At 40.9% G+C, this 69,601-nt stretch overlaps 2 protein-coding genes across 4 annotated transcripts; both read left to right on the top strand.

Moving 5' to 3' along the window:
* Positions 1-27,442: 27,442 nt before the first annotated feature.
* FGF19 (fibroblast growth factor 19) lies at positions 27,443-32,200 on the top strand. Its single transcript, XM_054028629.1, has 3 exons — positions 27,443-27,733; positions 28,039-28,142; positions 31,858-32,200. The coding sequence occupies exons 1-3, from the start codon at positions 27,499-27,501 to the stop codon at positions 32,188-32,190; spliced, it is 672 nt and encodes a 223-aa protein (XP_053884604.1). The 5' UTR covers positions 27,443-27,498; the 3' UTR covers positions 32,191-32,200.
* Positions 32,201-45,449: 13,249 nt separating this feature from the next.
* LTO1 (LTO1 maturation factor of ABCE1) lies at positions 45,450-56,065 on the top strand. 3 transcript variants are annotated; one of them, XM_054027722.1, is made up of 6 exons: positions 45,450-45,641; positions 47,302-47,407; positions 47,764-47,841; positions 49,402-49,472; positions 54,291-54,408; positions 54,794-56,065. In XM_054027722.1, exons 1-6 carry the CDS (start codon positions 45,583-45,585, stop codon positions 54,860-54,862), a joined length of 501 nt encoding a protein of 166 aa, XP_053883697.1. In that variant the 5' UTR covers positions 45,450-45,582; the 3' UTR covers positions 54,863-56,065. The 3 variants fall into 3 exon arrangements, with proteins under 3 accessions (XP_053883697.1, XP_053883696.1, XP_053883698.1); XM_054027723.1 differs by lacking the exon at positions 45,450-45,641 and adding an exon at positions 45,951-46,103; XM_054027721.1 differs by lacking the exon at positions 47,764-47,841 and having other exon boundaries at positions 45,532-45,641.
* The last annotated feature ends 13,536 nt before the right edge of the window (positions 56,066-69,601 follow it).

The raw sequence follows: 69,601 nt of genomic DNA, 5'->3' as shown, positions 1-69,601 counted from the left end.
TATGCCTTTTCATGATAAAATCTTCCCATCTCTTTGGAGGTTGGCCAAAGCTGTAGTCCATCGATGGTCAGTGAGCCTAGCTATATGCCCGGCCCTTTGCATTTTACTGTACCTGCTTTCAACAACGATGCCTGCACTTCATTCTGCTGTCTGATCACTTCATTGGGGACTCAGTCACAGATTGAAGTCCCCAGAATTCTTCTTTCCATTGCCCTCTCCGTGACAGACAGTTGTTGCTCCTCTATCTTTGTCAGCGCCCATGTTTTGCTGCTGTACAAGATTGCCGGTAGTACTATTGATTTGAAGAGGTTGGCATGTGTTGCCATGTTGATTTTTCCTTGGAGGACATCCTTGATAGAACTGAATGTGTGCCAACCAGCTTTTTTTGGTCACAAGAGTTCGCCTTCCTGATCATGGCGCATGTTAATTTCTTGGCTCAAATAGATGTATTGTTCAACTTCTTCTATTTGTTCTCCCTTGACTATTATTTGGGCTTTTGGCAAGGCATCAGACCGCATAAATTTCATTTTAGAGTGGTTCATTTTCATTCCGACTTGGCTGCTTTTTGTGTCGAGTTCTCACAGCATTTTCTGTAGTTTGATAGTGTTTTCGGCAATCAACATGATATCATCCGCAAATCTGAGGTGGTTGAACTGCTCTCTGTTGATGCTGACTCCACCCTTCCAGTTCATCCGCCTCACTACTATTGTGAAAGGTATCAGTGAAACCGTGTCTCCTTAATTCATCCTTTTTTTTACTGGGATATGAAGAGGAGTGTCGAACAGAGTTATAGCTGTAGTGCAGTCAGAGTTTGCTTCCTTTAGTAGTTTGATGTAGTTTGAGTCATTGCCCTGCTCTGCAAGAGCTTTCAGCACTGCACTGATCTCTACGCTGTTGAATGCTTTTTCATAGTCGACGAAGGCAATGCATAAAGGGAATTTGTATTCCCTTGAGTGCTCCAATAGCTGCTTTATAGTGAAGATATGGGTCCATTGTGCTGAAATTCCTTCGAAAACCTGCCTGCTTTCTCGGCTGCTGCTCATCCAGACTCTGTGAGAGTCAGTTTGTTATTATTTTGGTGAATAGCTTGTAGACATGCAAGAGCAGGCATATTGGATGACAGTTCTTTAGATCTTCATGATCGCTCTTCTTGTACAGCAAAATGGACTCTTTCCAGCTGGCCAGTATCTTCTGCATTTTCAAGTAACGGCTAAACTTCTGAGCAAGAGTTTTCCAGAGGTCGTGGCCTCCAGCTCTTATCATTTTCGGTCGCTGCAAAATCCTACCCCAATGCCTCAAAGCAGCGCAGTAGTGACCCTGGATTGTCTGACAGTGATGATAATAGAGTGTATTCTCCAGTAGGTCCTACCATGCTATTAAACTTCAGACTGCCGACCCAGAGAGGGGACAGTTGTCCTCCTTCTTGAGGTTGGCTGCTAGCTAAGTTGAGGAGATAAATATGCTACTGACATCATAGCCAGTGGGTGGCAGAAGAAAAAGCTAAAACTAATAAATGGGCCCCAGTTCCTTGCAAATCCCTTGATCCACTCTACGCGGTGATGCGGAGTTTAATTGACAAGAGGCTTCTGAGAATCTAGGGGGCCAGAAAAAGGACTGCCATTTCAGTGTGTACCTACCTACAACTGCAGGACACTGACAACTCGATCAACCATCTAATGGAGGAAAAGGCAAGGACAGCCTGCGATGTCCTTGGTCTCTGTGAAACATGACAAAGAAAGGAGATGGAAGCAAAGTGGAGAGGCAGAAGCACCATCATGTTGGGCAAAGGAGAAGGAGTGAGAACTGTTGGAGGAATTGGTTTTATCATCAACAAGGAATGGTCTTCAAAAATCATCTCCTGCAAGTTCAAGTCATCACTCCTAGGAGTGCTATACCTCCAACTGAACAAGAATAGCACCCTGAAGATTATCTGCATTCCCACAAGCACAAGTGAAGATGATGATACTGCAGAATTCTATCAGGAGCTTGAGGAAACCCTCATTCAAAAATCCACATATACAATTGCGATGGGAGACTTCAACACCAAGGTCGGAAGAGGGAAAGAAGGCAAAAGTTCATTGGAAGGTATGGCATCGGTGAATGGAATTTACAAGGAGAGTGACTGGCAAATCTGGTAGAGACAAAAAAAAATGTTCATTGGTAACACCTGGTTTAAGAAGAAGGCCAAGAGAAGGTGGATCATACCTAAAGTGAAGAACAGAAATGAGACTGACTATATTCCAATTGATAAGCAGCACATTGTACAAGACATCTCAATAGTGCCATCATTCAGCACCGATAATGACCATCGCTTGCTCAGAGAGAGGCTCAACTTCAGTGTAAAGGTGGAGAAGAAAGCACTATAGATGGCAAATCAGAGACAGCGGCTGAAAATATTCATTGAAGCAATCCAGAAAGTGAACATTTCCAAGGAAGACTGGAGTCTCATAGTTTACTGCAATGAGGACTATAAAAACTTCGCTGATAAGTTGAGGCAATGCGTGAAATTAGCCGAGAAAGAAAGACCCAAAAGAGCGAAGGAAAGAATCTGGGAGGAAACAAGGAATTTGCTAGAGAAGCAGAGGAATATGAAGCAAAATGATGGTGATAGAGTACTCCCACCTCTGCAAGCTGATAAGAAGACTAAAGAAGGACTTTGAGAAGTACTGAAATGAAAGGCTCTTAAAGACAGTGAAGATCTCAGAAGCCTCAAAAAATGCAAATGGGAATTGATGCTGGACAGGTCGACAAAAACAGTGCTGAAGAACAAAGATGGAAAAGCAGCAATTGACAGAAAAGGGATGGAAGTGGTCTGCAAAGATTTCTACACCACATAATTCGTGTCTCAAATAAATGTCCCAGTACCAACACTACATCAGACCAACAAGTGCGTACTCCTGGTCCTCGTCAGCGAAGTTCGACATGCAGTTTATCAAATGAAGGAAGAAAAAGCTCCAGGAAAAGACAGTCTGACAACCAAAATGGTAATGATACTTTCATTTTTAAGTGAACACCTGTATACTGTTAATTGGGCTAAGGCCATCAACAGATTTCACATAGACCACGGAACAACCATTAAATGGTAATGCAGTTTGTCCCTAAATACATCGACCAGATTACCAGTGACCTATAAGTGAAAGGCAATGTGATGGCAGATTAAGTTAACTGCTAACAAATGTAAGGTAGATGAAGTCAGTGTGACTAACCACATGCCTAAAATAAAAAGCTGAAGTGCTTTGCGAGGTCGGGGCATAATTGACCAATTAACCTTTGGAATGTGCTTTGAGATATTGGACAAACAGTGCAATACAACATAAGTTCAAAGCACTGTATTATTGCACAGACATATGTTGGGTGAATTAAGATATATGAAATAGGCATATACATTCACATTAATATTAACGATAATTAAAAACATTCAGATCATGATAGTAACACAATTTAATGCTGTCTTAACTTGGCCTCAAAAGTGGAATTGATTTTCATTTAAACTTCCTGTGTGATATTCTGTATTACACTTGTAAGGGTATGTATTCAGTGCAGAGTTAGCCTAGGTGACTGGCATCCAACTCTGAGAACCCAGGTTAGCCTAGCATGAGCAGCCACACTACAAAGCCATACCCAAGTTATCGTGTCCTCACTGGTGCTACACTACCCCATGTGTCACTTAGACTTTTGAGGCATATCCCATGGATCTTTTGTGCTGCATTAAGTAGAGTTATTCTACGATTCTTTCCCAGTGAATTGTGGGAGAATTTGTCCTTCCACCGGAGGAATTGTAGAAAGGCATTGGAAGCTTATCAGCACTCAAGTGATTTAGCCTGAGTCCTCACTGCAAGGTAGGGAAGTTACCCAAGCGAGGGCAGAACCCAGGCTCTGACCCACCCATGCCTCTCTTCCTCCAGCCATGCTAGCCAGTCCAGGTTGAAAGCACAACTTAACTCAGGTGAGAAGTTTTTGTGTGTTTGTACTGTAGGTGGTTTAGGGTAAGAACCTAAGTAAGAGCCCAGGCTAATTCTGCAATGAAGACATACCCCCATGCAGCACAGAACTCACAGGCAAAAGACAGTGTGTGTGTTGATGAGGGGGACAGAGGGAAGTGACTCAGGAAGTTTTAAGCCACCTTCGTGCCATCCTGATTCTGGGGTGTGTGGGGGACTGCAGAGGCATAATTTAGACAGCCCTGCAAGGCCTAACTTACAGCAGTCTCCCCAAGGTTGACTTTGAGCTTCGGTGCTGCCTGGAATATCTGTAATACTGTGCACCGTAGTCCCACTCCCATCCCTGCCTCTGGAATGACTCCTATACCAGGACAGGGCTTTTGACACAGTCCTTGGAAGAGAACCTTATGGCCATCTGCTCTGGCATAGGCACTGAGGGAATTATACCCAGACTCAAACCAGAGCTTGTAGGGCCCCTTTATGCTGCTCTGCCCTTTTAGCTATCATAAAGGGGCAGAAGTCAGTAATAAGGATCTCACTCCCTCTGATTTTCATTTCTAAGATTCATTCATTTTTGGAACTGAATCCCACCATGAGCTACTGAGCACCTCCTGTGAGGTGCTCAACACCCTCAACTTCTGCTCAATCTTTCAGGGGAAATTGAGGACACAGCATAACATAGGAAAGAACTGGCATCTAGCAGGATGGAGGATTTTATGATCCTGATTTAAAATCCATTGGGTCAATGAGTGTCTTCAGTGGGCTTTGGATCAGATGCTGTAAGAATAAACATCATGACCAAGCTCTGGTTTTAATCCTGAGATAATGAGTCAAGTTGTCTGGTGATAAATTACTTGTTCTCTGAAGCTGGGCTAAGTAAATGAATAAAATAATCACCAAAGCACATAACAAGTTAACATACAATTTCAAGCAAGCTAAAGGAAAAGAAAAGAGTGGCATTTGTAAGTGATATGTCCTGCTGATTCTTTGTAAAGCCAGCTGTGAATTGTAGCTGTGACATCAGTTTATAGCAAGGTGTGTGCAGTCTTCGAGATGTATAAGTGTAAAACCTACAGACATCAAAAGGTTTGAAATTCAAATCAACTACTGGAATCCTGCCTTTATGTATTTCAAAGAGGAAATCCGTTGAACTTTCCCTATAATGATTATCTTGCAGCATGCCTTTAATAGACAATAGGGAAACACTCGGAATGAGACAGCCACTATTGGCATGTTGAATAGATGAAATAACTAATAAGGAGAGTGTTGGATCATTTTATCTGTTTTTTTCCTCATTGAGATGTTCTCCATGTCTCTGTAGAGTTGAATTTTCAAGTCTCACATTTAGTGCTGCTGCTACTGTTCTTGGTGAGAGTTGGATGGGACTATATAGCAGTACCAGGCGAAAAATGATAATGTAGCGAAGCCATGGAGAGAGCTATGGAGAATGATAAATGAAAATTGTAGTCATAAACTGGAACTATTAGGATAAGTCCCTTTTTTCCAGCAGTATATTTTCTAATAAACCTCTTGCAGCTGCATTTCCATCTTTTGAATATTTGAAACTGTGTTCCTTTCTTTGATTTCCACCGATTAAGGAATTTAACTAGAAATGGCTGAATTATTTGCTGTGAACATGGTGAATTTATCCCTTTTTTCTGTTTGTGAATTATTCATAAGAAGATCATGATTTTTATCAGTCTGTTTGTGAGTCATAATTGTTCAATGGATTGCTTACACAAACAAATCAGTCTCTGCATCATTCACAAAGTGTTTGTAAGGTTCATTTGATTATTCAATGGTTGGAATTTTCTATGCAAATTGTGTGATTGGTTCCTTAACTCACATGATGTTGTTTCTGTACTGTGGTTGAATTACCTCACCTTTTAAACTACTTCCATTTATGTATCCCAAAAAATTCTTGATTAAACAAATCTCAATGAGAGAGGCCTGAAATTTGCTTTCCACTGAAGGTAGGACAAAAAGTAAGGGGCTTACTCTGAGGCACGCGAGATTTAGCTCAGATATTATAAAAATCTTTCTGATTATAAGAGTAGTTAAATTCTGGAACAAGCTTCCAAGAGAGGCTGTGGAATCCCCATCACTGGAGGCCTTTAAGAACAGGTTGGACAAACTCCTGCCAGGGATGGTAGGTTTACTTCATCCTGCTTAAGGCCAGGGGGCTGGATTTCATGACTTCTCAAGTTCACTGCCAGTCTAACATTTCTATGGTTCTATGTGTGTATATAAAGAAAATTGAGCTCAACTTAAAGGGGCTGGATTCACAGCCCTGTAGAATGAAGTTCTCTATTTGTCCATTGACCAAATACAGGGCAAACTTCCCCAACCTGAAGGGATTACCTCTAAGCAATAAGTCCTTGGTTGAAACAGTCAATAGTAGCAGAGATGATTTATACTGGTGCTTATTAATGGAAACCACAAATGAATCCAAACATTTTCACCAAACTTGTGACCTAATGATTAATTAATGTTATGAAACAAAATTGCACCCATGCACAACGATTTGCTTGACACCTTGACATTTGTATTGAGTCGCTGGTGCAGAGATATGGCCCAGATCTAGATCTCAGTTACACTGGTGTAAGTACTGCGTAACTCAGCTGATTTTCAGAGTTACTCTGGATTTTTATCATGAAATTTACACCAAAATCTGACAATTGGAGCCACAATTGAAAATATATATAAACTGCAAAACTGAGATTATATCTGAATACAGATTTTGAACACTTCAAAGACTAATGATATTCAGATCCAGAGTTTTGGGTGGCCCCATTATAAAGACAGAGATAATTTTGCAAAATGTGGATCTGGAGCCAAGTTTGCACATCCTTAAGGCTCAGGCAATGTTTGGTTCAGGGGTTTTGGTCACAGTCCATCCCTAATTGAAACGTATGAAAAGCTAATGCAATAGTTATTTCAGATGCATTCAATGAAAACTTTGGAATCAGAAAACAATTTGTTCTACACAAGCGTCTCTGGCTAATAAGCAAGCCCACAGTAGCCTGTTTAAAGAATGCAAGTGATACTGTGGACAATGTGCATTTTTTTTAGGAAAAGGAAGTATTGAGGAACCAACTGTAATAAACACAGTAGGGAAAACAAACACATTAACTGGCTTTAGCACAGACAAAAATGGATGGCTAAGGGAGAAATTCTATTTCAGAAAGGTCATTCATTTGCTTCTACATTCCTTCACCACATTTACATGCCTGCCAATTGTATTCATCAAAGGTCTTTATTATTCTTTTTTGGCACACATAAAACAATCATTTTAATAAATAATGACATAACCACTCAAATAAGACGAAGGAAAGAATGGAAATTTACTTCAGATGTTAGCATTTAGCAGCATCCAAGAAAAGAGGCTAAAAGTATTTGTACAATGCATTTAAAAGTTGTATCTGGCAGCACCTATCATGGTATTTCCTGATGAATAAAGACAGTGGGCCTGATTCTCTTTTAAGATGACTCTCTGTGTGCTGCTCTAACTTATGTTCTGTTTTCCACAAGCTCCCATGGGTTGTAGGAAGCAGAGAATAGCCAGAGCACAGCCAAAAATCTGATAAAACTCTTGCTCTGGTCTGCCCCCAGCATATCCTGGATGGGCTGAGAGACAGTAGCTCATATAATCACTCTAGGAGCTCTACCCAGGTTAGGGAACCTCATCACACTAGAGGTATTCCATAGTGAGCTGTTTCTGCCCTCTTTACGATCTCTTTACATTGCCAGAGCAGCACAAAAGGACTGAAATGCAACAAGAAGCAGGCTGAAAATCTGTAAATTAAATACATAGTTGGGATGATTCATTTCTAAACTAACCAGTGTCTGAGGAGCAAGGCCTGCTCCAACAAACAGATCTTTATGCAGTTATTTTCCGTGTTTATTTGGAAAAGCTCATGATGTAATCTGAGTCAGCAAATGTCACATTTAGCAAATGACTCATTTAGGCTGGCCTCACATGGTTTAAAAAAAAAAAAAGCTTCAAATGTTGCCCGTATTTTGGACCTTAATAATACTGAGTCACATTTACAACTATATTAATTATCTGGGGAACAGAATGTTGCCTAGTGGGACATGTACTTCCCTGATCCTCTGTGCCCTGGAGGGATTAATGGTGCTCCTGGCTCTAATATCTCTGAAAGTGTGGATGATGTGTCCTGTATTACTTCAGACCAGCCAGACTACAGGCCCATAATACTGCTGCTTTGGCACTATTCGTAAACATCCATAGCCATAGAAAATATTATGTAAGGCGTAGATTCCTTCTATTATATTCATGTTAATATACTTCGCAGCAGTATCACTGGAGACCCATAGAAAAATCCATCTCATTTCCTAATTACTAATCATTTTACATTGGATGAAAAACAAAAGGCTTAAGCCCCAGTGGGATCATATAAGTCTGACCCACGAATAATTGTTTAACTTCAGAAGGTTTATTATCTCCTAACAGGAATGAGAAGCATATTTCTTAATGGGTTCCCTACCCTGGGCAGTACAAGCCTTCCTTCCTTTGAAGAAGATCTCTATGGTAATTGATGTTAATGAGCAGCAAGCCATGGAGAAGCTCTGGGTCACCAGGTAGGAAGCCCCCCAAGAGATAATCTAATTACTCTCCAAAACAAATTACTTTCAACCAAAACAAATTACTTTCAATCACTCTGCAGCAGATAAGATCAGTGGAGAGAGCTCAAAGCTGATGACAGCTGGAGACTGAGGCTTCATGAGTTTATGGATTGATCGCTTTTCTCTTTGGTCCATTTTGTTGAATGACAATAGAGTGACAGAAAACTGGAGCCAAGAACTGTGCTTCCCTTTCATTTCATTCAGATAAGTACATAGGTTCTCCTCAAACCAATACTATTTACAATGAAGTCCACTGATTTGAGTGAGAAAAAGGACATTACTTAAGTCACAGACACATATGCTCATGTGTGTAATATACGAGAAAAGACTTCTAGTTTTAAATTTACATGGACTGGTATGGCATAAATTATAATCTTAATATTTGTGTGATTTCACTGAGAAAGCATAACGTGTAAAATATTACACTGTTGTTTACTAGGTGCTTGTACAATGCCTAGCAGAATGGAGCCTTACCTGGCATAATGCTTCTATTTGCTACAGAAATATAAATGTTAAATAGTAATAATAATAATTAATAATCAGTGCCTTACCTTGCTCCCTTTAAAGTAAATGGCATTACTTCCATGGAGGGCATGACTGGGACTTAGCTCTTTTTATTAATTGATTATTAGTATTATTAATTAATGGTATTTTTGAATGTATTATATCTGTGTGGAACTTTTCACCCTGAAGAATCACAAAAATATTTTGCAAAGTTAAATTGAAATACAAACTATACACAGGAAATCAATTCATCAACCAATGAAATGCAGTCACCATCAGCTGTTTCCCAATGTACCACAACTCTACAAAACAGGTCACAGACAGCTGAAAAAGTTTTATCATTGCCAAATGAAGAAACCAACAGGATTTAAGTTGGCAGCACATAGATCACCAATAAAACAGACTTCAATCTTCGTATCTCTCCATTAAAATAACTTTTATGGAATATGAGGTTTGTAATGCACCTCTAAAAATAATTTGACTGAAAGTAAACATGCAAGGCCATTAGTTAATTAATAACATTATAACTGTTTCTGTTATTTGCCAAACTAGTGCTAGGTGCTTATGTTTGTTGTCTTTTATTTGAATATATATTTTAGAAAAATTAGTTATGAATATATCTATCTTATAGGAAAGGCTCATGTACCTTGCATTTTTACAGCGGTTTTGCTGGTTTTATTTTATAGCATGCCTTTAATTCCTGAATAATATAATGAAATCAGTGACACATGCTGCTTAACTATGAAAAGCAGTTATGGAAGTGCAGAGTAATGAGTTTTCATCAAACAAACAAAACACAAAACACACCTCCAGCATTTGTAGTGCAAAGATATAGTTAGCAGGGATATTATCCAAGTTAGCATGATAGACTAAACTAAACAGTCTTTAAATTGATCCTGACATGGCAACTTCCTGGATCCATATACCATGCCATTCTCTGCATGCAACTCTCATAGACAACGACTGGACTTCCAAAGCACATTGATGGCAGAATGTGGCCCATCTGTCAGGAGATCCTCCATGGATCAAGGACAGTCTATTGTCTGTCAACAGGTGTTCTATTGTTGATAAAGATTCAATAGTTCTGCCATAGGTCAAGGAGAGCTCCATTTTCTATCATGGGAGACCTCCAATGAAGATAAAGAGTAATATACAGCTTTCAGGGAGACCCTGATCCTGGCAAAGAGAACCCTTGCACCTGTGTGGATACCCATTGAATTTAATGAGGTGTGCTGCCTGAGCACATGGCTCCTTTCCTTCAGTTCTCTTTGGAAGATCAATGCCCGAGCCAGTTTTCTCCATGTTACAGAGTATATGAACTATCGGAGTCAGAGAACACAATCCTGCCACCAGCTCCCCAGTGTGTAGGAGGAATGTGCAGGCTCCACTATCCATTCCATCGCCAGCCAGGGTCATGAACCATTCTATGTGTGGTGCAGTCCATAGTTCTCATCCTCATCCATGTTGGGTTGATTTGTTCACCCAAGGGTCCATGGAGTGTCCCTGTCCCTCGTACTGGGTATACAAGAGGTTGGAGGGATGGGCTGTTTGTGCTGTCCCCCACATCCCTGTTCATTCACAAAGGGCCAGGGACAGTCTGGCCCTAAAACTCTTGGTTCAGTTTCATGGAGTTTTATTTCTTTTCATAGGGCCATTTAAAAAGAAAAATAGAATATCTCTGTGTTCACATAATACACAAAATAGGAGAACTCAGATTTCTCTGCCTCTTAGGTCAGACCAAGGCATATCACGTGAGCAATAGCCAGACAGTGGGTGATCTTACATTCCATTCCACATGTGCTGAAATACTTAGGCTGACAAATGGAGGGGAGGGCTCAGCCCTAATTCTGAATTTCCTTGTTTTGTCTTTTTAACTAAGACCTTTTATCTTACTTTCAAACATTAGTTGGGTTTTTATCTATATATTTACACAGGCCAGTTGATGAATTTGAATGATTTTCAAACAGAATAAGACATCTACTCCTCTTCGGTTTTCTCACTACTCAAAAGTGTAACTTCAATAAACTTGAATTACATTTTTAAAGCCATCCATTCTTTTTCCATGTCGATTTGTTATCTGTTCTGCTCTTCTTACTTTCAAATGGTCTTTTAATTGACCATTTAAATTAGGAAATTATGGCTGATTAGGATCAATCCAGATGCAATGCTCAGATGGACTGGCTATTTCAGTACCATTGTTTTAGTTACTTCTGCTTTGTCAAATAAAGGTCAACTCTAGCTGCCATTGGCAGGATACTTCAGTAACCTTTGCCCTTCAATTCTTGACCCCGACCATCCCTGAGCCATGACTCATGGTGGCAACCCCCCAATGTGGCAAGTTAAGAAACTGCACTGGGGAACATAAGAGTGAATTTCTTATCATAAATTCAGTTTCCTGATTACTCAAGAATCATGAAATTACACTACAACTGAAGTGTAGCCTTTCCATCAGGAGGAAAATTATCTCAAAAGACCTTTAACTAAAAGGACAGTTTCTAGGAACATTTGTCCCTCTCTTCAACCTAAACTCTCTCCAAACTCTCTATGTAGTTTAATGCCAATTACAATTAGGACTGAGAGTAACTGTCTTGTCAAGCAGAGGGAAGGACATCACCATACTGTAAAATCCAGATGAAGGAGAATCTCACTTTGTTTACTGAATACATTTTGAAGGATTTGTATTCAAATATTTTACTTCTTCTTTCCAACATCTTTCTCCTTGGCTTTCAGGCCAGATCCTCAGCTGGTATAAATTGGAATAGATCCATTAACTTCAATCAAGTTACTTAGAATTCTATCCATTGAGGATCTGGCTATGTGTAATATATGCTAATCAGTGTAAATCCTAAATGACACTGAAATCCTAAATGACGTTGTTGGCAAATCTGACATCAGAATACCTCTTGAAACTTGTATTTGTTCAGGACCTTTTCATAGAGGACTTGCTCATTTCAGACATAGAGTCCTTCTTGTAATATCAAAACTAAAAGTGATGTCAGTAAGTGAATAATCATTATACAAATCTCCCACATGTGCATTACATTGACATTTTTGACACAATGACATTTACTAGAATTCAGTAATCATTTACAGCTCTCTAACCTCTTTGTGAACGCTATCTTGTCCCTGAAATGGATTATGACATAATATAAATGATAAGGGGCAATGTGTAATAGTAATAATATGCAACAAGTATGGGTCTCAGTTAACTTTATGGCTTCCTTTATACCACTTTATCCTCTGAGGTAAGGCAGCCTGATCTCGTGCATTGAGCATAGGACTGAGACCCAGGAACTCCTGAATTCTAGTCCCAGCTTTCTTGGGCAAGCCACTTTATTTCACTGTGTCTCAGTTTCTGGGGAAAAAGGCTAATATCATTCTGGGGCGCATTAACAGGAGTGTCATATCTAAAACCTGGGAGGTAATTGTCCCATTCTGCTCGGCACTGATGAGGCCTCAGCAAGAGTATTGTGTCCAGTTCTGGGTGCCACACTTTAGGAGAGATGTGGACAATTGGAGAGAGTCCAGAGGAGAACAACAGAATGATAAAAGGTTTATAAAACCTGGCCTATGAAAAAAGGTTAAAAACACTAGGCATGTTTAGTCTTGAGAAAAGAAGACTGAGGAAAGACCTGATAACAATCTTTAAATAAGTTAGGGGCTGTTATGAACAGGGCAGTTTTACAAAGATCAATTGCTCTTCATGTCCTCTGAAGATAGGAGAAAAAGCAATAGGCTTAATCTGCAGCAATGGAGATTTAGGTTAGATATTAGGAAAAACTTTCTAACTATAAAGCTAGTTAAATACTGGAATAGGCTTCTAAGGGAGGCTGTGGAATTCCCACCATTGGAGGTTTTTAAGAACAGGTTGAACCTGTCAGGGATGGTCTAGGTATAATTAGTCCTGCATCAGCACAGGGGACTAGACTAAATGACCTCTAAGATCCCTTTCACCGCAACATTTCTATGATTCTCCATTTGAAAAAGGGCGATAATAATACTCCCCTATCTCAGAGGGTGTTGTGAGGATTAATTAGTTAATGTTTGTGTATTGCTTTGAAAATACAAAGAATTATATTGGTTTTAGTTATTATAATTAAGATCCAAAGTTGTCACAACATGGAATTTGCAGGTGCAGAAGGGCTATTGTCTATATTTTTCCTTCTGAAGTCCTAAATTTATGGAATTCCCAAGGGGTGCTAGAATAATTTGTATAGTGAGGATGGTGAGAGCCATTGAACCAAACAGTAAACCCTGGATATAATGGAAACCACTTCAAGCCAAGGGGTGCTGCAGCTAAGGTTGCCAACTTTCTGATTGCAGAAAACAGAACACCCTTGCCTTGCCCCCTATCCTGAGGCTCTGGCCCCTGCCTCCCCCTTCTCTGAGGCCCCACCCCTGCTCACTTCATCCCCCCTCCCTCAGTCACCAGCTCTCCCAGACACTCGCTCACTTGCTCATTTTCACCAGGCTGGGGCAGGGGGTGGGCACGGGAGGGTGTGAGGGCTCCAGCTGGGGGTGCAGGCTCTGGGGTAGGGCAAGAAATGAGAGGTTCAGAGAGTAGGAGGGGGCTCCAGGTTGGGGTAGTGGGTTGAGGTGGAGGAGGGGGAGAGGGGTCTGGCTGGGGGTATGGGCTCGGGGGGGGTCAGAAATGAGGGGTTCAGAGTCTGGGAGGAGGCTCCAGGTTGAGGCAAGGGGTTGGAGTGCCGGGGGTGAGGGCTCCAGCTAGGGGTGTGGGCTTTGGTGTGGAGCTGGGGGTGAGGGGGTAGGACTGCAGGAGGGGGCTCCGGGATGGGGCCGAGGGGTTTGGAGTGTGGGAAGGGGTGTGGGATGCGGACTCTGGGAGGGAGTTTGGGTGCAAGAGTAGGCTCAGGACTTGGGAAGAGAGTTGGGGTGTGGGAGAGGGTTCGGGGTGCGGCTTCTTGGTGGCGCTTACCTCAGGCAGCTCCTAGAAACATCCGGCATGTCCTAGGCACAGGTGCAGCCAGGGGGCTCTGAGCACTGCCTTCGCCTGCAGGCGCCGTCCATGTAGCTCCCATTGGCCATGGTTCCTGGCCAATGAGAGCTTCAGAGCTGTCGCTCAGGGTGGGGGCAGTATGTGGAGCCCCCTGGCTGGCCCTACGCCTAGGAGCCGGACAGGCCAGCTGCTTCCAGGAGCCATGTGGAGCCAGAGCAGGCAGGGAGCCTGTCTTAGCCCCGCTGTACCACCGACTGGACTTTTATTGGAGCCTCCAGGATCCATTTTTGACCAAGTGTTTCTCATACATGTCTTCACAGTGTGGAGTGGACATTTGTCTTTTAGCTGGGTGATAACTGAATCACATTTCCCAAGATATAGCTCTATTCTAGGAAAGGCCTGATTTCAAGCGGAGGTTTCAGTTGACATCTCCTTCCCCACACAGAAGGGGTTTTTAAGTGCCTCACCACCAAGCGAGTAACAGCTAAATCCCCTCGGCTTTCCCACTTCCCTTTCCTGATATCTTCAAATCACCACTTGCCAGTCTCTGCCTTAGTCTCCCAGTTAATGAGCAAAGTCATTTTTAAACCTCAAGCATCAAGAAGTTAGAGATAGTGGGCCAAACTCAGCTCAGGTATAAATTCACTGGTGTCAGTGGAGTTACACCAGGGACAAGTTTGGCCTAATGCTCCAACATGGGGCCTGATACTGGAGTCCTTCCACACCTAAAACTACTACTGAAGTCTTCAGGAATGACCTCATAGCAGTTACCATGGAATCAAACTTAATAAAGCTGAGTACATTGGCACTGTACCCCCAGAACTTTGGATACATTTGGATCAGAATGCAGAAACAGCTCTCACTTTGTGACTCTGGTCCCTCTGTAATAGCACACTTGTTCCTCTATCTTTTAATGTTAGAGTTTCTGAGTGAGTCATCAAAATGCATGAGATTTAAATAGTATAGCAGCTTCTTTTAGCGTCCTATCCCATCTCCTGTTCAAGTAAATGAGAGTTTTCCCATTGGGAGTAGGGGCAGGCCTTAAAAGCAACATTGTTTAGCCACTAACAATACAAAGCACATAGAATATTCTGCAGAAAAATGCCTTCGACTTAGCAGACAACAACGTGGAGTCCCTCACTTCTGGACAGTTAGAAAATTGCTGCATGTTTTTCACAAAGATGTTGGGTAAACAGCGCCTGGGGTCATTAATCCCTAGTTCAAGCTAGAAGAGTACATGTAACGCAAAGCTCACTGACAAGGAAGTTTACCAACAAAATCCAGTTGTTAAATACCTAGGGCAAACATCACGGGAACAGAACACAAAAGGGAGGAGACTATTTCTTTGCAAAGCAGAGGTCACGTTTCATCTATTCTACAATCCTGAGGGGTTATTTTTTTAATTTACCAGAATTTCTGTAGGAAAATACTAAGATAGGCACAAGCTACAATGTGTGGATCACAAATATTACAAAATCTGGAGAGGGGCCCAGCCCAGGCCAGTGACAGCTTTTCTATATTTAAGAATATTACACTATCTAAATCTATTATCCAAATGCCATCACAGGACAACAAACAGGAGCTTCATACTATTGGAAGGAGAAACTCTCAGTCATTGGTGCTATGCCATGAGGGGCTCAAGATAACTAACTTTAGAGCATGACTTTTATGGCATAAGAATGCTATTTTAGACCACTTTTAGAGATGTTTTATTTTTTCACTTCCCTCTCACCCCAAATCACCCAAGCAGTAGAAGGATAAAAATGAGTGCTGGGAATCTCCCCTACCATTGTTATAAAGCTTGTGTTTATAAAAATGTAGGGTTATAATGTTATGCTTATAAGAAGCACACGGGATCTTTTTCAGGCAAAAAGGCAATACGCCACGTTTATTGAAGATACAACAATTAGCATATACATTCAATCACACACCACACACACACACACACACTGTCCCACCAGTTGACGTTATAGTTACCAGTCCAGAGTCTGGATCAATCTAGTGGCCAGCTAGGTTGATCACGGGTAGGTAGGAGCTGGATTCTGTAGGTCACGACACAATGCTCTGGGGAAGTCTTGGCAGGAGGACCCAAAACTTCAGGGCAAGGCACCCTGTTTATATAGTGATTTTCCTTCATTGGGACCAATGAGTTTTGCATCATCATGCTATAATCAATTGTTGTTTGACGAGTGCTTGTTTTTTTAAATTGTCCTTTTTATTTTTTTTATTAAATGTTTTAGGGAGCTATCCTATGCTGGTTTTGATTGCAGCAATCTTGTTCCCATTGATAGGTGCCTGTTTCATTTTTAGAGTCATCAATTTACCCTATTCTGACATTTCAATAGGGGTGTGTGGCAGCCTCCTGGTGCCCTTGCGTCTGTCTTCGGTTCCTCCCTAGAACATCTGGTCTGGTGATGGCCTTCACACTTATTTCTTAACACACACATTCCTCATTTACACACAAAACAGAACTGATTTACACAGAACATTTTGAACAGCAACATCAAGTTGCAATGCAAAAAAAAAAAACCATCGTTGCATTCTTTTACTTATTTTAAAATGCTAAACCTACAACAAAGTGGTGACCCTAAAAAGTCTGTTACTGCCTTGAAATCAGCCCAGAAATAGATTCTGACTGATTCATTTCTACCAATGGCACATTAGGCCATTCCTTTCTGCTATTCAAAAAGGGTGGCTGGCAGGATATGGTTAAATCATACATTAATACATTTAATACATGTTACATTATTATCTTATTATTCTTTTTTTTTATTTTATAATTTATTATTATTATAATAATTTATATTAAATTATACAAAATACAAACATAAAATCCTACTACTACAACAAGATGCCAGACTTCAATATCATAATATTTTAATGCCTATTGGCCTGTGGGCATGTCTACATTGCAAGCACTACAGCAGCTGTAGCTGTAGCACTGTATTATAGACAATTGCTACAGCGATGGCAGCAGCTAGGTAGACAGACTGTACCTACAGTGTGGGTTAGGTTGACCTAACTACATCTCACAGGGCATGAAATATTTCACAACCCTGAGCAATTTAGCTAAGTTCACCTATGTCTTAGGTGTAGACCAGGCCTATATGTCTACAAAAGGGTATCTTTTGGGAGGAAGAATGCTGCATTTAGGAGGAAACATTTTGTGGTGGATTGACTTTTAAAAATGGAAGTTGTTTGAATCTGCTCAGGATTTTGAATACAAATCCTTGGGAGATAGATGAGTGGACAGACAGAAAGTGAAGGCAATGACGTTACTCCAGATTTACACTGGTATGCAGTCAGAATCTGGCTGTACGTGCTTACTGAAAATAGTGATCATTCACCAGGTCAGATCCTCAACTGGTATAAAATCCACCCAATTTAGTGGAGCTATAATGATTTAACCAACTGAGGATCTGGCCCACTGAGTTATCTTTATCCTTTTTTATTTGTTTTTTGGTTGGTTTAAAACAAACAATAATGCAAAGAATTTCAATTCACATAATTCAGGAAAATCAAAATTATTGTGGCCAAAGCTCCATACTGCCCATACGTGTATTAAAGTATAAATTCGGCAGTATAAACACAAGAATAATATACAATAATGTATATATAAAATGTGGCTGAATTACAATACCTTCGGATGCCATAGCTTTAAACTACTAGACTCTTTTATGCCTCTAACTATTCAAATATAATGTTGAATTAATGTAGTATAAATAACTATTAAATCAGGTGTGTCAATATACTTGGTTAAGTTAAAACTCCAACATTTATGTAAATAGAAATTGACCCTCTAGAGAAAAAGAAAAGAAAAGAAAAGAATTGGATGGGATGAGATGGGTTTAGATTTTCTGATAAATATTTCAATGCTGAAAATTACCCCTTTCATTTTACCAGTTTTATATGTATATAAAAAAAGAAAATTTCCCCCTTGAACTTTTGAGAAAATAAATGGCAAAAACCATAAGCATTATTAATGATCCTGCAAGGAAGTAGTTGGGACTTAGTAGGAGCATTAGTAGGAGCATTGCAGCAGATCGAGGGAAGCGATTGTTTCGCTCTATTCGGCACTTGTGAAGCCACACCTGGAGTATTGCGTCCAGTTTTGGGCCCCCCACTACAGAAAGAATGTGGACAAATTGGAGAGAGTCCAGCGGAGGGCAATGAAAATGATTAGGGGGCTGGGGCACATGACTTATGAGGAGAGGCTGAGGGAACTGGGCTTATTTAGTATACAGAAGAGAAGAGAGGGAATTTGATAGCTGCCTTCAACCACCTGAAGGGGGGTTCCAAAGAGGATGGAGCTAGGCTGTTCTCAGTGGTGGCAGATGACAGAATAAGGAGTTGCAGTTGGGGAGGTCTAGGTTGAATATTAGAAAAAACTATTTCACTAGGAGGGTGGTGAAGCACTGGAATGGGTTACCTAGGGAGATGGAGGAATCTCCATTCTTAGAGGTTTTTAAGGCTTGGCTTGACAAAGCCCTGGCTGGGATGATTTAGTTGGTGTTGGTCCTTGCTTTGAGCATAGAATCATAGAATATCAGGATTGGAAGGGACCTCAGGAGGTCATCTAGTCCCCCCCTGCTCAAAGCAGGACCAATTCCCAACTAAATCATCCCAGCCAGGGCTTTGTCAATCCGGGCCTTAAAAACCTCTAAGGAAGGAGATTCCACCACCTCCCTAGGTAAAGCATTCCAGTGCTTCACCACCCTCCTAGTGAAAAAGTTTTTTTCTAATATCCAACCTAAACCTCCCCAACTGCAACTTGAGACCATTACTCCTTGTTCTGTCATCAGGTACCACTGAGAACAGTCTAGATCCATCCTCTTTGGAACCCCCTTTCAGGTAGTTGAAAGCAGCTATCAAATCCCCCCTCATTCTTCTCTTCTGCAGACTAAACAATCCCAGTTCCCTCAGCCTCTCCTCATAAGTCATGTGCTCCAGACCCCTAATCATTTTTGTTGCCCTCCACTGGACTCTTTCCAATTTTTCCACATCCTTCTTGTAGTGTGGGGCCCAAAACTGGACACAGTATTCCAGATGAGGCCTCACCAATGTCGAATAGAGGGGAATGATCACGTCCCTCGATCTGCTGGCAATGCCCCTACTTATACAGCCCAAAATGCCGTTAGCCTTCTTGGCAACAAGGGCACACTGTTGACTCATATCCAGCTTCTCGTCCACTGTAACCCCTAAGTCCTTTTCTGCAGAACTGCTTCCTAGCCATTCGGTCCCTAGTCTGTAACAGTGTATGGGATTCTTCCATCCTAAGTGCAGGACTCTGCACTTGTCCTTGTTGAACAGCATCAGGTTTCTTTTGGCCCAATCCTCTAATTTGTCTAGGTCCCTCTGTATCCTATCCCTACCCTCCAGCGTATCTACCACTCCTCCCAGTTTAGTGTCATCTGAAAACTTGCTGAGAGTGCAGTCCACGCCATCCTCCAGATCATTAATGAAGATATTGAACAAAACCTGCCCCAGGACCGATCCTTGGGGCACTCCGCTTGAAACCGGCTGCCAACTAGACATGGAGCCGTTGATCACCACCCGTTGAGCCCAACGATCTAGCCGGCTTTCTATCCACCTTATAGTCCATTCATCCAGCCCATACTTTTTTAACTTGGTGGCAAGAATACTGTGGGAGAATGTATCAAAAGTTTTGCTAAAGTCAAGGAATAACATATCCACTGCTTTCCCCTCATCCACAGAGCCAGTTATCTCCTCATAGAAGGCAATTAGGTTAGTCAGACATGACTTGCCCTTGGTGAATCCATCCAGACTGTTCCTGATCACTTTCCTCTCCTCTAAGTGCTGAGGTGAGGCTGACTGGCCTGTAGTTCCCCAGATCCTCCTTCTTCTCTTTTTTAAAGATGGGCACTACATTAGCCCTTTTCCAGTCATCCGGGACCTCCCCCAATCGCCATGAGTTTTCAAAGATAATGGCCAATGGCTCTGCAATCAGTGGCATAGCCAGCTTCTAACAGGACGGGGAGCAAACATAAAAAAGGCCCCCCCCTGGCTCCTCTTCTGGCCATGCCACCTTGGCTCCTCCTCCGGCCACACCGCCCCTAGTAAAATTGGCCTACTTTTAGTACAGCAATTTTATAACAGTGGGATTAAAGATGTATAGTACATGAGGAGGCTGATCATATTTTGCCCATTTGGGACTCTTGATATTTAATTTATTTTTATCTTGTTATTTTGTGGTTTTAGTTCAGCAGGGAATCCCACAGTTGTGACATCTTGAAAGTGTTTATATGAGGACAGTTTTGTCTCCTATTAGGGTTCCATCATCTGGAGCATGAAGCAAAATCCCTGAAATCTAATTATGAGCTTATCCACAGCCCAGAAGGAATTTATGCCACCTTTGTGCGTCCTGGATTCTGGATGCAGCTGGGGATTAGAGTAGTCCCCAGAATAAGGTACAGTAATTGTAGGCTGTTCTAACTTGTGCTGGGCTGCTATGGTTATTTATTATGGCATCCAGCATTCCAGAATAGCAGTATAATATTGTGTATTACAGCTTCACTTCTGTCCTTCCCTCATTTCCTTCCTTATTTTCATCATGGCTTTCTGTGACCTTGGTAACATCTTCCTTATCTTGTTCCCACTGAAGTTAATCACAGAATTCCTTCTGAGGAGGATCAGGACCGACCATATTTGGTCAGACATGTTATACAATAACGTATAAGCAATAGACAAGGCTTCTTAATCTGGACTACATGTTTAGCAGAAATGTGTCCTTTCCTAAGCTTATTGGAGAGTTGCCAAAGGAAACCAAAGGAGATACAGATTTTTTTTTAAAATCCTGTAACCTTTTGTTCCTTTCAATTTGTGAAATATAAATCCCAAGTTACTAGACACAACTCTCCTTTTGAGTTAGTCTAAAGTTGTTCCACCACTGAGCAGGAAACAGGCTTTTGATACTGTCTTGCATGATCTTCTCATAAACGAACTAGGGAAATGCAATCTAGAAGGAGCTACTATAAGGTGGGTTCAAAACTGGTTGGAAATCTGTTCCCAGAGAGTAGTTATCAGTGGTTCACAGTCAAACTGGAAGGGCATATCAAGTGGGGTTCTGCTGGGATCCGTTCTGGGTCCGGTACTGTTCAACATCTTCATCAATGATTTAGATAATGGCATAGAAAGTACACTTATAACATTTGCGGACAATACCAAGCTGCTTTGGAGGATAGGATTAAAATTCAAAATGATCTGAACAAGCTAGAGAAATGGTCTGAAGTAAATAGGATGAAATTCAATAAGGACAAATGCAAAGTACTTCTTAAGAAGGAACAATCAGTTGCACACATACAAAATGGGAAATGACTGCCTAGGAAGGAATTCTGCAGAAAGGGATCTGGGGGGTTATAGTGGATCACAAGCTAAATATGAGTGCACAGCGTAACACAGTTGCAAAAAAAAAAATCATTCTGGGATGTGTTAGCAGGAGTTCTGTAAGCAAAACATGAGAAGTAATTATTCCGCTCTACTCTGTTGATTAGGCCTCAACTGGAATATTGTGTCCTGTTCTAGGTGCCACATTTCAGGAAAGATGTGTACAAATTGGAGAAAGTCCAGAGAAGAGCAACAAAAATGATTAAAGGTCTAGAAAATATGACCTATGAGGGAAGATTGAAAAAATGGGGTTGTTTAGTCTGGAGAAGAGAAGACCAAGAGGGGACATGACAACAGTTTTCAAGTACATAAAAGGTTGTTACAAGGAGGAGGGAGAAAAATTGTTCTCTGTAACCTCTGAGGATAGGACAAGAAGCAAAGGGCTTAAATTGCAGCAAGGGCTGTTTAGGCTGGACATTAGGAAAAACTTCCTGTCAGCGTGGTTAAGTACTGGAATAAATTGCCAAGTAGGTTGTGGAATCTCCATCATTGGTGATTTTTAAGAGCAGGTTAAACAAACACCTGTCCGAGATTCCCCGTTTTGTAGTTGTTCATTTGATTTTTCTTTCCTAAGCCTAGTATTTTGCACTTGTTTTTATTGAATTATATCTTGTTAAATTCAGATCAATCATCCAATTTGTCAAGGTCATTTTGAATTCTAATCCTATCCTCCAGGTGCTTCCCTCCCAGCTCAATGTCATCTGCAAATTTTATAAATATAATCTCCACTCCATTCTACAAGTCATTGATAAATATATTGACTAGTACCGGATCCAGAACTGACCCCTGTGGGACCCCACTATATACTCCTTCACAGTTTGACAGCAAGCCATTGAGAACTACTCTTTGAGTACAGTCTTTCAACCAGTTGTACACCTACTTTATAGTAATTTAATCTAGACCACATTTCACTACTTTGCTTATGAGAGTGTCATGTGAGACTATGTCAAAAGTCTTTCTAAAATCAAGATTTATCAAGTCTACTAGTTCCCTCCATCCACTAGGCGAGTAACCCTGTCAAAGAAGAAAATTATGTTGGATTGGCATGATTTTTTTTTTTTTTTGACAAATCCATGCTGGCTATTCCTTATAATCCTATTATCCTGCAAGTTCTTACAAATCGGTCGTTTAATAGTTTGTTCCTGTATTTTTCCAGGTACTGATGTTAGGCTGACTGATCTATAATTCTCTGCATCCTTTTTATTTCCTTTTTTAATGAAGGTACTATGTTTGCCCTTCTCCAGTCATCTGGGACTTCACCCATCCTCCAGGGGTTCTTCAAGATAATTGCTAACAGTTCCAAATTGCTTCAGCTAGTTCTTTAAGTACCCTTTGATGAATTTCATCAAGACCAGCTGACTTGAATATATCTAACTTATCTAAATAATCTTTCATCTGTTCTTTCCCTATTTTGGCTTGCATTCTTTCCTCCTCGTTAAAATTAATTATGTGGCATATCTGGTCACTATTAACTTTTGTAGTGAAACTGAAGCAAAATAGGCATTAAACATCTCAGTTTTCTTGATATCATCAGTTATTAACTCTCCTTCCCTGCTAAGTAAAGGACCTACACTTTCTTTTATCTTTCTCTTGCTCCTAATGTATTTAAAGAACCTCTTATTGTCTTTTATGTCCTTGCTAGGCATAACTCATTTTGTGCCTTATGGCTTGTCTACACTGGCACTTTACAGCGCTGCAACTTTCTCGCTCAGGGGTGTGAAAGAAAGGTGGGTTTTTATAGCGCTGGTGCCGCAACTACACAGCCATGTTAAAGTGCTGCCGTGGCAGCGCTTTAATGTTGCTGGGGAAGACATATCCTTAGCTTTTCTGATTTTGTTCCTACATGCTTGTGCTATTCTTTTGTACTCCTCCTTAGCCATTTGTCCACATTTTTACTTCTTGTAGGATTGCTTGTTTTTATTTTCAGGTCATTAAAGATCTCATGATGGAGCCAGATTGGCCAATATACATTATCACTGAGATTTTCAAACCAGCCTAAGGGAATCAAATGCCCCAGCTCCCATTGGAACTGAATTTCAGTGGGAGTTGGATACTTAAATTCCAGCCTAAATAATAATAAAAAATAATAATAATAGTAGTAATTAGTAATTAATAAACTAATTTCACACAGGCCTCTTAACAGCTGTTGAATGATAATGGCTTTTAGTCAACTGTAACAATGACTTGGAATGTGACTTTGGCCAAATTCCTTTATTTCCTTGTGCCTCAGTTTCCCGATCTTTAAATGGGGATATTAATACTTACTGAATTCACAGGTGAGTTGTGAACATTGATTCATTAATGTTTGAAAAGCGTTTTGAACTCCTCAGGTGGAAAATGCCAAATTAGTATCATTATTTCATTCCAGTTTATTGAAATGCATACCAAATAGCTGAAAAACCCTCTCTCCGATTCATTTCAGTGCATACCCTCTTTATGTGATAGGTGCTCTATTCCTTGAAGTATGCACATGTAGCCGGGGTGAGTAACATGCACAACTGCTGTGGGGCCCAGGGTTGCTGAGCAGTGAACTGCCTTTGTAGTAGTAATGTAATAATGTTGCAGAATCAGTAGAGAAGAAAATGAGCCTCTCCTACTTCTTGTTACTATTTATTATTTCCATAGTGCTGTAAAGTGCTTTACAGGCCAATATTTTCAAAAGAGACTAGTGATTTCGGGTGTCTGAGTTTTTGGGTGCCCAGCTGGAGATATCTTGCAGGAGATGAATGATTATCAGAAATTACTGAGTACCCAGTCACTGAAAGTTCAGCTCCTTTTCAAGTTAAGCACCCAAAAATTGAGGCACCCCACATCACTGGTCACTTTTGAAAATCTGGGTTAAATATAAGAAGACAAGATTCATGCTGTGCCAACCATACAATCTAAGGCCCAGATGATTCAAACACGTATGCAATTATACTTCTGTGAGCTATTCACAGCAGTAAAATTAAACATGTAAATTAGAGGCATAAGGGCATGATCCTGCAAAACAATATTCATGTAAATAATTTTATGCACATAAGTAGTTTAATTGAACTAAATAAGACTTCTCTTCTGAGTAAAGTTATTCCCTTGAGTAAGGGTTTGTAGGATGGTGCTGGAAGTGTACAGACAGAGGAACGGAGATAGGAAAGTAACAAAAGATATACACATTGCATTATTTGAGTTGGTGGGCACTGTGTAGTTTCAGAGGGGATTGTCTGTCTTTTATATTTATTTGTATTTGTAAATGTATCTTGTGGTTGGGAAAAAACGTTTATTTGTTAGTTAGGGTTATAAAATCCTATGGGTACCTATCTTAACTGTAGACACCCCTTATAATTATTTAAAAGTGAAAGAAACATGAACAAAAGAAAATTAGCAAAGTATAACAAAGAAACCCCAAGCCTCAAATAAACAGTAAAGCACAGATAAAATTTAAAAAGCAACATTACCTCTAATTAGTGGTGTTTTTCCATATACAAAGAGCAATCATATTCTTTCAGGTTAACTAAATAAGAAAACACAAATGTAAGGACTCCATGAGAGAGCATAGTGTTTGTGTCTCCTCTGTAACATGCTGGATCTGCTCCACTTCACAAAATGGAAGCTGCTTTCTACAGAGACTAGACTCCTAGATATTAAATAGGCAGAACACAGAAAACATAGTAATAATAGTGACCCAACTGCTTGTGCCACAGTTTAGTAGTGAACCACAGGCTGAAATAAGTGAATTTTTAGGAGGGACTCAATGTAGGCGAGTGAGGTGGCATTTGGTATAGGGGAAGAAGGAGGCTGTTTCAAGAACAGGTGTGGAGATTTGAATGGTAGAGCATAGAGTTCCTCCACAGATGATCAAGGCCTCACATAGCTTTAGTCTCCATTTCCTGTAGCTTTTTGAAATATAATTTAAGGCACAATATTAGAGAATTTATTTTAATTTGGGGGCCCAGAGAGGTGTGGGGATAATACAGTTTTACTACATATATTTTTATTTATTTTCTTTTGCTAACCTTATATCCAGGATAACAGGAAACAGCTCCATCTCAGTAACATAATATAGTATTTAAAAAATATGGGTGAAATGGCAAAACTCTCATTGACTTCCATGGAGTCAAGATTTCACCCCCAGATTTACGCCTAACAGGGAAGTGGGTGAGAGAGAACTGAGATTTAAGGTTTAAAGCTCCATCTAGTGGCCAAAGAGAGAATGACGTACAGATAATAAAGTCCAATGCACATGATTTGTATATTGCCTGACAGGTGGCACTTAATTATGGACCATCCGTAGGTCAAAAACTGGCTTCCTGTCCCGCACAAGCACTCTCCATGAAAGGTTGCATATTCAGAACATTTCCAATACAAAGAATGGGAACTGAGCCCCCTGTTCAGCAGCTACCAACTACAATGCTGCTGAGTATTCCTCAGTGACTCATCCTGCTTCTACTTGATTGGGAGTGAGTGTGAAATGAATTACTTGCATGCTTGACGTTATCAATTGTGAAGGCTATTGTTATGTCTCAGATAATCTATGGCCGCAACGTACTTTTGGGGAAAGCAGGTGGAGAGTGCTTCCACCTCTTTGTTAGTATTTCTCCTCTGGGGGGAAACATTACAGGGTGTTTTCTTCTTCTGTTGGTTCGGTTTGCTTTGGCTTCCTTTTGCTTTGGCTTCCTTCCTTCCAGAGCTGGGCCACCCACAAATTGGAATAATAACGGTTACATTAATATTATTTCCCTGATCTGCAGCACCTCACTCCTGGTCAAATGTAACAGGAGGTGGGAAGATGATCTGGTAACTTCAGGTGATCCTGTCTGGGCGGCTGATGAGCTGTGGAGTTGACCCTTGCTTTGCAGGTATTTTTTTTATTATTATTATTCATCTCGATTCCGGATGTTTTGCATACTCTTCCATCTGCACCTGCCTCTGGAACAAAGGGTGAGTAATTATAAAAGTGGGTGCTAACCGAGATAACGTAAGGTCACATCCTCCTCAGTCTCTTCTCTGGCGTAATGTTCACCAGGGAAATTGGAAAAAGGTTATCTTTCACCTACTCTGCAGTCTCTCCTGGTACTGACTAGGGAGATCTGGGGAAGTGTTTTATGAAGGCGGAAAGGTGTTGTGGTAGTGTCAGAAACTAAGGGGAGCTGTCTTAACATTTAATGTTTTGCTTAGTATTAATACCTTTAATACTGTATCTTTAATACTAAAAAAAAAACATTTTAAGGACATTAACTTTCTTTCTGAAAGGGAAATACAGGGGAAAGTGGGCATTAGATCCCTTCCAAACAGCTGATTGACAAAGAATTTGAGCTTTCATGGGTAAATTAGGGCATTGTGATCTTTAATTAAATCGTTCTTGTCATGTATCTGACTTTTGCCTTTGGCCACAAAAGATGTCCCTAGGGTTACCTTCGTTTATGATTGATTGATTCTGATTTATACACAACCACATCTGTCCCCCTCCCCCAGCTCTTAAACGTGGACTCTGTGTGGGCAAGAGAACATTTCAGACTCTGAAGTTGTCCCGCACAGACTGAAAACCGTCTTTCTTGTTTTCCCACTTTACCTTCAGTAATTGCATTGTCAGCGCCGATCCCACGTTGCATAGGTTTGCACCGATATGTAAGCCTCATACAGTATTTACACCCGAATGCACATTTCTGCCTTCTTGCTAGGCATAAGAAATACTAGATTCCAAGTAAGAGAAAGATCCCTGGATAAAGCTTTTAGGGAAGGTGGGGGGAGGGAAACAACACCCTAGGGTGTCCCCTGTGAAATGATGTCATCCAATCAATACTTGGGGGGCGGGGGAGTTGTGACTGTTCTGACTAACTCCTTCTATGAAATAGTCTCTATATTGGAATTGGAATTAGCCGTATCGATTGGGCTGATAACAGAGACCTATAAAAAGGCAGGGGGATTGGCTTTGCATTTACTACATCCCCGAAGCATTTAGCTCAAAAAGCACCAAGCCACTGCCTTTTCTTTAGTGGCACTTGCGCCTCTGTATGCGTGTGGGGTGTGTGCGTGGAGTCCTCTTGCAATTGAAATAACCTGGAAAAGATGTGGAGGAGCCTGTGCAAACCTTGCACGTCCCTGGCTCTGCTTGGACTCTGTTTTGCAATGGTCGTCAGATCTCTGCCTTTCTCTGATGCAGGGCCACATGTGAACTATGGCTGGGGGGAACCTATTAGATTAAGGCACCTATACACAGCCAGCAAACATGGTCTGTTCAGTTACTTTCTGAGGATCAACAGTGATGGCAAAGTGGATGGCACCAGCATTCAGAGTCCCCACAGTAAGTATAAGGGAAAGCTGCCGTCTTACTTATTAACAGGATCTCGGCTAAAGGAATGCAGCCCCACGCCCTGGATTCCCTTAGTAAGCTTATGAGGCTGCAATCTCCCATAGCTCTGGAAATAGGAAAGCGTGCGCTTGGGTACCTGACCGTAAGGGCTCTTTTGTGAAGGGAGCAGGACGAGTTTTACCTCCGATTACCTGTGAAATTTAGCCCTGAGAGGCGGTGGGGTGAGGGTGTGTGTGGCTTGGAGACGGCGATCCTCTCCACCCTCATCTGAACGCTGTTTTGGTTTTGCTGCATAGGTCTGCTGGAAATCAGGGCGGTGGCAGTTCGCACGGTGGCGATCAAGGGCGTCCACAGTTCCCGGTACCTCTGCATGGAAGAAGACGGGAAGCTGCATGGACTCGTAAGTTACAGGAGAGGGAGACTGAGCTGGAGGGGGGACACTGAATCGGCATGGGAAAGTCCATAGCAAATGGGGGAATGGTTGCACGCGCTCACATGGCTTGTTATGATTTTATCTGGAAGCGTCCAGATAAAACAACTTAAGCCGATCACATCTTTGCTCCACCACCAAGCAGCTCATTAAGGGTCTGACTTCCGCGAAGGAGCAAGGAAATCAGAATGTATAACGAGACAGTTTATGGATGTGACACTGGGCAATAACACAAATAACACTGGGCAACATAAATAGATAAATAGGGTGCGTTTACTGCAAGCTTTCATTTTAATAGGTCTCAGAGCCTCCTAAACTAAAATGATGTGTAAGATTAAATAGTTGAGTTCTTTTACTATAGAGAGTTGATAAAATGTAGACAGAACTATGAGCTGTTTACTTTTTGTCATTACTCTCTAATTACTTTTTGTCCCTATTAGTGTCTAATGAAACTGTAGTGTTTATTAGTAGAAATTTAAGTTTAGCGTCAAATGAGAAAGCAACTTTCCAAAATTTCTAATACAAAGAAAAATAAGGAGGACAATCGACCATTTTCGTTCTTTATTGCATTTTCCCTCTTAAAATTTTCTATCCACTTTTAGTTAAAATAGAACAGAGGACCCAATAATGCCTATTTGATATGTGGCTATTTATCTGCAATCAAATGAAAACATGTTCATTACATTGGAATGTAAATGATACAGGCATATTTGTAATTATCTTCTTACTGTTCAGCTTAGGTATTCTGCAGAAGATTGCTCCTTCGAAGAGGGGATACGCCCAGATGGCTACCATATGTATAGATCAAAGAAATATGGGGTTGCTATCTCTTTAAGTCATGCCAAACAGAAACAAGAATTCAAAGGAAAGGACTCTCTCCCACTGTCTCACTTCTTACTTGTGATCAACAGTGCACCTGTAGGGTTATGGGAGCCTGAGGACTATAGCGATTCTCTGACACGGTGTTGTTAACTCATGCCTTTTTGCCTAGGTATTTCAGCATATCAGCTAGATACGTCAGAAATACAGTCCTGCTCTTGTGAGACCCCTGCAATACCTACTCAAAGGCATGAGTTAATGAGAAAGGTCCAAATTCATTGCCATGTAACTCCATTGTAGCTACCTGAGTCGCATAGGTGGAAGGTGCATTTTCCCCAGAATGCAAATGTAAGGCTTGAACCTACTTTCCTTAGCAAAACTCCCACTGATTTCAACAGGAGAAGAAGTGGGCCCAATGGCAAAACATCCATGAGCTTTAACGAGAAAAGGATCAATTTTTACTTGAGTATCTAGGGCAGAATTTGCCTTTCAAGCCTGAATTTCCTTGCTTTTATTGTCTAAAGTCAGACCTTCAATAAACTGAAAAGGTGAGGGAGGTGATCTGGTTTTGGGCTCCAACCACCATGTATTGAAAGTGTCAATTTGAAGTTTTTATTGCATGTCCAAACTGAAATACTCAGTGACTGATAACTATAGATAGGATCCTCCTTCCACTGAAGTCAGTGGGAGATTTCCCATTGATTTCCCTGGGAGCAGAAGCAGGCTCTTTGTAGTTGCACTGTGCATTATTGTAATAATCTTTGAGAAAAAAATGAACAGCCCTTAATTTACTGTTTATTGAATGACTGTTTATTGAACTATAGCAATACTTCATTATATTAATTAGTATTCTGAATAGGTACATGTTTGACAGATATTAGAATACAGCCATGCAAACTGTATATGCACTGGGCCAAATCCTGTATGTCTTACTCTAATGAGAAGTCCCATTAACTTCAGTAATAATACTCACACAAGTAAGGTGAGCAGAATTTGGCCCACAGAGAAAATTTGTCTTCCGAGATGCAATATCCTTTCCCTATTTCCACTCTGCTCCAGATGCCGTGTGTGTGAGTATGTATTGAGGGATGGAAGAGGAAGTCCAGCAAATTATGGACTTCCACATTGGCTAAAATGTGCTGGCCACTCCTAACCCACCTGCTCCAGAGTGACGCAGGGAAGCAATTGATGCATAATGTCTTCTGACTCCTCTGCACCTAGACCCACCATCCTAGTAGCCTGTGCAGGGCCCAGTGGGAAATTTGTACTCTTCCCCTTACTCATTTTGGTTAGTACCTTACTCTGAAGGTAATTCCATTGAAATGAATGGGGAAATGTACTACTCAGCATGAGTTGGGAGGTGGTGTGCTGGGATGGACTGGGAGGTGCAGAAGCAGGACCTACTGTGAGTTACAAGATGATACCTTTACTCAGACATTGACTAGTACCTTATTCAATGAGTAGTTCAATTAACTTCAGTGAGACTACTTGTGTGAATAATTTGGCCACTTGTGGAAGTAAGGTGTTCACAATCTGGTCCTGATATACATTCATTCAAAATGTATGATGTCCAGTTTGATTGGGGGAAGGGATAGCTCAGTGGTTTGAGCATTAGCCTGCTAAATCCAGGGTTGAGAGCTCAATCCTTGAGGGGATCATTTAGGGATCTGGGGCAAAATCTGTCAGGGACAGTACTTGAACCAGCTGTGAAGGCAGGGGACTGGACTCAATGACCTTTTAAGGTCCCTTCCAGTTCTCTGAGATAGAATATATGGAGATAAATATTGCAAGTCTTAATCTGTGAGAAAAATAAAAATTTTTTGCTTTATTCCTTCAACATTAAAAGTACTTTTAAAAGGTAACCATAGCACACACAACAGTCTATTCTACATTTTTGATGGTATTTAACAAAGCTTGATTTTTTTTACAACTGAAAAAAAGAAGTCAAATGTGCTCTGGGTTATATTGTGACAGGTAGAGAGTTAATTCAGGAACACTGCTTTTTTTTATCATCAAAGACCTAGACATAACCAGCAATTCTCCTGTATTGGCCCAGAGTTCAGTCACCTCAAATGACTGAGCCAGAAATAACACCAGAGTTGTAAGGAAAATAGTGATTACTTAAAGGATCTGGAAAAGTCTGAGATAACACAAAATCTCAACATACCATATCTACATTATAAACTATGTCTAAGATGAATTCTACAAATTGCTAGGCAGGTTATAAAATATATTATCCTATATAGAATCTTTATGGGTGTCACAGTAGAACTGTTTGATAAGTTTAATACCTAATGAGAAAGAGATACTGTACTAATACATTTTTAGACATTTTAATAAAATGACGAGAAAAAACTTGCAGTTTGCCCATTTTATTGTTGTTTTTATTCATTAATTTTCTTTATTTTAACACAATCTATTATAAAAATACACACAGGCAAATCTCCCGTGGGATTCAAATTGAGTTTTGTATGCATTAGGACTGCTGGATTGGGCCCTTAGCTATTGTGGTTATAATTAAAATGTCAGCATTCATCATAATTTATAAAACTGAGGTATCTACCGGAGATTATCAAAGTTTTCCCCTAAAATCAAAATAGGGCAGTCTGTAGCAGCTGTGTGGTAATAGATGGAATAAAGATCATGGAGGATAAAGGAAAGACTCCCAGTGACTTCAAAGGAGTGAGGATCAGGCCTATGTTGACTTTTAATGTCCCCATAGATTGTTATGAATTCTGTGTATAGTACGGAGGGCTTGAATCTCTCTCACATCAAGGAGAGTAGGGTCAAACACATACAAGCTTTATATCATATCTGATAAGTGTCATAAATATATCTGTAATTGTCTTCACTCCTTACTGTTCAGCTCAGGTATTCTACAGAAGATTGCTCCTTTGAAGAGGAGATACGCCCAGACGGCTACAATGTATATAAATCAAAGAAATATGGAGTCTCTGTGTCTTTAAGTAGTGCCAAACAAAGACAACAATTCAAAGGGAAAGACTTTCTTCCATTGTCTCACTTCTTACCTATGATCAACACCGTGCCTGTAGAGTCAATGGATTTTGTGGAATATGGTGATTATAGTCATACTTTTGAATCAGATCTATTCTCTTCACCTCTTGAAACTGACAGCATGGACCCCTTTGGAATCACCTCTAAAATATCTCCAGTGAAGAGCCCCAGCTTTCAGAAATAACTAATACTCCTGACTTTAAATATGGTTTTAAAGAAACATTACCAGAACCAGGATATTATTTAGCTTTTCCAGTAGTAATATGTAGAATATGTAAACATTTAAGGTATGGTGCTAGCATTGTTCTTGCAATGTACTAAACTTGTAAAATAGTAGCACCATTCTAAGGCTACATTCTAAGAACCAGCTAATCATTTTTTCATATCACATTTAGAAAAAAATAATCTAAACAACTGCTTAACTGGTTCACCTCTGACAAAAATACACAACGTGCGGAAATTCCTTCCGTCTGGTGATGGCTGGGGTGATAAGATCACTAACATTTTTCACCACCCCTTTATTATTACTTATGCTCACCTCAGATTCCTGCTGATACGAGCAAATGCAGCAAAAGCTTTTCATTCACAGGGAGGTTAATGACCTCTTCACTTCATAGCCTTTCAAAGACAAACATTTGTAATAAAACATGATTACAAAACCTAACAAACATTACCCTGTGAACTAGGGTTCAATCTATCTCTTAAAAAACTGCTGCTGATGTTCTGGGACAACTTTCCATTTTAAACATTGCATTGAGAAACAATTCTGCTTGTATATTATGCATTTTCTTCCCTTCTTTGATTATTGCTAAGGGCTCATGCTGGAAAACCAGATCATTGATTCTTTGTGGGCTCACCTATGTTTGCTGATGAATTCTTTGGGACCTGTATTATACTTGGTCTGAGGTAGAATTCTCATTAATGTTAGTGGGAATTCTATGTATTGATTGAGGATTGTACAGAATCCATAATTATGTTCATCAGGTAGGGAACAAGCAGTAGAAACAGATTACCTTTCAGGTCATAACAGTCCTGTTCTATGTAAATATCCATAGCAATTAAAAGAAAAGACAGAAAATAAATGTTGTATAGGTCAAATTGCTTCCCCATATGTTTTTATATTTTTCCTTTAAAGCATCAGCAGTTCTTTCGAGACCATATAGGCCTGATCCTGCACCCATTGACTTCAATGTATATATGATGCTTTCAGTCCTGATCTCCTATGTTAGCATTCCCGCAAGAGAATAACAACAAAAGGAATGTTAGACAAGGGGTCCATGAAAATTACCCATTTCCAAAGTTTCATTTATAATAAGTATTTCTACACAGAAAACTGTACTGGAAATGTTAGTATTTTCTTGACCTAGCACTTCACTACCAATGCAATATTTATAATTAATTTATTGAATACATACATCTGTTTATTTTGTTACTGTTATTTATACTTAAAATTCTATTTATGTACTCATGAAGTTTTTTTTAGTTTTAACAAATTTTGTGAAGTTTTGTAATCATGAAATCGTAAGGAAAATATAACTTTTTTTTTAAATTTTCTGTGATGTTGTCAGTAATTTAGTGTGTAAATTTGTAATTAAAAAAATCATTTCCAACATAAAATCTAACTGACTCTGTTTCAATAATTATGCGGCACCTTTTACTCAAAGACTTCAAAGAGCTTTATAAACATTATTGGATTAAGTTTCACCTTGTAAAGTAGGTAAGTGTTATTATCCCCATTTTGTAGATGAAGAAACTGAGACACAGAGAAACAAAGCAACTTGGCCAAACTCATGCAGTGAGTGACAGAGCTAGAAATGGAATCTGTACAGGCAGGATTAGAGTGCTGCTTTCAGGATGTCAACAATGTCTCTGTTGCAAATTAAATGTAATCTTAATGATTAACACAGTTTACAGAAGCAAGGCAGGCCAGATACAATTCTAAAACAAGGAGGGGAGATTCTGTACTTGTGGAAAAAGTCCAGGAGACTGTTCACGAAGTGGCTGACCCTGAGATATATTGAGCTCTCTCCATCCCCTTAATTCCCATTGATTTCAGTGAGTCAGGCCCCAAGTTCTGGTTCTCTGGCATAACATCTTACTGAAGCTCCAATTTAAACTCTATATCTCCTTGTATGAGGAAAAGAAAGAAAAATGCCCATGAGCATGGATTCAGGGGCATTTTATAAAGCTCTGCCTGCTTTAAGTTTGCAGTAGTGTCCTTAAATCCTTTCTAAACTGTTGAAAAGTGTGCAGTGGCTTTCCATAAATAATTTAGGGACTTGTATACACTGATAATTTGCCTTTCTTCCAGCAGCCACATACTGGAGCAGTTGCCCTGCTGGAAATCCTTATTGTAGACTGGCAAAGCTGGTATAAGCTGTGATTTGAACCACTTGGTTTCAAGCAGGGGTAAACTGCACAGGAGCAAATAGCAGGTATGCACAAAGGAGTTGCACAGATGCAGCTACTTTGGTTTCTGGCCACTGATGGCTGTGGTTTGGCAAAACTCCTAGCATGGACAAAGGGTATTCTAGTCTGTGTGCACTATAGCATCTATACCCTTAAAACAGACATGAAATGACAGTGAATAAAATGTATGTAAAAAGTAACAGAGGGTCCTGTGGCACCTTTAAGACTAACAGAATAAAGGTGCCACAGGACACTCTGTTACTTTTTACAGATTCAGACTAACACGGCTACCCCTCTGAAAATGTATGTAGTGATTTTCATCCAAAGACCACCCAAACCATTCTACAAACTTTATAAATGGATTTATGTACTAACATATAAAGATCACTTCATCCACCTGTGAAATGCAGACATCTCTAGGAAGGAGTATTCTGCCTTTTATAGAAAAACCACAACACTACCCAAAAATAGAGCGAGGTAGAAAATGGGTTATTTTTCTGGAGAAAATTGTAACTTTCCAGCAAGAAATTAAAAACTGAACATTTCAATTTGGAAAAGCTCCCACAGTAGCTCATGGGAATTGAAGTTCAGGTTCCTCAGGCCCCCACTCTCCTCTATTAACTGAGTTTCTGGAGTGGACTACAACTCCATGGTGCCCCATGGTCTCCTCTCCTCCTGTGAGTCTCCTGGCCATAGTGCATCATGGGAGATATTATCTAGTTTTTCATGTTTAATTTAACACAAAAGTTTTTGGCGTTTGAGTGTTCAGTTTCTCAACAAAAAATCAACATTTTCTGTGAAAAGCAGATACTTCACAAAAAAATTGTTTAGTCAAAAACCCAATTTTTCATTTAAAAAAAAATGTTGATGGAAAATTTTTGACCAGCCCTACAAAATAGTTTAGGAGAGATGTTACAGCTACTAGAAAGCTGACCTTAATTGTCAAGAACTATACTGTGAATAAAAGGCGGTCTGATTAGGACCGTAACTTTGAGAATAAATGTGTGGGTGATGGGATCAGATAGGTCAACTCTTGGCTGTCAGAACTGAGGATGTAAACAACACTTGAGATCTGACTGAATTGGATACATTATCTAATTAAAACTACACATGGAATTTCAGGTAGACAGAATGTAACTACTCAGACAGTATTAGGCTAGAGCACAGGGATTAACATCCTTACATTTGTGAAAAGGATTCTGAGATCTTACTGACTCCATATGCTGACGGTTTTGGTTTTACATCTCACACCAGCAGTACATCTCTTATTGTAACAGCATGGTCAGTCATAGGAAGAATGCCAGAAACTGAATCACCAACACCACTTTCTGTAGCATTTAATTTTTCGTTGGAGGTTTCCCATCCAAGCATTGACTAGGCCTGACTGCTTCACTTATGAGATATGACAATAAAGCAGCCTCAGATGTAATGATGATAGGGAAATCTTTTTCTTACTATTAGACACCTGATTAGGTTAGGAACTTAGTATGCAAAACATTTAAACAGTATTGTCTTGCATTGATGGTGGGAATATACACAACACAACTATCATGAATTGCACTGTATAAGCCAAAGGCTGACTATAGTTTGCTAAATATGGTAAAATGTTTGCATTCTCTTTAGATTTATAATTACATTTTACAGCCCTAAAATATTTTAAAGGGTTGGTGTCCGATGTTTGAGTGTGAAATCCCAGTTAGAAGCTACAATCGTTCAAACTATGAGTAAACTGTTGAAAGGGAGAGACAGTGGACATTTCTGTCTGATGTCTTTGCAGAGCATGAAGGATGAACAATGCCTTTAAAGCAAATACCATAATATCAGAGTGATGGATGTTTGAGATAACAGTACCAAGACCACATATTTGCAGTCTTTTGAGATACTGTATACTTTGCCACAAGTTTTCTGTGCATCTAGGAAGAAGGCATGGTGGGAAGGTCTAAATCCATTTTTTTCATCAAAAATGCTTTCACTTTGGGCAAATTGAGGCCTGATGAAAACAAATGCACCTCCCTTTGAAGTCAATGAGAATCCAGAGTCAATAGGAGACACACTTGTTTGCATTAGGGATAAATTTAATCCATTGTGTAGTTTTTTTCATAAATCCCATCAGATTGGGACCTCTTCCTTAAGATAAGGAATAGAGTGCTAAAGCCAAAAATATTGCTAATATTTTGTAGTCTTGAACCGTGGAGAAACTATTCAGTAATTCTGATGTATAGGACCAATCCAACCACCCTGGAGATCAGAGGAAATTTTGTCATTTACTTCCAGGGGAGAAGAACCAAGCCAAAAGACTAGATTTATTTGAATTAATTATATAGGTTGAGATTTTCAAAGGTGCCTAAGGTTTCTGGACATCAAATTCCCATTTGGGAACTGAGCACCCAAATTCCTTAAGCAGCTTTGAAAATCTCAACTATTTATTTATTTAGGACAACCATAAATAAAGCTGAGTCATTTGGTATCTTTCAGAGAGTCACTCAGAAATGCTTTATTATACACTTCGCCCCCCAAACTCCTCACCAAACATTCCAGCATTAGATGCAGAAGAATCTTGTAAAATTAAAATACTGTAGAACTATAATTTTTGATTGGAGATTCTGAGAATTATCACAATATTTCCAGTCAGAAAATATTTGTAAGTCTTATAAAATTTCATAAGACAGTAAGATGTTGCTGATTTACCTATGACAAGACTATTGATGGACATTTATGCAAACTGTTTTATTCCATTATATTGATTTTGACTATCAGGTGACTCTGCTGATATTCTTAAAACTGTTCAAATGTATCAAATTTCTTTAGTTCACATAAATCTAAGAAATATCTTAGATTTCTATGGATCTGCATGGATACTTTTGAATGTGCTATTAGCTTCTTTAGGATTAGTCAAGATTTTCCAACAATGCAGTGATATCCCCAATATTCGTGACAAGAGTAGGCTGGTTTCCTACATCTTTAACAGGGTTAGGTTTTCTTCATCAACTGTTGATATACAGTACTGTATTTAAAATTTAAAAATCCTAACTCCAAGGTCTTAATTTTTTTTCTATAAAAGTCTGACCACTTTCAGGGCATGTTATGAGACCCTCTTCTTTTACAGAGTAGTAAAATTAATGGGGAATTGGGAAGAGAATAAAAAAAGATATCTTTATCCCAATCAGAGGAAAAGAGCAAAAGACTCATCAAGTCCAGATCTTGCCCTAGAGACCTAACTTACCTGAGAAGCATCTAGCTAGCACAGTGATGAGCACTATCAAAAACCCTAAGATACACATACAGATAGATAAATAGTTTTCTGGACCATCTCCTTGTTTTCCGACAAGGCTGTACCAATAATCTCCCTTTATTATGAAAAATAATATAATATTATTGGGAAATATGCCTTGATTAAGAAAATTCATCCAAAAAATGATGTATTAAATCACTTTCTGAAATCTTCAGCATGAATTCCATGAAGAAATAGACACTTTAAGAGTGGCACTGTGGGCAGGGGAAGCACATCTCTTTTTAAACCAATACAGCCCAGATCAGTAGTGTCCCAAAACTATTATCAGCTTATGGATGTTCGGTGGACTACGAGAAATGAATGTAATTGACTTCAATGGACTTGTGTTGATACCATGCAAATCACCATCTCAATATGTACCCTTGTTGAAAGACTCAGAGAGATGCAATGATTGAATTGCTATGGAGCCTGAACTACCCTCTTGCCTCCATTGGTGATCTCTCCAAGTCAACACTGGCAGAGGACTGGTGGGGAATCTTGTGCTGACAAATGACCATGGTGTGCCAGTCCTGAGTACTACATTTACTGACAAACAAGAAAGTACTTTATAGGTTCCATAGGAAAATGTGAATTATTTATTGCCATTTTGTCTGGGAACAGTTACCTTATTTATTAAATTGTTTGTAGCAAAGAAAATTGGTGTAGTGCTTCTCTGTTGTGATATGTCTAAGTAGTTCTGACATCTTTCAGTTATTGACCCATAATTATACAGGTTAGGACTTCATTAGCCAATCAGATCGCTCCCTCTTTCCTGCTCATTTCATAATTGTAGATGGTGCTGGTAGCTACACCTCTCATTAAGCATACCAAACACTTTCTATTATGTGACTCTGTTCTCAACCTCTTATAACTTGGACAAACATTAACTGTTGAGACTGAAAATTTTCATAACAGGTATCTGCCTCAGTCTGGATTTTTTTGTAAGGTTCAGCTAAAACAGTTCAATCTTTTTATTGAAAGCAATGAAGCTGCTCACAGTGAATCAAGGTAAGCATATGTGCATATCTTTTCTAGAGCAGTGCCTGAGACTGTCACTTCCTGAATCTGATGCTGACCTCACTCATACCAGTGTAAATTTGAAGTAACCACATTAGTTGGTACACTGCACACTTCTTATGGCATCGTGTAGCGTACATACACAGCTAACCCCACTAGTGCAGGTATAAATAGCAGTGTAGATGGAGAGGCACTGCTTAGGTGAGTAGAGCAAAGATATGCCTGAAGCTTGTAGGTATGTATATATGTAGGCATATATCCTACATGCTTCTTTACACGCCTGAGCAGTGCCTCCCTGGCCTATACTGTTGTTTTTAGCAATAGAGTGTCCTACTGCCTCTCCCATTGCTGGAGCCTTTCCCTGATGCAGCAAAAGACTCTGACAATGGGAAGGCATCAGGGAAATGTTCTTCCAGGTCCCTACTTCTGAAGCTTTTTCCTGTACTTCCCCCTGCCAGGGGCTTTTCTCACCCAGGGAAAGACTTTGGCAGAGGAGAAAGGCTCTGGCAGGCAGGAAAGGTACAGCAACAGGGAGCTGCTGAAGCTTTTCCATGCTGCCTCCCCGACCAGAACCTTTCACTGACGTGTAGCTACACATCTTAGTGTGGATGCAGCTTGTTTTCACTGCAGTGTGTAGCTACACATAGCCTACATGCCGCTAATACTGGTGTTCAGTACAGACATAGTCACTGATGTCAACTGAGTTACTCAGGATTTCCACCACTGTAAAGGAGATCAGAATCTGGCCCATTATACCAGCCTGATATACCATCGATTTAAAACAAAGTTTAATGTATTATTTTATGTTTTGTAATATTTCCTATGAAATAAACTCAGGAGAACAGGTGAACTACTGTAATTAATGACATCGTTCAAATTTCAGGTTGAACTACATTACATAATAAATTAGTTTACCTACTTATAGTATATATAAGACAATATCCTTGTGAGAGTTTAAGAACATAGCTAACTGCATCATTGATTATTTTGTTGCCTACTAACCAAACATTCAGCCATGTAAGAAAAAATAAAGAGCCTTTGCATTAGGGTATTTCTCACTCTAGTATTGGGGCAGGGACCATCTTTTGTTCTTTGTATGTACAGTGCCTCACACAATGGTGTGCTAGTCCATTATATCTCCTAGGCATAGGCACCATCTCCAGGGTGCTCCAGAGATGGGGGCTTAGGGAAAGGGGTGGAGTGGGGGTGGGGCCTGGGGTGGAGCAGGGATGGGAAGTGGCAGGGTCGGGGTGGGGACTTGGGGGAAGGGGAGGAGTGTGGGTCGGGCCTGGGGCAGAGCTGGGGTCAGGCCCCCTCCAGGAACACAGGAAGTTGGCGCCTATGCTCCTAGGCACTATAGTAATACAAATAATAAAAATAATAGTGTATCCTGTGCATGGTGCATCAATAGGAAGTCAATTTCCTTCATTATCCCTAACCCTTGTGAAATCTGGTGTTATGCTTTTCTCTATACAAAGAGTAACCCTAAGCTTTCAGTTTAAATGACTTTATTTTAGATTTAAGGTAAACTACAGAAAAAGAACAAAAATAATGTCTATATGAGAGAGAGTGCAGTGTGTCTCAGATGATGCCAAAAGACAGTACTGCCTTAGGACAATTAATGTTGCAGGCTCAAGAAAACAAAATCATAATCCATAATCCATACTGACATAGCTACAAACACCAACCCCACCTCATTCAAAACATAGGCCAGAACCTTAGCTGAGGAAGTGGACCAATGACTTAGGGAAAGCCTGTTACTTATTTTGATCTTAAGGGAGGTGACAACATTTGGGAAACTGTCTCTGGCGTACATGAGACCTATATCAGAAAGCTTCATGACCACTACAAAAAGCAGTAGTTCATAATTCAGTTGTAAATGATTAAATTAATTGCTTTTATCTAAGTGTGCTGAAGTCTGTTTCATTTATAATCAATACAGGGACAACCAACTCAGATAGTCACATAGAAATATAGATATCATCACATTGGAACAGACTCGTCCATCTAGTCCAGCATCATGTGGTTTATGCTGGATACTTCAAAGGAAGGTGCTATGTTACATCATGGATCTTGACAATCATGCAATACTATAGCATGGGAAAAATGTCTTCCAGAGTTTATGAAATATTGTACCAAAGGGAAAATTTCTTTCTGACCTTATGCAATACTGGAGCACAGGAGACATTTCTTCTGGACTTTGTGCAATACTAAGGAAGGTTTGCCTTCCTTTGATATGTGCAGCATAGGCCAAATAAAATTAGACTAGATGGACCAGTGTGCTCCAGAGCAGAGATCCTAAATTCCTACATGTTTATGAGTTATGAGTGCTATTTTTTCTTTACCCTAGTTTATTCCTTTGAGCATGAAGATTGACAGACCTTCCAATTTTCATCCTGAGTAGAGTAACAAAGCTTCTTTTCTATTCTTTAAATATCTAACACTGCTGTGAACCAAAACCATTGAGGAGGTTCAATTGTTGCCTCTGACAGTGAGTTGTACAATTTTTGTTGTGTAAAAAATCATTACCTTTTATCCATATTAAATGTATTATCTTAACTTCCTTGAGTGGCCTCTTGTCATATGGGAAAAAGTAAACAGCAGCACCTGACTGAGCTCCTTTATTCATAATTGTGTACACCTGTATGATGTCACTGCTATGATTCTCTTTTAATGACCAGGAGCCAGACTGGCTGATTTACACAAAGGCCTGTACTGGAGGAGGAGCGGGGGTGCTTCACCCCTTGCAGAGCCGAGAGAGAGAGTGTGGTCCAGAGGTTGTACATCCTTTCCTTTGAGTGGTGCAATGTACTTGTCCAGGGGTCCTGTTCAGCTGACTTGTGGGGTGGTGCCATTGTTCCACTTCTTCCCTGCCCATTTTGGGACACTATGCACGCTTGGGGACATACAGAGGGAGCAGATTCTGAGCTTCAGAGTGAAGGGACAGCAATTGGAACTAGTCTTTGAACAGGGGAGCATGGTAAGATGAGGCTTATTTTGACTTCCCTTTCCTGACCTCAAACATTTGCTTAGGGGCTGAGGATTATTTAGCCCTAAAGAAACTTACTCTTTTAAATTTCAGAATGTACAAGACTCCTCTGAATGCTTCCATGTCTTTAATCATATCTGATGCTACCTCAAAGAGATTCTTCTGATCCTTTTCAATACAACTACAAGATCTCACCAGAGCCAACAGATCAGCTCTCATTTTTTCAGTAGCTTTATATTACATATGTTTTAGATAAAGATTAATTTTCAATGTTCCTTGCTCAATATTTATTATTATCACCTAGCTTGAGATGGGAGCTGCTAGATGTTTGATTAGTGTTTTTGTATTATTTTTTGCTTGATCATCAAAAGGAGCATCACAAAAGTCTGGGTTGGAAGAGACCTGATAGGCTATCAAGTTCAACTATTATCAAATTCTGTTTACATCAATTATGAGCATGGAATTATTTTTACTGTGTAGGGCAACCAACAAATAGAATTATACTGCGATAGTAGCTCTGCTGAAGGGGTGATATTAACACCACTCTCTGCATCCCAGCTAGCTAAGGGACAGGGAAAATGGAGCTTTAGTAATGGAAACTTTAAAATAATACCACATGGAGCCTGTAGGAAGAAATCTCGTGTTTGCAAAGTATTAAGGAACGGGTTGCAGAACAGAAATAGGTGAAATCAGAGAGATATGAAGTGGAAGACAGTAATCCCATGGAAGATAGAGAAGATGGAAATGTTATTTTGGACTCCAATATGGGCAGTCTGCCAATGAAGATTTCTGATAATGGATGTGAGGTTCTACCAACTTCATGCAAGGAGATGGATTGCAGCTTCCATATTTCTGGCAAACCGAACTTGAGAGAGTCATAAAGGAGGAGTTACAGTAGTCAAGCTGAAAGGAGATAAAAGCAGTACTCTGTGAGTTTGTTATAAAGAATATTACATTCCTGATACATCTTGGTCTAGCTTTATACATTAAAAATAAAAAAAATATAGAATTTTTAGTGTCAAAAACAAGATATAGCATAAGCCTATATATGGTCATTAAAAGAACACTAGTGGCATGATTCAACACAGCATTACATCAGTGTAAAAAGCCAAAAGTGCAAGATCAACTGTGAAACTGTTCAGTTAACTCACAGCTATAATTATGCAAAACTAAGCTATTTTTTTCTGGGGGGAGGGCTGTCATAGGGTGACCAGCCCCATTAAGGGGAGATGGGGCAGCCAGCCCACCTGTGGCATAACTAATTAGCTGCACTCCCAGATTAAGGGGGCAGGATTACGGCGAATCAGATGATAGTTTAATGAACATTTGGGCCTTGCACCAGGGCTGAGAGAACTCAGTCTGAGAGTAGAATCACAGGGAGTGGGTAGGTTTTGATGGAAGACCCTGAGATTGGTATGCCAAGGGAACCAGCTTGTGCTCTATCCCAAAGTGACTCTCAAAGTAGCTCAGGAAGGGGCTGGGAACAGGGCCCAGAGGATGGGTTGAAGATAACCCCCCAAAGGGCAGAAGAACTTTGTTTACTGGGACTTTTGCTACCCTGGAAAGGATTAAGTTGTTTCCAGCACAGAGCAGTGTGTGGAGAGATAAGGAGTTCCACCCTGGGGAAGGAAACTGATGCAGGGAGTGGTGGCAATGTAATGCCTGACAAGCAGAGAGTGCTATTGAGCAGCCAGGAGCCCCTAATTAGGGGCTGCAAATTGATCTACATGGGAAGATCCTTACACCAAGGTGGTGTCACTCAAGCTGGCTTCATGTAGGCATGAAGATCTGCCCATGTGAATCTGACTGCAGGGATGAAGACTTGGTTTGTAGGGGTTCAGATAAATCTTTTATTCAGTGTTGGTTTCTGTGTGTCTTGTATGTATTCAACTGGCAACTATAAATAAACCCACGTTCACTCAGAAATACTCTCAACTTCACTTTAGAACACAAAATTTAGATGACTTCTCATGTAACCATATATCCATAACTCATCTCCTTCCTAGATGAAAAACAAGAAAACAATGTTCATGACCATTTTTGTCTGATTTTTTTCATTGTGATGGCAATTTTTCAACCAGTTCAAAATAGTAATCAAACTATTGCCTATTGATGCAAGATATCAGAGTTTTCGTTGAAAACATGCAACAAAATACCAAATGCTAATCTAAACCCATCTGGATTAAATTTCAGATTTGTAATGACTGGTTTGGGGTTTCATTAGAAAAATTTCTCACAACTGGAAATCTGAATATTTTTGGTTTTTAATTTCTGGATGCAGTTTATACAAAACAAAAAATAGATAAAATATAAATAAAACAGCCTAGGGTTAACTACCAATGTCACAATAGATATATGGCCCCTTTTTATAATCTGAATGTGATTGTCATGTTTATTGCTTTTGTCTTTTTAATCTTGTTTCTTTATTAATTTGTTTATTGCTTTATATTTTTATGTATATAAATGGAAAGCACCCGTGCACCCTCTAGTGGTTAACCACAAAACTGATAAAGAACAGAAAAGAAATGTGCCACCCAGTGTCCACTGATTCCTTTAACAGGTGAACTTCATTTGCCATTCATTCACTTTCCCCCCATCTTTTATCTCTTGTCAACTAAGCTACCTTTTCCTGTCTTTGCAGCAATTGGAGTTCCATTTGTCAAAGTAGAGATGGTTGTCTTGTTATTCAATTTCTTAACGTTAAAAAATAAACTAACAATAGTCACATGCAAATACTGCAGTGACAACAGCCAAATTCAAACAAACTCACTTCCAATATACAGGAAGATAAAATATTGTATGCCTAAGCAAAAGATACAAGACATTAACACAATAGGCAAGACGATTATGTGCCAACTCTGTTAATTATAATATTAGCGATGTGTTCTGACTCCCAAGGATAATTGCATTTGCCATTAATTTAAATTTTAAACTAATGGCAAATGCAATTAAATGTAATCAGGACTGAGGTACAGTACAGATGGGGATTGTTAGCAGCCTGATTAGCTGGCCATTTCTACACTGGGCACGGTGGGCTGCTCTAAAAGTATGCCACCTGATAATGGTCCCTAAGAGGCCGTCTAATCAAATGTGAATTGCAAGAACAGTGTTTTCTGGCCTGTTGTTTACAGGGCTGTGCAGTAAAAGGCGGGGGGGGGGGGTGAGGAGCTGGCTGTGTCACACAACAGAATAATCCTCAGAAGATGAAAGTGTTTCCGTTCTCTTTGTGCAGGCACAGAAGCAACGAAGGGCGATCCAGCAGTTGTGATAAGCTGTACTAGGATTTATTTGTATTACAGCGGCGCCTAGAGGCCCCAAGTAACCCCAGGGTATTACACAGGCACAGAGGGAGACGCTCCCGGCTAGCACCAACCAGGCCGAGGGCTCGGGCTGAAACATCCAAGCCGCAGACGTGGGAAGGGAAGCACGAGGCAATCGCTGCGGGAGCCTGCCTCAGAGCAAAGCCTCGGATCTCCTGGGGCCCGACCCATGTGAGCTGCCCCGAGCCCGTTCTGCCGCGCCAGGGACAGGCCGAGCAGCGAATACTCTGGCCGAGGTGTGGGGCTGCGCTGCCCGGCGGAGCGGGGATCTCGACGGGCTCGGGGCCCCTACAGGGGAGGCGGCAGCGCGAGCGACACGAGGAGGCTGTTTCCATGGGCGGCAGCCTGCGGGGGCTCCGCGGGGCGGGCAGAGCGAGAGGACCCCCGGCCCACTAGCCGCGGCGGCGCGGATGGTGACAGGCCAGCAAGGGACGCTCCTTCCTTGTCGCCCCTCGAGCCTGCGCACTAGAAGCGCCTCGGCCCTGAGTCCTCCGGCTCGCCGTCCCTTCCCAGCATGCCCTGAGCGGAGCCTGCGCGGCCGGCCGGGAGTTCGGGGAGATTCGTCGCGCTATGGAGGCGGCTGCCAGCGCTTCGGATATGTTCGACGCTATCGTGATGGCCGAGGAGAGGTGGGGCTGGCAGAGGGGAGCCCTGCCCGGGGCCGGGGGGAGAGAACAGCCCTCCCTGCCCCGGAGGGGAGCGAACTTAGTCCGCTGCGGCTACAGGCGGGGCGCGAGCCCCGTTCGCGTGACGCGGCCGCAGTACGGAAGCCGGAAGTAGTGTGTCGTTACGGTACAGTTCCGCCGCAACCTCAGCTCCCCCCTCCCGCTGCTGAGGTCGGGCTGCGCGCGGGGCTGCGGCTGGTACAAGGGGATAAATAACAAAGGCCTGGACAGGCGGCGGAGCCCGAGGCTGGGGAGGTGCGTGAGAGCCGTCAGCCCTTGGCGGTTAAAGCTGGAGGCGGCCAGGAGCCTACTTGCCTGCCGTGGGGCTCTGGTAAACTGTCTTGAGCACAGCTGTGAAAAGTAGCGCCTGCGTGCGCAGGGACTGCCCCCGGCTGTGCCGAGACTTCCTAGCGCTCGCCCCATGGGGTAGGTGCTGTAAGGAAGACATTTGTTTTACTGTGTTGCCCTGTCACCTACCTTACCAAAGCAGGGGAGTTAATATATTAGGCTAAAGAATCATAGACATTAAGATTCTATGTTCGTTTCTTTGCAAATGCTGGCTGGAAAGAGAAAGTGCTGCACTGTTTGGGATTTAAACTTTGGCCTCCATCATTGCAGACAAGATATCTATCACCACCTATGTTACATATCTGAATGCTTTCTTTTAACACTAATTTCTGAGAGTCTCCCCTTTAGATTTTCCTTTCCCTTTCCCAGCCTTTCTACCTTAACCAAAGAGTCTGGTGGCACCTTAAAGACTAACAGATTTATTTGGGCATAAGCTTTCGTGGGTAAAAACCTCACTTCTTTGGATGTAAGTGAGGTTTTTACCCTCGAAAGTTTATGCCCAAATAAATCTGTTAGTCTTTAAGGTGCCACCAGACTCCTTGTTGTTTTTGTAGATACAGACTAACACGGATACCCCCTGATACTTGATACCTTAACCAAGACATCAAATATTGCAGAATACTACTGTATGCAGTGTAGTGGTAGTCATGTCAGTCCCAGGATATGAGAGAGACAGGGTGGGTGAGGTAATATATTTTATTGGACCAACTTCTGTTGGTGAGAGAAACAAAGCATTTGAGCCAGGGCTGGATGGTCTAACAGAACTTTTGTCATCTTTAAATTGTATTCTTTAATCTAATATATTAAACAACAGCTCTCTCATCAACAAGTTGGTCCAGTAAGTCTTACCTAGAATCATAGAATATCAGGGTTGGAAGGGACCTCAGGAGGTCATCTAGTCCAACCCCCTTGCTCAAAGCAGGGCCAATCCCCAGACAGATTTTTGCCCCAAATCCCTAAATGGCCCCCTCAAGGATTGAACTCACAATCCTGAGTTTCAGAGGCCAATGCTCAAACCACTGAGCTATCCCCCCCTCACCCACATTGTCTCGCTAATACCACTTTATAGCAGATAGAGTGGTGTAATTGTTACTCCACTTTGTCTCACGATTAAGTGGTCTGAAATTGCTTTGAAATCTGTTGGAATTATGAAGGCAGTATTTCAGTAAAAATAATAAAATATTCAGTATTTGTATGGCCTAGTATTTCTGCATTATGCCTTTGCTGGTATAAAAAATTAATCCTAATAAAACCATATTTATTTCTCCCTTTACAGATTTCATGGTGAAGGGTATCAAGAAGGTTATGCTGAAGGAAGTCATGTTGGTGTTATTGAGGGAAGGAGGTATGGAGCACTACATGGTGCCAAGATTGGGTCTGAGGTAAATGTCAAAACTTCCTAAAAATCAATGTGTTGCTGAGATTAGATGGTGTTGTACCAAAGTAGTGCCTGAGCAGAGCATGATGGGTGACCTAAATCTTGTATTGTTTGTATTGCTCCATGGCCTTCATTCCAGGAACACACACACAACTGATTTGTAAACTGTTCTGAATCTACCATTTAATCCCATACAAAAAACTATATTAAAAAAAATCAACATTGCTTGGTTAAGCACTTGAAATTCATGAGATGCAACAGTTGAGGTTGTACGTGCATGTGTGTTATGCAGTTTTTAATTACATAATAGCATCCTGTTTCTCAAATAAAACAATTTCACATTTTTTCCTTCAACCCTAGATATACATTTGTCGTGTCTTGTACTATTCTACACTACTCTGTATTTCAGGCAACGTCAGCGAAACTCACTTAAAGGAGGTATTTTGTCACGTGAATGCCTAAACATGAAGCTTTAACATTCTCAATATATTTTTGTATTGATTTTGTTTGTTTTTTATTTTATGAGAAAAAAAGAAAAATAAAAACATAAAAAGGATCTTTACTCTCAACATTAAAACTCTTCTGGCTTGTACATATTGGCAATAAGAGGATATAACTTCCATAATATGGAGCAGTTTGGCTAGATGCCACCCGAGCATCATATTCTATGCATCTTAATAGAGAAGAATAGAAACCCACTCCTGTGCATCCCAGGAGCTGTGCAGGATCTAGGTTCCCACCTGCATACCTTAAAAAAAGTGAACAGCAGTCCTTCCTACTTTTTTCACTTTTAGCACAGTTTTTACTGTAATGCTAATTTAACCAGCTTACTGTACAGCCTACCTTGTCTCTGCAGTTAAAGGTCCCAATCTGCTTGCACAGTCTCATTGAAATCCGGTGGATTTCTGTGCAAGATTGGGACATACATTTTGTGAAAGAGAATAACTCAATCAAATAAAAAACAACTGTTACCCTCATGTGAGCTCAGTGAAGGATCCACCCCAGTTTTCAGCTTTCTCCCTCTCACCATGTTAGGTGTAGAATGTTTACCAAAAAAAATTGCAGTAATTATTTTATAATGTGAGCTATGTATTCTCTTCCCCCCCCCCCCTTTTTTTTTTTTCATAATTAAAAGAAAGCTTTAACCATTTTTGCTCAAATTCACTTTCAGGAATTATTCAGCTCCGAAGATTGGCGTTTCAGAAAATTGAGTGACAGAAAACTGGGCATTAGAATAAAGACTGTTATGAAACTGAAAGTGGAAGCCATCTCTTTCAATATAATAAACAGTTAACTACGCTAAGAATCTGATCTTTCAGTGTTGGCTGCAGAACTTTCTGATTTCATGTTATGGGCTTGCCTCAGAGGACCACAAAGGACTAAAAAGGACTACCAAAGGAGTGGTAGTCAAGACAATTGTGGCCATGCAAAAGCTCTCCGAACTTGCTCAACTATTTTAAAAGATGCTAGATACAGATAATCCTGCCAAATTTCTCTCTCGGGTATTTATAGGGAGTAAAATTTTCAGAAACACCCAAGTGGCTTAGGCACTTAAGACCTTAGGTCTCATTGAAAGTCAGTGGGACATAGGCTCCTAAATGTCTAAATCACGTTAGAAAATGCATGCTTTTGAAAATGTTACCCATTATCTTGTCTCCTAGGTGTCTTAAGTTCAGTGCCATCATTTCTCTTCCCCTCTCCCCATGAAGCTGGATTTATAATTATGACTCAGATATGTGGTAATAGAGGTACACATTTCTGAGGGATCAAAGCAGATGAAATATGGTGGGGTGTTTTGCAAAACTTCACTTTCCATTGCAGTTTAAATTGAAGAGGTTCAGCACACTCTGATGCAAAACAGATTTTAGAAGTAGCATAGCAAGATGTTTCTATTTTAGTTTGTCATGTACTAGTGATTAGCTAGAATGTATTAACTTACTGTTTAAATGAATACAGATAAAGGGGAATTTTTTTTATTGAATTCTTATAAATTCACAGATTGGATACTATCTTGGGTTTGCGTTGACATGGCAGCGTCTGCTTCACAGATCTGCAGAAGAAAAGCCCAGGTATGGTTTAAAAAAATAGTATTTATTAATATTGATTGCCCTGAATTTAATAGTTTCTTTTCTCTAAGGAGAGGCTAAAATATTTTTATAGGTGCCCTAGTAAAGCTCGTTATTTCTTTAAGAAATATACAGGAGGAACAACCGATAATTTGTTTTTTTTTCTTTGCATTACAAGAATCAAATTTGCCAACCACAGGCAGAGGGGTTTTTTTTAAATGACGTAAAGTAGAAACCATGACAGTATCATACATGCAAGGATGCCCTCTTCACAGCTATGATGCTGAGAAAAATATAAATTATTGATATAACTGTAGATATTATCTTTTGAGTGAAACTACTAGTTGAGTGTACCGAGTTCTTACTGCTAAAGATTGAGGGTCAGAGTCTATGCAGCATCTTCCTTCAGCCATGGCACACTCCCTACACTGAGGTTGTGATGGGGGTCCGAGTAGGATATCTTACTGCCCTCCTACACCATGCTTGCACTGGGAGAATTCTCTGCCCAACTGTGGGGCAATATGCCACTGCTACGATCTGTGTGGGGCCACAGAGGAATGGCAGAATCCCTTCCTGCCTGTGTTTACTATTGCCTGTTCTTCTGCAGCATTCATAATTTCAGTGGCAGGAGGAATGCAGAGCTGAAATCTTGGTTCTCAGGAAAGGAGTCTGTTGTGTTAGCCCACCCAAGGCTTCCTTTTAGTACATGACGAATCTGGTGAGGTCCATGATTTGGATCTGCTAATTGTGCCATCCATGAACCATGTAAGTTCTATACATCTAGGTGTATTTAGCCAGCAGTCTTAGATATTCAGGTCCTCTTAATATGACAGGATTGACAGGCCTGCTAGATTTTTATAAATTTCCATTTATATGGTGTCTTTCATCCCAAGTCTTGTATATGATTGTTAGACAGGCATTACATGACTATAATGTATCACAGACTTTGCAATACAACAACTAAAAAAAAATTAAGTACTACAAATATACAAGATATAAACAATTAAAACCTATGTAAAATCATAAATAAAATCAGTGTTGCTTCAAAGGCTTTCTTAAATGTAAATGTTTTTAAACTTGCTTTAAAAGAAGCCACTTCTGTTGTCGTCTTGTCATAAAGTATGTGTGGTGGGGAAGGAATATTCCAGTCCTGGAGCAACAGGTGCCAAAATACAGACAATTTTCATATTCCAGAAAACCTATACTTTAGACCTAAGAGAGTGGGATGGTGTAAAGGGATATTTAAGAACCCCTCAGTGAAGAGCCTTGGGTTTACACTTAAAACACCAGTTTAGATCCTCATTACAGTGACTGAAGGGGTGCTACATCTCTGAGAGGCAGTAGGTAGGTCAACAGAAGAATTCTTTTGATCTAGCATAGTCTACACCTGGGATTAAGTCGGCATAGCTACATTGTTGTAAGTTTTTGGTGTAGACCAGATCTTAGAGATAATTTTAAATTCAGTTCACGTTCATATAGACAGCTAATGAAGTGAATACAACAGGAATATGGATTTTCCATTGTCCATTGTGTGTTACCCAGTTAGCTCAGTAAACTGTAACATTCAACATTTGTTCAAATACTAGGTATAATTCTTGATCAGGGCTGACATTAAATTAGGTATCAGCTGTGATCATAACTGATTTTTACCTTAAGTATGTTTGAGGGTAATAGCTTATGTGGAAATGCAGACCTTGTATAGAACTTTGTATAACATTTCAAATGGGTTTTCTCTTGGTAGAGAAAAGTTACTTTTAACCTTTTCAAGATGAAGATTCCAGAAGATAGTTGTTTGAGCTATATACCAGTTTCAGAATAGGAAGGTATTGAAATTGCCTTGTTGAAGAAATGGAGATGTTGAAAGTGATCATAAGTTTGAACTTATTTGTAATTTTGCTAAATGTTTACTAAACTGGCTGTTCCCAGGGTGCTGTTTTTAATAGGATTTTTATATTGAACTTTTTGTAAACTGGTGACATAATGTCATCTTAAGACCTTGCTCTCACATAAGACCATGCTAGCTTCCTCTAAAGTGGTCTCATGTATTTGGATTGTTTATATTTATTGAGGGGGGAGGGGTGTTGGGAAGAGTGGTCACAGTCACAGACTTAGTCTCTCTGTGTAATACAAAACACAGAATATTTTTAATAGGACTTTTCCAAAGTGATGTTTGCTAAGGGTGACCTAATTTGAACCTGATTGGGCCAAGTTTCATGGCTCCAAGTTAGGTCTTGCACCTGATTTGTCTGAAGACCTTGGAGGAAGGCATTGCAAGGCAGAGCAAAGCAAAGTTTCCAAACCAATACAATCAAAATGATTGGAGGGCAATGAAAATAATTAGGGGGCTGGGGCACATGACTTGGGAGGAGAGGCTGAGGGAACTGGGGTTATTTAGTCTGCAGAAGAGAAGAGTGAGGGGGGATTTGATAGCAGCCTTCAACTACCTGAAGGGGGGTTCTAAAGAGGATAGAGCTAGGCTGTTCTCAGTGGTGGCAGATGACAGAACAAGAAGCAATGGTTTCAAGTTGCAGTGGGGGAGTTCTACGTTGGATATTAGGAAACACTATTTCACTAGGAGGGTGGTGAAGGACTGGAACGGGTTACCTAGGGAGGTGGTGGAATCTCTATCTGTAGAGGTTTTTAAGGCCCGGCTTGTCAAAGCCCTAGCTGGGATGATTTAGTTGGTGTTGGTCCTGCTTGGAGCAGGGGATTGGACTAGATGACCTCCTGAGGTCTCTTCCAACCCTAATAGTCTATGAGTCTATGAAATGGAAATCTGAGAAGCTTTCAGGTCAACAAGCCATCTGCAGAAAGACTGATCTTCCAGAATCTCCCAGGCTGATCACCTTGGGGAGAGGAAGTTACAACATCAACAGTCAGGCTGCTTCAGCCTTTGACAACTCTCTCCCTGCACTAGAAAGTGACCCTTTAGTGAGAAGCTCTGTGCCAGCAAAACATCACCATCTCCTTTACTGTAGTTCCAGAGCCTATTTTAGAAGAGACAAGAAGCTGAAGTGTGTGCATCCCCTCTCTTATCTATCTTGTTTGTTTGTCTTTTATTTTTATTCGCTGGGAGACACCCTAGCTTTTTATTTCCTGTGTGTGGAAGTAAGTGTGTGGCTGTGTGCATTCACATTTGTATGAGAGCACCCATAAAGTCCACACAGCGAAGGTGCCTGAAAGAAAAGTTCCCCATCTTTAAGCAGCCTTATATATTGTCTCAAAAAATTATTCATTAAAGTGTGTTCTGTCTCTGTCTAAAAGTCCTGAGAGACTTGAGAGGGTCATCTATAATTTCTGGTAAATAAGAGTTGTTTAACATCTGCTGATCAAGAGTGTTCTGTTAAAGTCTCTACTATTAGATCCTTGGTGGGCGGTGGGGGAGAAGGGAGGAGGAAAGGGTTAGACGCCAAGTAAGAATTGAAATCTGGGAAGGAAACTTTATAACTTGTTCTGAAGCTGTGGTCCCGACATTAGATGATTATTTGGTTTCAGTATTAAGATACTTAATCAAATCTATAACAGGAATGGTTGAATTTAGTAAAATTCTTTAGGTGAGACTCATAACCAAACAGACAGCTACTTCTTTAGACACCTCCTTGGGTTTTAAGAATTTAGTATTAATTTAATTATTTAATTCCATTACAGTCTTGTGACTAATTTGTTTTCTTAATTTGATAGCGTAGTTAAAAAATATTACCAAAGCTAAGCTACTATTACTATTAAAGTATTTTAATAAAATTTATAAAAAGATACTGAGTAATATTTCTTTCAATACCAGAGCATTTGAAGACCTGGGTTGATACAAACCCAGTCAACCTAAAACCCTGACCAGCTTCTCCTAATTAGTTTTGGTTTGCGCAGATGTCCAATTGCAGCTGTCTTGTTCACCTGACATATGCAGTGCATGTTAGTCTAATGTGAATGTCACAACTGTACTGCACTTTGAGTGTTTTAGAACTCAGTGTCAGTAATAACGGTGACTATAGGGCTCCTATTTCCATTTTAGATCTGATCTTTAACTGTCAGGAATAATTTTCTCAAGCCAGTGAGTTGTAAGGGCATCAGTACTATTTCATGAATGATCCCAGAAGTAGTGCCAGAATGTCTGCAATCTCTGCTTGCCCTACCTGGAGAATGACTTAATTACTTTTTATTTTTTCCTTACTGCAACACAGGTATGTCTTGCAAAAGCTTTTTGAAACCAAGAGTCTGAATTTCTTAGTGCCTGTCCTGCCAAGTGGGAAGTAGATTGCTTTTCTTTTTTTTTTTTTCTTTAAAACTCTGCCATGTGTGTATATCCATAGGTCATTATAAATTTTCTAGTGTCAGGTTGTGGTAGAGGTACCTTAAAGAGCTGCCACCACCACACATACACAACTTTGAAATATATTTTGGCAATCTGTCTTACTATTCTTTGTTACCAATGATAACTGTAATAATCTGTTTAATAATACATTGCATTTTCATAGTTTTCTCCAGCCACTGGTCTGGAAACATATTATAAATATTTCCCAATACTATATTTTCTAATGAGTCTAAGGAAAAATCTTTGTCAAGATATTTACAAATGCATTTAACACAAAGTACACACAGTATGTGTATTGAAAAACTGATACAGCATATGATTGACATCGGTAGTCTCGTTGACCGAAATGGGGAACATTGTGTGAGGAAAATGGTGGCAGGATTGGTCATGTATTTTGAAGTGTAACACTTTAATATTAAATACTCAGTGTCGTCTTCATGTGGCAACTGAAACAATCTTATTTCTGCTGAATAGAACCACCATAAGAAAATCTGTATTTTCATTTTTTGCAGTAAAAAAATAAAGGCCCTAGAATCATTAATAGGAATGATTCAGAAATACCCTTATGAAGACCCCACTTATGACAAACTTCATGAAGATCTGGAAAAAATCAGAGGAAAATTTAAACAGGTTTGTAGTATTTAGTTGTCATTTTAGAAGGTAATAGCAATTTCCGAAAAGATTGCAGTCTAAATTGGCAGTAATATAAAGCTGCAATTATGCAGTTCAGAGTAATTATTGTTATGTAATCTTTCTGGGCTACTTGTATCAGTTACAAATGTAATGTTTATTTAACTTAGCGCGTGGGGGCTAAATAAGGTGCGATTCTCCAGTCCATAGCAAATGCAATAAACTCATCCTAAAGGAAAAAGGCTAAAAAGCCATTTAATACTGACTTGAGAGAGAGCTGTAGAAGGGAGAGGAGAAAGGAGTAGTAATGGGGAGGGTATCTTGTTACAAATTTACCTGAAATACACACACATTTTAAAACACCTATGTGTTTGGGTTTTTTTAGGTTTGCTCATCGCTAAATATTCAGTCTGATTTTAGAATCAATCCTGAAAGATCTGCACTTACTTTTTGAACATAACAGATGAAGATAAACATATATGAACAAAGAAGAAACGTTAAGGAACAGGTATCTGGAGGAGTGATTACAATAATAATAAAGGCAGATAAAGTCAGAATAATAAACAGGTTTTTATTTTACAAAAGGGAGGGTAGAAGAGTTAAGCAGTAGTGGAAAGGCACCCCTTTAATGTTTGCTGTGTCCCAATTTTATTTGTTCATTGCAGTCAGTGCATGTCCTGTTTAAAAAACAAAAATGCAAAACCTCCATATTCATGCAACACTAATCCCATATTGATAGTCTGTCTTTAATTTCTATGGGAAAAATCATTTGCTTCTATGATGGTTTGTTTTATGATGTTTCTCCCTTGTTTATTATCCAAAGGATGGATATTTCAAAACATGTATAGATCACTACAAATTTACACAATATGTATATTTACACAAATAGATAGTAAGATATTTTCCTTGTCCTGAGGAGTTTACAATAAAGAGCTATGTTATTTTTGATGGTGAAAGGATGAAACAGAGGATGGGATAACAGTGAAGAGGAGGTGTATTACAGACATGGTTCTCAAAGCAGCTACAGCTGAAAACAGAATATTGCTGCTCTGTTGTTGATTTTCTGTATTATTTCCATGAGCTCTGACATCTGATGTCTGATCCAGTGCAGAAAAAATATATTGGTAGCTGAAAGTGCTGAAAATATTTAAAAGAAAAAAGATTGAGATCTACCGCTTAGAATAACTAACTAGTGGTGAGGTGTCTGAGGTAATATCTTCTATTGGACCACTTCACCCACCTTGTCTCTCTCACATCATGAGACCCAAAATACTACAAAAATACTGCAATAATTGAGTGGTAAATTATTTCCAAGATGGGAAATGTATTTTTCAGTTTCATTCAGAAAATGGATGCTGTCAGAATATGTAAGTGAATATTCAACTATGTTAGTTTAAGAGAAACAAATTATTTTGTTCAAAAGATATTCTGTATTTTGGTGCTAGAATATTTATGTAACTTTTCACAAATAGAATGTAATGTGGTCACTTCTAGAAAGCATTTCACTACAGTGTAGTGAATGTATATCTGTGGCGCCACTTCATTTATAATAAGTCTGAGCAACATTCCTTTGTTAATTTTTTAATTAATTTTTCTACATACCAAAATTCATCATAATACACAAAGTAAATAAAGAGGATTACAACATTCCTTTTAACGTGTGTGTTCATCCTGCTTTCACATTTGAGAGATGAAGAGGGGAAATTGCACTACAATTTTAAAAGGTAAATTCTAAAAAGTGATATACCAGATCTCTACATTTTTTTACACATATGCCATTAACCAGAGGCTTTGTGTAATAATTATCACATTTTGACATTTTTGAATATCTGTTTACATAGCAAAGCATTTCAATAAGTCATACATATAAAGTAACTGCTTTAGAGCCACCGACTTGAAGAAGATATTACATCAACTCAAAAATAAGATTTAAAAGTAAAACTTGCAAGAAATTACAAACACATCTTCACACTGGTAAAATTGAGATTATATAAAATGTATCCATGTGACTCATCTTGAAATATTTTTGATTATGGTGTAAAAATTTATTCTCTTGAAATAGTTTTCTTAAAGTATTAGTTTATACTGCTACAGTTTGCATTGATTTAATTAATACATAAAATGGAAAATATTCTAAAATAACTATAACACATCAGAAAGAATTGTATGTCTAATCTTGTTTATGAATGTAAGTAAATGTTTCAAAACCAATATTTCTTCAGATCAACAGAAAACATTGAAAGAGCTATCATACAATACATTGATCAGTTAATATCAATAAAAGGGGTCTGCATGTTAAACATGTTCAGCAATTCACATTCTTAAAAGCTTTTTGCATGGGTATTTGCATGGTTTCCCTGCAGCATCTTTCACTGACAAATTTTGGAAGCAAGATACCATCCTAGAATGGGCTATAAAACAGTGTGATGGGGTGACTACCCCACACAAGCTCTGAGTAGGTCAATTTAGCATGTGACAGGCTGCTGGAGGAGAGCCAGGGACTGATACAGACTAATTGATGATGAAGCCCAGCTGGGTAGGGGCAGACTAAACTTGTATTAAGCCTGCAAGGTGAGCAGGAGAGGCTGGTAGAAAGGAACTCTGCAGCCTCTCCCTAGAGGAGGAGATTTGGCAGGAGACAAAGAGTGATTCTAGGGGGATAAACCCTGGGATTTGGCCTGGGAATACAGATTCTGGCAAGAACTTTTTTTGGGGGGGGGGGGAGGGAATAGTCACAGGGAGCAGAGGAAGCTTCACTGGTAAGGGGTGGGGGTGTGTATGGGGGTCGGCAGAGCTAGAGAAGAAAGAAAGGAGCCCAGGGAAGCGGTGAGGGTGTGTAGACTGGTTGTTGGGGCATAGGGACTCTGGACTGGAACCTGGAGTAGAGCGTGGGTTTGTGTTCTCCTACCAGCCACTGTGGAAATAGCAGAGTCAGGGCAGTGGATTAAAAGACTGCTTGAGACTATTTGTCCAGAGGAACTTTGATGTCCCGGAGGGGGAAAACTATAGTGAGCTGGCCAGAGGGCCATGCCACAAGGAGGGAGCAATTTGAGTCCTGGAGAGGATGCAACTTGACTCCAAAAAGACCAAGGGAGACCAGGGGCTAGAGGCAAAAGAAGGGGATGTCAGACTGGTTGAGAGCAAATCCCTAAATAAGCTACAAGGAGGTGTGTCAACGAGGAGTAGTAAACCCTGTGACAAGCAGTTTGAGGGTATCCCTCTGTTACTTAGTTTCTAACAGCCTTTTGGCAACCACATCCAGCCTTGATGTGCAAACTCATGAAAAATGCTTAATTTTAACCTTATATTTATGCAGCTTTTAATATACATTAGAGCAGGGGTTCTGAAACTTCATTGCACCATGACTCCCTTTTCACAACAAAAACTGCCACACGACCCCAGGAAGGGGGGACTGAAGCTTGAGTCCACCTGAGTCCCACTGCTCTGAGTTGGGAGGGCCAAAGCCTGAGCCCCACCGCCCCAGGCAGGGCATGGATCAAAGCCCAAGCCAAAGGGCTTCAGCCCAAGCCAGGGGGCCTATAACCTGAGCCCCGCTGCCCAGGACTGTGGGGCTCGGGATAAAGCATGAACCCCAGCAAGTCTAAGCCAGCCCTGTTGATCCCATTAAAATAGGGTTTCAGAAGCGCTGCATTAGAAACAAATTAAATTAGCAAAAATGACTGGGGAGAAAGGAAAATATCATTCTTGAGAAAATAAAATCTTAACTTTATAGCCACTTCAATGAGATCTGCAAAATCGGTAAAAAAAATAGTTTAAACTGCATCTGTGGATCAATTTTCTTTCAGGAATCAAATCAAAGGGTTTGTTACATGTTGACTTCAAGAATGGAAGGAGGCAGACCATTTGCTGTGTGACTAATTTTGACTGCTATAAAATGTGGTTCGTTGCAATCCCTGTATTATGTTCACAAAGAAAAATCCAGAAACCAGTTCTTTTTTGGTGGTATGAAAAAAAAATTGGAAAAGTCAACTTACGGTTCCTGTGCATCATGGTATTGGCAGAGATAAATAGCAAGGGATGCTGGACACCTGAAACTCATATTTTTCAAGATGTGTCTCGCTCTTTGGGATCTTTGCCCTGGATCCACAAAGGGGATTTAGGTTAGAAAATCACAGAAATACTGTGATCCACAAAGCCAGTAATAGGTACCTAGGCTTCCTATACAACAAATGGGAGAGAGGTGCCTTAGAATGGGATCTACAAAACCAGCATCTCAGATGAGCTGCCTAAGCTAGCTAATAGAAGATGATGCTGAGAAGGATACTAAGCCCCACCCCTGTGTCAGTCTGGCATCAAAGTCCAGGCTGCTTGTGATTCACAAACCAGAGGCAGTTGTGTGTAGGGCCCAATCAGATGCCATCTTATTCTAGACAAAACAGCCAGGGGGAAGGAGGAGCTCCCTTAAAACTTTTTTTTGTCATGGCTAGGGTACTCTCTTGGGATATGGGAAACCTTCCTAGTTGAAGTCCCCGCTCTGTCTGATAGGGGGGAAGGGATCTGAACAGGGATGTGCCACCTCTCTGGTGAATGCCCTAACCATTAGAATATAGAGTTGGTCTAACTCTCTGGCCCTATTATTTAATTTATTTAATTTAATTAAAATGGAACAACTTCAGTAGGAGAGCTTGAGGAAACCCCTCTCAGAATACTCTGTAGCCTAGTGGTTAAATGACCCACCTGAGAGGGAGCAGATCCCTGTTCAGATCCCTCCTCAGCAGAGGGAGACTTGAGCTAGGGTTCTCCTGCTTCCCTAACCACTAGGCTAAAGATTAGAAAGGTTCTTCTCCTTTTCTCCCCCTCCCCCCCTCCCATTGGATCAGGGCATGCATGTGACTTAGGGAGCTGAACATCTTTTCACCGGTCTGTAAATCACACAGGCACTTAGGTGGGGTATAGGCATTGGTGTACCTGGAGTGAGGTAGTAGTGTGTATGCTCAGAGGCTGAAACATAGTTGCCTAGGGAACCATTACTGCGAAAACTACAGCACTCAGCCATTTTAGGTTAAGCAGCAGTGGTGTCTAAAAATGGAACCTAGGCACCTAAGTATCTTTGTGGATCCCACCCTTCATGCCTAGTTTACAAACTTCAGTATAAATGAGGTAGGAGCATGAAGACGCAAGGCATCTGTAAATTATTTTATTACTATAACTTTATATATTGTAAGGTGAATGTAAAGTATCACATCCAGATACAGCAGTAAAGAAAGTAAATCAAAATATTTTTATCAGTCCTTCTGAAATGGAAGGGCCTCCACAAGTCGGAGCAGAGTTACTGTGGAGTTGACTGACTTTAAGTAGACATCAGTGACTGTAAAGCATGCAAATTCCTGCACACTAAATTGTCACTTTCTTCAAACAAATAATTATATATCAAAAAACTATACAAACAATGTTAAGGTTGCAAAGTGAAGAACTCAAAAATTAGCAAATGCCAGTCTTCAGGTTGCCTTGCAACCTTAATTCAGCTACTTTGTGCATATGCATTGCGATAGCCTTTTATTTACTAAACATCTTCCAAAGTCTGCAACAGATGAGGCACTACCTTCACTACACTACCTTGATTCATCTCCTGAGCATTTCTTATTGGCATTCTGTGCACTAAATAAGGCTGGGGTCCTATGGAAAAATTGTGCTAATGTAAATTACTACTTTATTACAATGCATGTGCACAAGGAGGCTGAATGTTCTTTTAATGAAGGTTTGTTGTGTATAACTTCCTAGGATTTTAAAACAGCAAGGGTTACCATACGTCCGGATTTTCCCGGACATGTCCGGCTTTTGGGGGCTCAAATCCCCGTCCGGGGGGAAATCCCCAAAAGCCGGGCATGTCCGGGAAAATCGGGAGGCTCGGCCGGGGCCTCTTTGTGCGGGGCCGGGGGCATGGTGCCGGGCCGGGCCGGGAGCCGGGCCCGCGGGTCGGGGAGCCGGGGAGCCGAGCCGGGGAGCCGGGCCGGGGTCGGGGAGCCGGGGAGCCGAGCCGGGGTCGGGGGGCCGGGCCGGGATCGGGGGGCCGGGCCCGCGGGGCGGGGGGCCGGGCCGGGCCCGCGGGTCGGGGAGCCGGGGGCCGGGCCGGGCCCGCGGGTCGGGGAGTCGGGCCGGGATTGGGGGGCCGGGGGCCGAGCCCGCGGGGCTGGGAGCCGGGGGGTGCGCCGGGCCGCCGGGGGTGGTCGGCCGGGGCCGGCACCCCAGGGCCCGAGCCGACCCAGGCTGGAGCCGCCGGGGGAGCCAGCCTGGGCTGGGCTGGGCTGGGCCGCGCCTCCTCCCACCCACCCACCCACCCCCCCTTACCTGCTTCAGGCTTCCCGCGAATTAAATGTTCGCGGGAAGCAGGGGAGGGGGCGGAGACTTTGGGAGGGGGCGGAGTTGGGGTGGGGGCGGGGCTGGGGGCGTGGGCGGGGCCCCCGGGAGTGTCCTCCATTAGGAGGGACAAAATATGGTAACCCTAAAAACAGCAAACTGAAAAAAAACAGAATGCCATCATATGGAACCATACTGATGCAAACAGAGGTTATCAGTAGCACTGTAACCTGTGGAGCCAGAGCACAGATCTTTGCCACTTGTGCTAACAGGGTAAGTAACTGAATGCAGTAGTGTGTCATCCAACTATTAGATGGGGATGAGGGAGATATTTTGCCACGGAGTTTCCTTATTTGCAGAATTCAGAGGAATGGTGAGACTCAGGAATCCTGGGTTCCAATCCATGTTCTGAGAGGAGTGTACTCTAATGATTACAAAACCTCCTGTCTGCTCTGGCCTGTCTTTGATCCACTCTTTTGCCCCCAACTCCCGGCTTCTCATTTAAGCTCCCTTCCTCCACCACCTCAGCATGTGCCAGTCTTCCCTACCTGCCCTTGGCTTCATGTCCCAAACTCTCCCAACATTCCCCAAAAGCCCAATGCTCAGCTCCTCAACCTCTGCATTCCAGTCAAGCTGCCAGGGCCGGCCCACAACATTTTGGCACCTGAGGTGGAGAGCTCAAATGACACCCTCATGCCCCCTCACTTGGGCCAAAACTTTGAAAGGTCTCAATTCTGGGTTCTTCCTGTTCTACTCCTCTCATGGTACTGCTCTGCTACCTATAGGGTGACCAGATTAGCAGTATAAAATATCGGGACGGGGCGGAGCAAAAAAAAGGGGGGGCGGAGCAAAAAAAGGGGGGCGGAGCAAAAAAAATTTTTTAAAGGGGCTTGGGGCATTAGCAAGCCCCGGCCCCGCGTGCTGCCCTCCCCGCGGAGCTTCCCACCCCCCCGGCCCGCCACGGGCATATGCAGGGCGCGGTGGGTCCGGGTGGGGGCAGCGCGGAGCGGGCAGAAGCCGGGTGGGGGGCAGGGGCTGAATCCCCGCTGCTGCCAGGGAGCCCCGCACCTCTCCCTCCTGCTCGCAGCTGCGGCTCCTTCCCGGCGGGACACGCTTCCCGCCGCCCTGGCCATATGCGGCGCACGTCCCCCGCGCCTAGTCTCCCTCCCGCCGGGAAGGAGCAGCTGGATGTGCGCCGCATGTGCCCGGGGCAGGCCGGGGGGCGCGTCCCACTGGGAAGGAGCCGCAGCCGTGAGCGGGAGGGAGAGGCGCGGGGCTTCCTGGCAGCAGCAGGGATTTGGCCCACGCCCCCGCGCCACCCACCCAGCCCCTGCCCGCTCCGCGCTCCCCCGACTGGACCCACCACGCTGCCCCGCGGGCTGCAGGGCTGGAGCAGCCTCCAGGCTGCGCTCCCGGTCCCGGGTGCAGCGGCCCGGGCAGGAGACCTGTGGCGTGGCGCGGGGCTCACAGCTGAGCCCCCCGTCTCCCTCCTTTGCCAGCTTCCCTTTGCCCACCCACCTGGTGCCCGGGTGCCGGAGCTGACTCACCAGCTCCAGGATCCAGGCACTGCCGCCACCCCCTCCCTCCAGGCTTGCCCCGCTATGCTGCAAGCCTGGGAGGGAGGAGGAATGCTGCGTGGTTGGGGAAGAGGCGGGGCCAGGGCAGGGATTTGGGGAGGGAGACAATGGGGGAAGGAGAGGGCAGAGCCGGGGCGGAGGGGGGGCGCGAGCGCCAGAGCAGAGGGCAAAATTTCTTTTTTGTCCAGTGTCCCGACCAATGTTTGAAGGTCCACAGTCTGGGCCAGCTCATGCTCTATTGAGATGGTTGCAAGGCCAACCAGCCTCTCCTGTGTCATTGTGGAGTGTAGATGTGTTTTTATTAAGTTCAGCTTGGAGAAGCTGTGTTCTCCACTGGCAACTGTTACAGGAAGTGTTAGAAGTATGCACAGAGCAACAAAAGCATTTGGAAAGAGGGTGGTCATCTTATTTGTGCACAAATATTCCAGAACAGCCTTTGGAGTTGATCCTGTTGAAATATATCTTGAAAAGGCTCTCAGTTCATCACCTAAATAACTTGCATCAATATCGTGCATGTCATCATTTGTCAACACTGTCACTAGTGCCCTGCATTGCTGGTGTAGGTCTTCTTCAGGTATAGTGAGGAGTTTTGGAATATCATACAACATCCCAAATATACTGCTGTGTTCCTTGAGCTGCATGAAACTTTCTTCAACTGATTGTATTGCACAATCTAGCACCTGGTTAAAGAATTCAACTTTGAATTGTTGTTTGGGGTCTTATCCGTGCCTCGTAATCAAAATGTCTTTTTCTTTGGTGACTCTTGTATTCCTGAATGGGTGGGAAAATAGCTTCAGTGTGAAGTTCCTCTGCCAACTTCTGTGCACTCTTCAGAATGTTTTGAAATCTCTCCTCTGATGGTAAGACTGTAGGTATGACTTTTTTTTGTCCAGTTGTTCTATTGCTCCAGATATATTAAGGTCAACACCTTGGAATCTCTTGCTTACATTTATTTCAAACAGTATGTCATGCCACAACACTAAGCCACACAGAAATTTGAAGTTATCTATGTTTCTGGTGATTCCATTTTCCTCTGCCACTGTTCTCCCATGAACAGTTCTTGTCATAGCATTATCCTCCATAATGGCAACTCTGGCATTATCTAGCTCCCCAATTTGGTGTTTGATAGGCTTTATCACCTCCACTCAACTTTTCCATCGTGTGGCACTCAGTGGTTTCAGTGTCAGAGAGGATGTTCCCAGATGTTGCTTCAAAATTTGCCATTGATGAGTTAATGCAGAGCAAAATACATAGATGCTTTGAATTACATTAAAAAATTCAGCAGCCTCACTAGAAGCTGATGCTGCACCACTGACCACCAAGTTCAATGAATGAGAATTGCATGGGACAAAAAAAGCTCGAGGGTTTAACTCTCGGATCCGTGTCTGCACTTCTCTGTTCTTTCCTCTCATGTTGGCACCATTATCGTAGCCCTGACCTCTCATGTCAGCTATTGCAATTCCCGTATCTTCCAGCTTTTTAAGAAGCACATTTGTCATACCAGCTCCTGTAGTATCATCAATGTCAATAAATTCTAGAAAATGCTCTCTGACAGTCACCATTGCAGGGACATTTTCACTAGGTTCTATTGTTGTTACGAAATGCACCACTAAAGTCATTTGTTCCATAAGGCTGATATCAGGTGTGCAGTCCAGAATAACAGAGTAATATCTTGCTGACTTCAGATCTGCCACAATCTTCTGTTTGACTTTTGTTGCCAGTAACTGTATGATCTCATTTTGAATTGTTTTTCCAAGGTAGCGGTGTGTGTACATTTCTTGGGTGGTGACTCTCTTAGAAGCTCCTGGAGTACAGCATTAAACTCAGCCATCAGCTCCACAATTTTAAGGAAGTTTCCATTGTTTGGCACATATAGCTGATCTGAAGTGCCACGCAGTACTAGGTTTTGGTTAGCGGCAATGAGCCTTTTCAGAACATTTTGCCAGTAAAGAGACTCTGATGCAATCTTCTCTTGATGCTGATCATCTATGGTGGCCTTTAACCTTAGTCTCATCTCAAGCTGTTTCCACCTATGGAATGCTCTCTGGTGATTTGCTGCCTTCTCATGGCATGCCAGATTTCTAGCCAATGTGGCTGGAACATTAGACTGGAAGAGTTTGCAACAAAAACAGTATGCAGCATTCTGGGTTTTTGAGTACATAAGCCATGGCCTCTCCACTTTGTCACCATTGGGGATTTCACGCCAGTCATGTGTTGGATGGAAACTTCTATTTTCATTGTCTTTGGGGAACATGAAGTTTTTCACTTCCTATGGCTCATGCAGTACAAGGAAGTCCCTCAGGCTACTGCTCAAGTGGGTCCGCAGTCCTGGATCATCTAGACTTAAGGAACTAAACTCAGCAGCAGCTGTTTCTTGCACCTCTACCACACTCTTCTCTGATATACACTTTTCTTCAGGAATGTGCATGGTTACATCCATTTGAGATGGAGATATGGCTGCTGCAGTAGCTGCCAGGTCACCTGCACTCTGACTAACTGGAAGATCAGGCATCTCCTCACCACTCACATCTTCACTGAGGACGGAAGGCTCACGTTGAACATTTGTGTCTATGTATCTCAGGAGAGCTACTTCTTGCTTAGATAGAAAAGCTTCCTTTGCTTTCTTTCTTTTTCTGAACGCTGCCCCCGAGGAGCGTTTTCTTCTTTCACTCATGACTGCTGTTCTGTGCCACCTATAGTGGCTCTCAACACTCAATTGAAGGGGACAAATAAGCAAGCTAGTAGCAGGGCCTGAGTGAGGGAAGATATCAGCATCTTAAGGGCCTAACTGGCTCCTACTACTTCAGTTGACTGCCTTTTCTCCTCAAAAAGAAGAACAGGAGTACTTGTGGCACCTTAGAGACTAACAAATTTATTAGAGCATAAGCGCGGCTGTTACTCTGAAACTTTTCTCCTCAAGTGGGTCAAGGGAAGCAGCAGGAAACAGGAAGCTCCCTGAGAAGCTGGTGTTAATCAGTCCAGGCTCCTGGGGGTGCTACAGAGATACATAAGAGGCTCCTCCTCCTCTCTCTCCCTGCAGCTCCTGCTGCTTTCTGTTATTCCCTCTCATCTTTTCTCCTGCCTGCCTGTTATATCTCTTGTACCCTCCTTCCTCCAGCACAGCACTCCACATCTCTGTGCATCTAGAGCAGAGAGAATACATATGCACCAGCTGCAGACACCATTTTCTACACTCTGGGTCCTAGTGACGCGCCCCCCACCTCCAGTCTGGCACCTGAGGCGAGTCCAGATCCAATCAGTCTTATCTGAAACAAGCTAACAACTCTTGGCATTATCATGCTAACTTACTTTTGGGTTTGTAAGCAAAATTTAGAATGCCAGTTCAATCATACTGCATTCTATCTCATGGTCTTTTGAAATTAAATTACTACTAGTAAGTAGCAACAAAGGGTCCTGTGGCACCTTTAAGACTAACAGAAGTATGAAGTGGGGCATTCACCCACGAAAGCTTATGCTCCAATACTTCTGTTAGTCTTAAAGGTGCCACAGGACCCTCTGTTGCTTTTTACAGATTCAGACTAACACGGCTACTCCTCTGATACTAGTAAGTAAAAACTCAAGGGGCAGTAAATTCTAGTAAGAAAATCCATGGAACTTGTGCAAAAGAAACTTGGTCAGCTAACATTCCTAGCTCTTTGGAATTACTTCATCTTATTGGAGGAAGAAAATTAAGACTTCATGTTTAAAATATCTGGATTTGTTGTGGGTATTTTGGGTGAATAAAGAAGCATATTGGGAACCACTTGTGTAGAATGTCTAGAAAAATAATCATTATTTAATTACTTTATTTCTAGATATATTGGACACATTTATAAGGTCTCATGAAATTATTGAACTTTGTTTCTATAAACAATAGACCAAGACTGCTATACTTTTGAATCCTCATTCTAAAGGACCAAAATATATTATATTTTCTTTAGAGACTTATAGTGTATTTGTACTTATTTACAGTTCATCTGTAAATACACTTTCCACCTTTGGAACAAATGGAGGTAAATCAATAATAAATCCACTTACGCCCTAATGTTCCAAAGTGCTTTAGGAAAAAACTGATACCCTTTAAAGGATATGACTTACACCTAAGAAAGAGATTAGATTGATCGGAATTTGCAAGGTTTTTGAAATTTTAGATCCATAAATTCTACTGTCAACACCTTTTGTTCTGTGTGCATCAGAATTAAATGCCAAATGTGGAATTTACTTTCCAATGTGCAGTTTAAGGTAAACTTTAATAATATCAGACTCCATACTTAGGCATATCAAAAAAAGAGTATTAAATTCAATTTATATTTATAAAAGTTGCATTACTAATGTCAGGATCTAATACTGGCCTTGTGACACAAGAAATAATTAAATCTACATCTTTTATTATATACAGTACTTCAAAATTGTGATTTAATGGTAGTTATTTTTCCAGATTCTTTCCCAAAATATAATACAGTACTGTAATGCAGTTATTCTATATGTCCTGTTGAAATTTTTGACTAGTTGTTTTAATTCTTAAATATTGAAGTGTACTTAAAAGGGAATGGTGGAGATTTGAATGAACAGCATTTTCTGGAGATGAAGATGATGGTTATCAGCACTGGGTTGGGACTCCTTATCATTGTGACTACTCCCAAAACAATTTCCACCATGATTACATTGATAATTTTGGTGTGATGCTGATGTTTGTTCTATAAATACTGTTTAGAATTACAGTATAGTTAAAAATACATGGGCACATAGGAATTGCCAAACTGGAGTCCATCTAGTCTATATGCTGTCTCTGACAGTGGCCAGTACCAGACATTCCAGATGAAAGTGTAAGAACTTTGTGGTACACAGATGTGAAGTAATTTGCTCCCAACATTCAATCTCATCCTGATCGCTAATAGTTGGAGCTTGGTTTAAACCTTGAAGCATGAGGTTCAATCAATTGATGCATAGCACACTATACAACAGTGTGGGAAGGGGGGAGAACTCACCAAGCTCCTCTGAGACATGACTAAAAAAGTGTGAAGTAAAGACACAGATTTTGGAAGTTTTTCATTAACAGGTAGTACTTGGAATTGCATTCTTAGCTGAAATGTGTGAAAGGTAAAAATTAGGCCATGCTAATTATATACTGATTCTAAAAATGCATGATACAAAGTTTTTTTTAAAATGTTCTGTGGCTTTCATGTACTCATGTAATTAACAAATACGGATGCTAGCATGTACACACACTTCGGCATTTCAAAATTAAGTTGACAAGATTTCTGGATACTTTATAAAAGCAGCATGTAGCTTTTGTCTTGAAAAGGTAGAAAGTACCACTTCATTCATAGAGAATTTGCTCTGCAACTACGACAGTGGCTTACTGTACAGTTTGACACTAGAGATAATCAAAGTGACAATTATTGTTTGTAACATAATTTCAAATTAGGTTGCACATGTTTAGCAAAATGTTTAGGTAGAAAAAGATTAAATTATGCCTATATACGCTCCCCATCTAGGCTTTGTACCAAACAGGATCAATACCAGCATATCTTACTGCTTTATTTAAATACTATATATAATGAAAATTTAATCTTCAGGATCCCAGGGAATAATCAACATTGCATAGAATCTTTCTTGAATGTAGGAACTGTGAGTCAGCAGCCCTTTAATTTTTTTAGTTGCAGCTATTGTTCTAGCAGCAAGCTTTACTGCTATTGTCCAGTGTTTGTCCAGCTCACGTTTACTGGACTGTGGGAACGGATTAGGTTTTCATGGCTTTTTTTTTTCCTTCTTGCATAAACTCTTGATCAAAGACATTCCTTGGATGACAAAACACTGTATACTGTGTCACACAGTCCTGACCAGACTGCACGAATGGTAGTTTAAAAACACATGCCTACATTGTTCTCTAACTGGCATTTTTTACAATATATGTGTGGACACACTGAATTTTTTGAGATCCATTTTACCTGCTTTACAAGAAACCAAACAAACCACAACTCATTCATGGTAAACAGTTGCCAGTTTTTAAAACTTAAAAAAAAAATGAAAAACTGGATTCTTCATTGTCCAATGCAAATAACAGATCTATGTGAATAGACAGTGGTGCCATTTTTAAAATAATCTGAAGTTACATCTGCTGTGTATTTGCTACCTGAAGGAAATCTCCAGTGTGATGTGGTCTGTGAGACTTCAGTTTGGGTCAAACTCATCATGAATCTGTATTGTCTTGATACATTTTTCTGGTACTACCTATCTAGAACAGCTGAGTAGCATGGAGAATAGAACATGAGTGGAATTTAGGATTTGATGTGAGGGCAGAAATGGGCGGGGGCGTGGGGATGAAAGACACCAGGTTATAGAAATTGAAGTGCTGGGCCAGCTCCTCAGTAGTTATAGTTGATGGAAATATGACCATTTTTATCAGCTGAGAATCTGGCCCATGCTATCTGTATAATCCATTTTTATTTTGTATAAGGTCTCTTGTCCAAACTATATCACAACAACACGCTTTACAAGCATCAAATAATACTGTTAGAGAAATAATAACTGAGAGAGAGAGAAGTCAAGAGTTAAAAGTTAAAGAATAAAGAGCGTTCTTTGGGGTGAGATTTGAACACAGAATCAATAAAAAAGGGAAGCTTTTTCAAATATTATGAGCTTCAGAGGAAAATTGCACCTACCATAAAAAGGCTGGTTCTTGCTGGGCAAAAGTGGGAGGGAAGCAGAAAGAATTCGATGAAGTAGCCTACATATTGGTAGGGAAGTCTGCAGTGTTGTTGTCTATGGCGAACCTGTTCTGTGGATAAATTGGGAACACCATTTTTTATTGCATTCATTCTGGAATCTTTAAGAATGAAATGTACTTAACCTAACTTTACTAGGTCCTTAAGCTTAATCTACAAACGAGTTCCATGCACTATGCATTTAATGTTCTGCTTCTGTAAGGAGATTTAGATAAATATAAAGAATTAAAAACTCACTACAATACTCTGCTTTTTGGAAAAAGCAAAATTCTGTCTTTTGACAGAGACTTTCACATGAACACACACTTCTTGAGCTTGGCTAGAGATCATGTAGCCTCTCCAGACAATTCGGATATAAATGGTATGCTTGTAAGGGTTGTCTGAAAAGACCAATGTATTCTCCATATAGATCACCACATACTGATCCAATATGTCTCGTAACACAAAGTAAATAAAATGTTTGAAGATTGCCAAGGCATTTGTCAGCCCAAAAGGCATGACTAAATATTCAAAGTGGCCATAGCAAGTATGGAAGGTGGTCTTCCATTCATCCCCAGCTTTCCTGTGCAT

Source organism: Malaclemys terrapin, chromosome 4, assembly GCF_027887155.1.
Source record: "Malaclemys terrapin pileata isolate rMalTer1 chromosome 4, rMalTer1.hap1, whole genome shotgun sequence".
Classification (NCBI taxonomy): Eukaryota; Metazoa; Chordata; order Testudines; family Emydidae; genus Malaclemys; species Malaclemys terrapin.
Note: the sequence above shows the minus strand (reverse complement) of the source record. Positions and strands in the feature narration are given on the sequence as shown.

Coding starts and splice junctions, on each gene's coding strand:
- FGF19 (XM_054028629.1), top strand. CDS start 27,499: ATGTGGAGGAGCCTGTGCAAACCTTGCACGTCCCTGGCTCTGCTTGGA. Junction 27,734..28,038: donor CAGCATTCAGAGTCCCCACA/GTAAGTATAAGG, acceptor TTTGCTGCATAG/GTCTGCTGGAAATCAGGGCG. Junction 28,143..31,857: donor ACGGGAAGCTGCATGGACTC/GTAAGTTACAGG, acceptor CTTACTGTTCAG/CTCAGGTATTCTACAGAAGA.
- LTO1 (XM_054027722.1), top strand. CDS start 45,583: ATGGAGGCGGCTGCCAGCGCTTCGGATATGTTCGACGCTATCGTGATG. Junction 47,842..49,401: donor GCGAAACTCACTTAAAGGAG/GTATTTTGTCAC, acceptor ATAAATTCACAG/ATTGGATACTATCTTGGGTT. Junction 54,409..54,793: donor TCAGAGGAAAATTTAAACAG/GTTTGTAGTATT, acceptor GGGTTTTTTTAG/GTTTGCTCATCGCTAAATAT.